Genomic DNA, 72,089 nt, shown 5'->3' on the forward strand with positions numbered 1-72,089 from the left:
TCCTGCATGGCAGGGGGTTGGACTATATGGCACTTGTGGGCTCTTCCAACTCTATGACTCTATACTTTGCCGTTACCTAGGTGTAAGATTTACTGATCACAATGGAGCCTGCATCAGAGTGAACATACGCATAATCAAAATGTTAATCTTGTATAATATAAACTATATTTGAATGATTCAGTTGTACCCTTACCCATGTTTATACATGTCCTTGGGAAATCCAGCTTCTATTGCAGACATACAGCGAATTCACCTATATATAAAGAACCAATGACATAGAGTATTGTGGCTGTTTAACACCTAGACAAAAATGTGTTGTTAATTTCATTTATTTGAGAAATTCACTAAAATTACATGTACTGAATGAAGCATAAAGATATACAGAATAAAACTAGTGGCAGTTTTCTATCTGGTACTGATTTTACTCAAATAAAGCACATATATATTACTGGATACTGGCAGAGCAAAATGGGAATTTAACAAAAAGGAAGACTCAACAACAACAACAACAACAACACTGCTGCTATGCAAACCACTTATGCTGGAAGAACTTTATAGTTTTTCAAAGATTTAAACAAATGTATAAATCTATGTTTGTTATAAACATTGATCTTAATTTACAAAGTGAACCACTACTTGAATACCAAATTTAAAAGAACAAACCAGCCATAATTTTTCTAGCCGCAAAAAGAGATGTTTGAGAGATCTGTTGTTAATGTCCCAAATGTACTGTTTTTTAAAAAAAGGATGCAATAAAGGATATAGTACAGCAAGATGCATGTTAAATTATGTCATACAGTAGCAACATTTAGAACATATTAATCTATTCTAGGTACGGTTGCCCTAGTTAAAGGCAACTGCCAGATTATTCAGGGCTGGCAGTTTGTATTATACTAGAGTAGTCCTCTGCTATACTATTTTGGTTAATCTCCAGATAAATGTTTCCAGGCTTCATTCAAAAACCTGGAACCAACATTCCCAATGTTAAGGCCTCAAATAGATGTGATACTTTAAATTAATAATGTCTCCTCCCATATGTATTTAGCCAAATTGCAAGGTGAATGATGAAGAAGCCAGTAGAGCTTCGAAAGCTTGCAACATGTATGATGTGCATTTTGGTTGTTCCCATAAAGGTATCACTCTTTTGTGGATTTTGGATGATGTTGTAATCAGCGATGAAGTGAGTGGATGGGAAGGTCTTTTCTGTTGTGGTGCTAAGATTTTGAAACTCTCCCATGACAGTGCAGCCTGGCTCCATCTTTCAGACAGATGGTCACTGGTCTTTGGCTACTTTTATTGTTTAGCCAGCCTGATGTAATGGTTTGAGCATTGGACTACAACCCTGGAGACCAGGGTTTGATTCCTTGCTCAGCCATTGAAACCCACTGGGTGACCTTGGGCAAGTCACACACTCTCAGCCCACGAAAACCTGGTGACAGCATTGCCTGAGGGTCACCATAAGTCAGAAACGACTTGAAGGCACACAATAACAATTGTTTTATAATCTGTTCTGCCGTCCTTATTTCACCTGTTGGCTGTGTTTCCTTACATTTTACATTTTGTTAGCTGTTCTGATTCTGGGGGTGCATTAAGGCTTTTTTTTGGAGGTTGGAGAAGATTTTAAAAATACAGCGCTAAGCTCTGATGAAGGGCTGTGTGTGCCTAAAATGTTAGTCACAAGGAAAACATTTTAAATGTTGGGGGGACGCAAAGGAGAAAACATATTTACTCACGTCTGATCCTAGTGAATCAAACCAAAGGCCTATCTTGTTTAGAATTCTGTCCTCACAATGGCTATCTGAAAGGGCATTTAAACATTATTTCTACAGCACTGTATAGTGGTTTGAGTGTTCGGGTCGGACTCCGAAGACTCAGCCACTGAAAATACATACATACCGGAGGACCAAAGCAGGTGATATGGTCTCCATGGCTGTCTCCACACACTGCAGAAATAATCCATTTTGACACCACTTCAACTGCCATGGCTCAATGCTATGTTATTCTAGGAACTGTAGAGAGATCCTGTAGCACCATTGACAGCATGAGCTTTCTTAAGACTTCAGTCTACTTCTTCAGATGTGAGACATTTAGCCTTCTCCATCAGAGCACTCTGCTGTCTGAACTACAAATCCCCAGAATTCATAGCATTGAGCCATGGCAGTTAAAGTGGTGTCAAACTGGATTTGTTCTGCAGTGCAGATGCAGCCCATATGTCAGAAATTACTTGAAGGGACACAGCAGCAACAATAGTTTCTAATCCTGTCCTGTCATCCTTATTTCACTTGGCTGCATTTCTTTATGTTTCACATTTTGTTCTGGTTGCATTTCTTCTGCATCCCTGTTCTGGAGGTGCGTTAAAGGTTTATTTTGGGTTAGGGCAAGATTTAAGAGGAAGGTGTGTGTGTGCTTAAAATATTAGTCAAAAGAAAAGCATTTTAAATGAAGGGCCATAATAATAATAATAATAATAATAATAATAATAATAATAATAATAATATCTTTCTTGCCTCTCCCCAAGGCTCGAAGCGGGGTACAACAGGTTAAAACACAACTAAAAATACATTGTTGTGTGCCTTCAAGTACTGTAGTTTCCAACCTATGCCAACCCTAAGGCACACCCATCATGGCATGTTTCTTCAGAAGGGTTTTGTATTGCCACATCCTCTGAGGCTGAGAGAGTGTGACTTGCACATAAACCCACCATTAAAATACAATACTACAATGCAGAAAAGAATGGGACCCGTTGTTAAGATACAATACATCATGGGTGAATACTTGCCCGTAGGGAAATGGGTAGAAACTTGACAGGTATTCCCCAATGTTTCCCTAATGGTAAGTATGGTTTCCTTATGGGCAAGTATTTCCCCATTTCTCTTTATTGGCAAGTATTCCCCTATATTCCCCTATGGGCAAATACTCCCCTATGTTTCCCTATGGGAAAGTATCCTCCTGTTTCCCTATGGGCAAGTATACACCCATTTATCTTGATAGCCAGGTATCCCCCAATGTTTCCCTATGGGCCAGTACTATCATCTGTCTCAGTACGTTTTAACACGTCCTCCAGGCCTCGGAGGGCCTTCCCAATCCCCCTCATGATTCATGAAGGCCGCAGACGGAGCCCTCCCTGCCCCCTCCGCCCCCGTTTACTTTAACCTTCGGCGCCAGCGTGAGGCGAAGTCCTCCACGAAGAGAGTGGCGCGGTTGCCATAGCAACCCCGAAGGCCGCGGCCTAGCTTTCCACTCAAGCCTCGGGCTGGAGTGAAGGAGGGTTGGGGCGGGGAGAGATAAGAATGCTACGGAGGTCACTTTCGAGGTGGCGGTGGTGGATTGTTTCTGTTTTTAAGCAACGCGGTTTAAATACCCAGCAGTGACTTCCCAAATTCCAGCCTTTCCAGGTTCTTTTTTTTTTTGGACTTCAGCTCCCAGAATCCCACATCATTGGCCAAGATGGCTGAGGCTTCTGGGAGTTGAAGTTCCAAAACAAAACAAAACAAACTCCTGGAGGACCAGGTATCAAAGACATAGCCATGGTGAATCCAAAACACACTGCAGAAATAATCCAGTTTGAGATTGCTTTAAATGTCCTGGCTCAATGCTAGGGAATTCTGGGAATTGTAGTTTTATGAGGCATTTAGCCGCCTCTGTCAGAGAGCTCTGGTACCAGAACAAACTACATTTCCCAAGATTCCCTAACACTGAGTCAGGGCAGTTGAAGCAGTTTCAAACTGCATTATTTCTGCAGTGTGTTTTGGACGTTAGTCTGTAAAAGCAATATGTAGAAAGATCTTGCATCACCTCTGGGACTAACTGAAAGAAAGAGGTTGGCAGCATGACCTTTCCTAGACTAAAGCCTTTGTCAGATGCATCTGAGGAAGTAGACTTAAGTCTAGGAAAGCGCACTCTGGCAACTTCTTTCTTTTAGTTAGTCTCAGAGGTGCTACAAGATCTCTCTACATACTGGAGGACCAAAGTTTGGAAATCATTGTCCTAAAGGCACCGTCTCCCATCTGATCTTAGAAACTAAGCAGGGTCTGCCCTGGTTAGTACTGTACTTTGGTTGGGAGACTGCCAAGGAATACCAGGAGCTGTAGGCTGTATTTCAGAGGAAGGACCTGCAAGACCCACCACTTGCCTAAGGAAACCCTTATGACATTCACTTACTACTTCCTTACTATCATAACATTACTTACTTACTATGACATTCATCATGGGATCATAGAATCCAATTGAGTTGATCACATGAGGGACAATTGGAAGTATAAATGGTGATTAACCCATGATAATCCCACAATTGTGCTAATGGTTTTCACACAACATCGTGTTCAGTGATATTATCCCGTGAATAACCCATTATTATTGCACAATTGCGTTAATGGTTTTCACACAACGTCGAGGTGAAACATGATTAAAGTGCCATTAACCCATGAATAACCAGAAAAGAAACAACAGCAAATCATTAACAAGATTTTCCCGTGAATTATTTTTTGTTATTTTCTGATTATTTCCTGGTTATTCACAGGATAATGACTCTTGTGTTAATCTCATTTTAATCATGTTTTAATGTCAATTGCACAATTTTCTTGGGTTAATCGCTGTGTAAAGTCCCAGTTCCCCCTGTGTTGGAAGAGATCACATGGGTCTCCATAGGTCAGGGTGACTAGATGCCTTCCTTTTCTAGGACATGCCCTACATTTCACCCTTTTGTCCAAGAGGAATTCCAAAGTGTCCTCCATTTCAAGCATGACTACAAAGCAGGAGTTTGTATTTATATTAGTCTGCTTTTATTTTGAAATGACCTACATTTTTCTTGTCTGCCCTACATTTTATGGTGCTTTGTCCTCCTTTGTGGCTATGACATCAGGTCACCTTGCTTGGATGGGAGATTTCAATGAACACCTGGTGCTATATGTTATAGTTCAGAGGAAGAAACTAGGAAGATCATGGGCATTTTACATGGAGACAGGATAGGGATGGGATTGTTCTCTTGTCCTTATCCCATCCTTAACTCATCCGTGACTGCAATGGTGCAAAAGGCTTTCAAATCGTAGCGTCGATCCCACCATTAACTTGTCATTAAATTGGCACTGCGTTAACACAAACTTCTGTTAATGCAAAATGCTGGCCAATGATGCTTTAATGATAGGTGAAAGGCAGGATAATGATGGGATCTGTGTGACATCATCTGAAAGCATGTCATGCAATCACTGTCATTTGCACTTCCTGGATGGGATAAGCACAATCCCATATGAAAGTCCTTCTCGCGATCATGCGGGAAGGACAGGAACATGATGGGACAGGGACGGGATGTCCCTTGTCTGATAATCCTCTATTTCTGAGTATTTGTTGCCTAAGAAAATCCTATGAAATTCATGGGGTCCCCAAAAGTTAAGGTGACCAAATGTCCTTTTCCAGGACACGCCCTACATTTCTGCCTTCTGTTCAGTAAGAATTCCAAAACATCCTCCATTGTGAGCATGATTACGAAGCATGAATTTATATTTATCAGTGTTTTTATTTGGAATTTGGAAATGTCATTTTTCTTGAATGTCCTACACTTTTGCGGTGCCTTGTCCTCCTTTGCGGTTAGGACATCTGGTCACCCTGCTTGGATGGGAGACTGTCAATGAATGAATATCAGGTGCTGTAAGCTATATTTCAGAGGAAGAAACCGGGAAGACCACCTCTGAATATTTCTTGCCTAAGACAATCCTATGAAATTCATGAGATTCCCCCTAAATTGACAGGCAACTGGAAGGCACATACATGCATACACACACACTGCACAAATAAGCCTTCAATGTAGTTGGGTGCTTTGAAGTAATTTCCGATTTAAGGTGACTCTAAGGCAAAGAAGCATCCAAGGCATTGTGTTACCTATCACCATATATGGATGTGAGAACTGGACAGTGAAGAAAGCATGCAAGAATAGACACAAGTCATTTGAGATGTGGTGCTGGGGACGAGTGCTGAGGATATGGACAGCCAAGAAGACAAAACAAATGGGTCCTTGAACAGATCAAGCCTGAACTCTCCCTGGAAGCCAAGATGACTAAATTGAAGCTGTCGTACTTCAGCCACATCATGACAAGGCATGGCTCAATAGGAAAGCTAATGATGCTGGGGAAGGTGGAGGGAAGTAGAAAGAGAGGAAGACCGCATGCCACATGGATGGACTTAATTGGGGAGGTTAAGAGATTTACAGGACCTGAGCAGATCAGTGGAGGACAGGGGGGCTTGGAGATAACTCATTCACAGGGTCGCCATGAGCCGGGGTCGATTTGAGACCAGTTATCAATAAATAACAAAGGGAACTTGTAGAATCATAAAGTTGAAAGAGACCACAAGGGCTATCCAGCCCAACTCCCTGCCAGGCAGGAACTCAATCAAAGCACCCCTGATACTCCACCACACTCCAAGGAAATGTATTTCACTGCTGAACAATTGTTACTATCAGGAAGGTCTTCCTACTACTGGAGTGGAATCTCTTTTTGTGTAGCTTGAATCCATTGCTCTGGGTCCTAATCTATGGAGCAGCAGAAAACAAGCTTGCTCTATTCACAATGTGGCATTGTTGTTGTTAGCCAGCTTCTAGTCAATCCCGACTCATGGCAAGCCTGTGGATGAGACATCTCCAAGACTCCCTATCTTCCACTACTCTGCTTAGGTCCTGCAAATTCATACCCATGACCTCTTTAATAAATTCCATCCATCTAGTATGTGGTTGTCTTCTCTTTCAACATCCCTCCACCTTTCCCAACATTATTGTCTTTTCCAGTGACTCACACATTCTCATGATGTGGCCAAATTACAATGCCTCAATTTAATAATCTTGGCTTCCAGAGAGATTTCAGGTTTGATCTGTTCCAGGATCCTGTGACATCCCTTCAAATATTTAAACACGGCTGTCATGTTACCTCTTAACCTTCTCTTTTCTAGGCTTAACATACCCAGCTCTTGAAGCTGCTCCTCACAGGGCATGAGGTTTTATTAGCAGAATTTTTTCAGTGTGGGTTTGCCTTTGCCTTCTGAGGCCAAGAGAATGTGACTTTGCCCAAGGTTACCCAGTGGGTTTCCATGATTGAGCAGAGATTCGAATCCTGTTCTCCCAGAGCCATTGGAGATTATCACATGGAGAGGGGATAAGGACAGGATTGCTTCCCCATCCTTATCCCTTGACTGTGATCTGCGAAAGGCTTTCAGATCACAGAGCTATTGTCACATCATTGAAGCAGCATTGCATTAATGCACACTCCTGTTAATGCAAAATGCCAGACAATACCACTTCAATGATGGGACAATGGATCTTAATACATGGGGAAAATCAGGGGGAAATCGGGGCTTTAAACAGCGATTATCCCGTGCAAAATGCAATATCGCAATTAAGATTTTCAGAGACATCGCTATTAAACAGGCAATAAGCAGGTAATAATCTGGCAATAAACAAAAAAATCATTTTCAAGATTTCCCCGTGATTTGTTGCTGTTCATTGTCTGTTCATTGCCTGTTTACTATTGATTTTGTATGAAAATCTTAGTTGCGATATCACGTTTTGCATGGGATAATCACCGTTTAAACCCCTGATTTTGCCCAATTTCCCATGTGTGATAAGGTCCAATGATGGGATCTGTGTGACGTTGTTTGAAAGTCTTTCATGTGATCACAGTCAATCATGCTTTCTGGATGGGATAATGTCTGGATCAGCATGATGTTGTATGAAAATCTTCTTGCTATAGAGGTATGAGAATGGGACAAGGATGGGATAAGGACGTTTCGTCCCCCATCTGATAATCTCCATAGTCCAGTGCTCAAGCCACTGCACCAGGCTGGTGTACTTGAATCTGAAGTAAATCCCCTGGGATTGTCCTCTTTTTCTTGCATGCAAAGAGTGACCTTCTTCAACAGAGACTCAGCAGGCCTTGGAGTAATTAATGTAAATGAGTTAACAAGGAGAACAAAAACAGGGAGGAGAAAGGCAAAAAGAGAGAGAAGAGATGAAATAATAATAGTCCTTCTCAAATAATAAAATGCTTAACACATAATGACAACCTTCAAGGAAGGGAATAAAAAAAATAAGCTTCTTCTCACATGACACCAAACACTACCAATTACTGCCTCTGTAGTTATTACTATTATTACTAGTTCACAGTGAGCCATTTATTAAGCGACAGTCACCCAGTCCTAAAGATTAAATCAGGCTTACAATCTATACGTAAACTAAATTTTGCATCCCAAGTATGCATCTATTAATATTCCTGTCATTTTCTATTGGGCTGCATCTACACTGCAGAATTAATGCAGTTTGACACAGCATTAACTGTCACGGCTCAGTGCTGGGATTTCTAGTTTTGAGAGATGTTTAGACTTTTTTGTCAGAGAACTCTGGTGACACAACAAACTACAAATCGGAGGATATCATAGGGTGGAGCCATGACAGTTAAAGCCACATCAAACTGCATTAATTCTGCAGTGCAGCAGCAAAGTAAACTGGTTTGACAAAACTTTTGCCATTTCCATACAATAACATTCAAAATCCACAAAACAGTGATACCTTTATGGGCTGACCAAAATGCACAAAATACCATTAAGGTTATTAACTAATCACAAGGAAACAGAGAAGATTGTCCAGCCATTTCCTTGCCCTTGAACAGATCTGATGTGAGTAGAAATCAACAGATTTAAGTTTTATAAATAGGATCACTTGTGTAGAACTGCAAAATGCAAAACTTTGGGGAAGGACAGATTGAAAGCTGTCACTGTTACTAACAATCCTGTGTTATTTCCCTAGAGAAGAGAGCAAGCATGACAAGACACCATCACATGTCCATTTCTGCATCAACAATTTTCCAGCTGTGACTTGTATCTTAACAACTATTCACTAGTCCATTTGTCTATGAGAAATAAACTTGTGTTAGCCTTTGAAGATGCCACAATATTTTTTGTCCTTTTAAAAATGCAGTCTGTTAATATAGATAGATATATAAACAATTATTTGACTGAAAGGCCTGGGACGGACACCTGAAAAGGGCGGCCTGCTGGTGGACTTTTTTTCCTCCGGAGGGAAGCCGCAGCCGCCAAACCTTGTGGCTTCCCTGCAGAGGAAAAAGAACCTGAGAAAAGCAGGTTCTTTTTAAGCCACAGGGGCGGTGTAATAAGTACACCACTGGCGCACTCACTACGTAAGCACAGCGTGGCAATGTGCGGACACCGCACAGCGCTTACGTAACAATGGCGGCAACCTATACAAGGCGCTGCCATTGTTATGCTGCCCGTATATTCTAGGGTTAGGGACCATGAGGTTGCCGCGCGGTCTCTAACCCTAGAATCGGTGCTGGTACCACGCCCAAAATACCTAGAGTTTTCAGCCTCAGGATCGATGGAGATGGGAGGGATAGAATTTAAAATCATTATTTAATGTGACAAGAGTACTGAATATGCTAAATCTGAATAAAGATAACCAAAAAAATTTTGGTCTGTTGCAGTTTTATTTTATGGTGTGTGTATGGACCTTCAAGTTGCTTGTCAACTTATGGAGACCATATGAATTTAATACAGTTTTCTAAAGCAAGGAATACTCAGAAGTGGTTTTACCAATTTCTTCCTTTGAAATATAGTATACAGCACCTGGTTTTCATTCATGGTCTCCCATCCAAGTCTCCCATCCAGCCATCCTCTGAAGCTGAAAGTATGTGACCTGCCCATGGTAACCCATTGGATTTCTGTGGCCAAGTGGGAATTCGAACCCTGGTTTCCAGGGTCATAATGCTGAACTAAAAGCCCTCTAATTTCCTACTTACATAATTCAAAGAAAAAACAATAAACATTTTGAATGAATCTAACTGAATTAATTAGTCACTGAATTAGTTACCCACAATGCATTTTAGATTTAAATAACAATCTAATAGAGCATACATTATGATCTACTGGAATTGTTCACATCAGGAATGAGAAATATGTCTGTCCAGATGTCATTGAACTGCATCTCCCTACATTTTTTGTAGCTGTGCTGATAAGCACTGCTAGATGTTGCAGTATTCTGCCCTACAAAGGCATTTCTGTAATTTTGTATTGTATCGATTATTGCTGTGTTATTGTTGGCTTACCAATCTGTTCTCAACTGAGCTATCCTGATTTCCTGTGTTATCTGATTGTCCCTACCAGATTTCTTCTCTCTGGCTTTGTTCTCCCCAGATTTACTATAACGTCTTTTTAAAGGACCTGCTCATCTCCTTTTTTAAATCTTATCCCCACACCTATTCCACCATTCATCTTACCACTTATTTCATCATTCTTTATCTCTTTTTTAGTTGCTGTTACTAAATTCCAGAAGAAAGTACAAACTTCATTTACCTCAAAGTGGTTGGTTATGAGTCAAGTACAGCTAAAGATAACACAGTGCAACAACAACCAGAACACTGCACAATCCCCACCCATGATTTACACTAGGTTCAGTTTGTTTCATAGGAATAAAACCATGAATCAGGGGTAGGCAACCTGCGGCCCACGGGCCGAATGCGGCCCGGCGAGGCCTTGGGACCGGCCCCAGCCCAGTCCTGCCGCCGATTGCCTCCGGGGCCTTTGGGGGGCAATTGTCTATAGAAGCCTCAGAAACATGCATTTATATTAACATTTTTAAAAAAATCAGCAATTTTTTTCACGTGTCCTCCATTTTATAAAAAAAAAGTGTCTTCCATTTGAAAATTTTGTCCTACATTTGTCCCGGTTTATTTAAATATTTAATTTAAATTTTTTTTAATTATTTATTTTTTGGCTTCGGCCCCCCAGTTGTCTGAGGGACAGCAACCCGGCCCCCGGCTCAAAAAGATTGCCTACCCCTGCCATGAATCATAAACACAGTTTAGTTGTACTTGAGTAATAAATGTTAGTATTTAGTATAATAAATGTTAGTTAATAAATTCCAGTGTTGTGTAGTGGTTTGCATGCTGGACAAAGGACATTAGCAGACAAGGGAAATTGGAAGTATAATCCAAATGCAATCATGGGGTTTAACGTTATTGCGTGATAGACTACCACACGCAATTTCAGGCAATGGAAAGCTATTTTCGGCAATGAGAAGTCAGTTCGAATGCAATTCGAATTCACGTAAATTCGCTGAGCTAGCATTCACGTGAATGCATTCTGGCCCCACTTTCTTTTCATTTGAAATTAAGAGAAATTCCTCCCGTGTGATAAACTCCTAAGACTAAGCAGGTTCGAATCCCTGCTCAGCTATGAAAACCCACTGGATGACCTTGGGAAAGTCACACACTTTCAGCCTGAAGATGGGAATGGCAAGCCTCTGAAGAAACTTGCCAAAATAACAAAAACTTGTGATAGGATTGCCAGACGTCAGAAACAACCTGCAGGCACACATCACACACACAATAAATGAATGCCTCTCACTTTCTTGTTTCCCATTTTCCCTCCATTTTCCTGGGTTATCTAAATCAGACCTATGCAATGTAAATCTGCCAAACCAAATTTTGTTGCTGTTGTGTGCCTTCAAATCACTGTGTCCCCATTCCTGTTGGAAGTTAGGGGACCACACTGGCATAATTGTTGTTGTGTGCCTTCAAGTAGTTTCCAACTTGTGGCAAACCGTAAGGCGAACCTATCATGGGGTTTTTCTTGGCAAGATTTGTTCAGAGGAGGTTTGCTATTGCCTTCCCCTGAGGCTGAGAACATGTGACAACCAAATGCAGCACTCTAAATGAAAGGCACTGCTAACCCACAAGTTAAAATGTTTGAAAAGCCTCCCTTTTTGCTGCCTGTTTCAGGTATGCTACTTGTCATATCCCTAACTTGAATGACTGGGTTTCTTTTCTTGGTTTAAAATAAGACATCTTGGGAAGCTGGTATGGATAAGAGAGGTTTTCTGCTCAATCTAACCATCAACTATACATGCCTGGTTGGGCTTGATGAGTCACAAGCTATACAAGCCTGCTCAAGATTTTAAGACAACAGGCTGGGCTCTGTTACTTTTTCTTTTACATTGTTCAGTGCCTTTTATAGTGCTTGGTAACAGAGAGAGAGCCAGTGTGGTGTAATGGTTTGAGTGCTAGACTATACGACACTTGAGACCAGGGTTCGATTCCCAGCTTGGTCATGAAGCCCACTTGATCATCTTGAGCAAGTCATACTCTCTCAGCCTCAGAGGATGACAATGGCAAGCCCCCTCTGAACAAACCTTGCCAAGAAAACCCTGTGATTGGTTCTCCTTAGGGTTTCCATACATCAGGAACTACTTGAAGGCACACAACACACGTACACACAGGAATAAAGAAAGTAACTCACTGAATAAGTTTTAAAAAATACTTTCCCAAATAATTTGCTTCAGAGAATTTAAAATGTTGAGATAGTAATTTAATAATAATTTGTTTTATTTATATACAGCTATTCCAAAGATCATAGCGGTGAACAGCAAGTAAGCTAGATAGTAAAGCGAGGAGCTATAAACATAAATAAGTTAACAGGAAAATGTCAGTATTCCAAATGTTCTTGTTCTGCTGTATAGATCTAAAAAACCTTTGAATAAGTCATAAATGGACTAAACATGAGAAATATGATAAAAATGTAAACTATTGATCTCAACGATGCTATTTGTGTAGTCTGTAGATCTCCTTTTTTGAATACAACAAAATTGTTTGAAATAATCCAAATAACTTTTTAGAAACTATTTTACTGAAGCTCAATCTTTACTGTTTATCCTGTAAGTTGGGCTAAAGTTGTATTGTAGCAGAAAGCATGGTAAATGATTTCAGAAAAAGGTTGATGAGACTTTTCTGCAGTCATACACACTTACCTCAGAATAAGCTTCACTGAATAGAGTGGGATTTACTTCTGAATAAGCATGGATAAAATTGTACTGTTAAACTGAAATCAGTGGGACAACCAATCGAGTCCTTTGCATGGAGGTTTTAGTTTGGAAAACAAGCAATATTTTGGGTCATTTAATAGGTCTTCAAAACTTTTTTTTTAGTGGTGAAAAAACATTATTTGGTACCTGTGAATTAACAGTTAACTTTATTGGTGCTGTGACTGAATTCAGGAACAGAGCTCCATTCAGGTTTTGACAGACCTGTATTATTTAATCCTGCCAGGGATAAAAGAGTTGAATCATACAACAACTTCATAACATATGCCAGTGCTTTGAAGTGACCTACTTTAAAGATCCTGTTAGGCAACATTTGGGTACATACAGGTTTCGAAATCAAGATGCAACAGATATTTAAATAGACAGAGAGATTTATACATAGTTGGTAAGACTATGATTTCACCAGTCTACCAGACTATATAAAGAGCACAGAATTTTTATTTGAATAGTCTGCAAAACATAACAAATATTTGCCTAATATGAAAGATTTTGAAGTAACAAATATTGGGAGAAATGTGGGTATTCTCCATATATCCTATAAGGATATATAAGAGATAAATATCCTTATATAACTAGCTTATATTGTCAGAATAATAACCCATAAAACAGAATACTAAAAAAACCATCAGCTGCTTAACAGGTCTAGGCTAAGGACTTCCTCAAGCTCTCCATTACATCAAAATAGAATGCAAGAGCCTGTATGTTACACAAGATATAATTATACACTGATATAAGCTACCTGCAGAGCAGGTGCTTCATCCTTAGAGTGAAACTCCATAATTACGATGTACCTGCTGCATTATACGATTTCAGTGTGCAGGGTGCAAGGGACACAATGTTTGAATTTCCTCTCTCAATACAAAATTCCTTGCATATATAAAACTTACTGTCAGGTTTTAGCTTCACTTTTTTGTTCTAAGAAAGTTTTCAACTTACAGAGAGATATTTTTGTATGAACACATTCATATCTATGGACAGATTCATTTTTAGTGACTTGTTACATATAGCTCTTTTATCTTTCTTACAATCAATTCATTAGACAAACACCTTCACCCAAACAAATCTGCAGTCATACCCAGCTTCACTAGTACTTTTCACAATAAAGCCAGTAACTTCAGTTGTGTAGACTACAATCACTTTTTGTTTTCTGTGTGTTTCACAATACAGTACAACAAAATGTGTGCTAGGTGTTATAGTTAGAACACAGACAGTGCAGAATGGAGAGTCAATAAGGGGGAAGGGGAGGGAAAATGTTTGAGGGTTTGGGTTTTTACATCTATTTGTATATGTTATGTGGTTTTAAAAAATTCCTTGTACCTATCTTCATTTTTTTGTATTTTGTCAGGCTATTTGTAATTTCTTTGTAAATCAATGTGCTAATAAAGTTTTTATATATTTAAAAAAAGAAAAGAAAAGAAAGTTATGTAGATCAATAGTAAGTCTCATTGCAATCTACCATTGGTTTGCAAATATTACCATTACCTACATTAATAACGCATGGAAGTGATGCATAGAAAAGGGTCAGGAGAACACAGTCCAGTTGAAAACTTTTATGCCAGTTTTGGAAAAGGCACATATAGCACTTTGCATAGGAATCATGAGGAAATGCATCTAAGGCTGCAATCCTCTACACGCTTACCTGAGAGTTAAATTCCACTTAATTAACTTGTTCTGAGTAATCACTGTACTGAAAATATTTCTTTTTCATGCCAGATCTCTCAGCTTTAAATATCACTGAAAGTCTTATTTTATCACATCTATAAAATATTGTCCTTGATCCCTTTCATCACACTTATAGCTCATCCTTTGAAGACTGTTTCCTGTGGCAGTCACATAATGAAGTCCTGTCATCAGGCTGAGGTACAAATTCCATCCCATCCCGTATTTCAGGTTTAATAGTTTGGCGTTCAGCATATTCCTGAAATATGTAAATAGTGTTGTAAAGGAACTGAAGCAAAAGGAGGCTATTCAAAACAATAACACCTTCCCCAGTGCTCTTTTTAGCAATTTTATTACACTGTAAAAACTCTGAGAGGAATCAAGTTGTTCCAATGACAGAATGGCTTCTGTCAACACACCAAAAGGAAGATGGCTGCTTGTTTTAACTGTGTTTAAATTTTATTTTAATTTATTTTTTACCTTTTGGATGCTATGAATTTTAAATATGTCTCTTGAAAGCCCCAAATTGTTGTGAGACCCAAACTGATAAAAAGGTGGGATAATAATTATTAACAACAAGAAGAGCAACAACAACAACAACCCAAAGTATGGGTTCAGATCCCGATTGTTGCTGCTGCTGTTAAATGTTATCAAGTTGATTTTGACTTACGGTAATCCTATGAATGAGAGATCTCCAAGAGCCCTGGTCTTTAACTGCCTTGGGCAGGTCTTGCAAACCCAAGGTCATGACTACCTTGATTGAGTCAATCTACTTGTAGTGCCATCTTCTCTCTTTTACTACTGTCTTCCACTTTACCAAGCATTAGCATGTTTTCCAATTAGTTAAGTTGTCTCATAATAAAACTCATGACAGCACAACAGCCTCAGTTTAGTCATCCTGGCTTCCAGTCAGAGTTCAAACTTGATTTGCTCTAAGACTCATTCATTTGTCTTTTGATCATTCCTTTGTATCTATAGAACTCTCTTCCAGGTCCATATTTCAAATACATCAAATTTCATCCTATCAGCTTTCTTCAAGTTCATTGTCACAGACAATCACAGTTAGTTTAAGATTATACATAGATGCTTCTAATCTCTTCTGCCATGCAAAAGAGGAAGCAACAGAAGAAGGGAGTTCATAAAACCCATGGTTTACTAAAGCATGTTCATGTCACTGAAAGCCATGGTTTTTGTAACATCTCAGCCAACCCATTACATCATTAAAGCAGTTAAGGGTCATGGAGGAGAGGGTAGGAAAAGTACAATGTACAGTTAGTAACAATAAGATCTAGGTTGAAGTCTGGACTCACCTGGAACACTTTGAAATAGTAGCAATAAAACCGATGAGGTTGCAGTAGCTCTCTTGCAGCCAGCTGCCCTTCTTTAGCAATTTTTCTAACTACTTCATCATTTTCCTGAAAAAAAGGAAATATATATATATATTACATATTTCCTTTTTATATAAAACAAAACAATAAAAGAGGGATACTCAGATTTTGAGAAACTGAAGAAATGCTATTTGTTGCAAGATACCACAATGTCACCTTCCCATCTTTGAAAACTTCAATGATATTAGCTACCTCAGAATTTTCAGTTGAAGTTTGGCACAATTAAGGAAGGAAATTTCACAACTTTGGGAGAGCTACATTGTTGTCTAAGCTACAACTAAGTGCACAGACAGGTTTTACATCTCTCACGCAGATTAGGTTACTCAGAACACACCTGTAATTGTCTTCTTCCACCCATATAATCACCACCTATTTATTTACTACGAAGATTAATGAAAGATGTCTTGGTAATACAAGGAAATATTTCAGAAGTTACAGAACAGCATTCTCATGGATCTGTTTATACTAAGCAATTCCAAGGCAATGTTTAAAGTTTTGATCTGGATGCATACTTTAGAAATTGCAATATTTAGCAATATGCACACATATCTTTTCATCTTTTAGTCTCTTTTAGTTTTCTCCCAGTGGAGGAAGCACTGACTGATGGATAAACAAACTGAATATTCAAATAAATTACTATTCATGTCCAATACTAGTTTGCTATAAGTAAAAAAACAGTAGACTATGAACAAGTATTTGAATGAGATTGTAAACCCAATGGAAGGGAATGGGAATTGAGGGCCAAAACATACTGCAGAAATAATCCATTTTGAGACCACTTTAATTGCCCTGGCTCAATGCTAGGGAAAGCTGGAAACTGTAGTTTTGTGAGACGTTTAGCCTTCTCTGTGAGAGAGCTCTGGTGCCACAAGAAACTACATTTCCAAAATCCTCTAGCACTGAGTCTGGGCAGTTAAAGCAGTTTCAAGCTGGATTATTTCTGCAGTCTGTTTTAGCCCTAACTCACAAATATTTAGACAAAGAAAGAATAGGTAGGAAAGCAAGTGGGGAAAATTTAAGAATTTTCACACAGAAAGTATTTTAAGGTTGTGACAGCTGTCTTGAAAGATAGCATACAAATGTAATAAATAAATTAATGAAATTATTTCCAATCCTACTGATATTTTTAAAAGCTCTTGAGACACTACTAGCAGGATATACGGTTTTTTGCATACATTAGGAAGGCAGTTTCATGGACTATGGAATTATTGCAGTGTAGCAATTTTCTTGAAAGACATCCCCAAATCTAAAGCTTCAGTGTAGCTTGGGACACAACTGGGAAAATAAAGAGATAAAGAGCTGTAAAACACCTCCAATAATGAAACAGAAAATTATATTATTATTCTATGGTTCTGTTGGGTACTTATCATATCTCAAGAGTGTTGGAACACTGAACTCCACTGTCTTCACCTCCAGGGTTTGTCTTTTCATGAAAGAGTAGGCAATGGCACACCCTCTCTGAAGAAACTTGCCAAGAAAACCCCAGGATAGGGTCTCCTTAGAGTTGCCATAAGTCAGAAATGACTTCAAGGCACAAAACAACAACAATAAGCTGAAATCTGGTCCTGTTAGCAGGCTGATAAGAAGGTTTTTCACTGCTCACTTTCTGTCTTCTCTCATTACAAGGGTGGAGTGAGATAACTGTATTCCAGTTTCCACAAATCTAAAGCTAATAATCAGAAAACTGTGCGTTATTTTATTTTAATTTTTCTTTAGTGACAGGTATTACCTTAGCCCACTTTATCTTTTCTAGCAGGTCTTCTAGATTTCTTTTAACAGAGACATAGTGGTGCCATGGCACCAACTCCTTATAGAAGTGCTCATAATATGGTGAAGATTGCTTGATTACAACACTGTCCCCCAATAAAAGGTATGGGAACATGTAGGCTGCTACTGTGCCATCTACATTCACTTGATATTTGTACTATGGAAAAAGAAGGGAAAAGAAAGAAAACAGTGTAAACAAAATGCCTTTTTTTCTCAGAACTGCATCTTGGCCAAAATAAACACAACTATAACAACAACAGGAATGCCTGTTTTCTAGTCTATGCTTTCTTTTGATTTTGTTTTCTATTTCAGCCTGTGGCTGGAATTTGAAGTGCTACAAGGTATGCCCAGCATGTAAAAGAAGGCATTTGCAAGTTCTTCTTGAAACCACAATAAGCAACCTCATCTGACCAGCTATTCCTGAAAATCTGGAGACTGTAGTAGCAGCTGGTGATGTGACATGAGGAAATACAAATAAACGAGGAAATCAACAAAGCCCCAGTGTATGAAGGGAAGTATTGGAGTGAACAAGTTAAACCCTTTGGCTCATGTTTTTTCATGCACAAGGTCCCATTTACAGTCCATGATATCTTAAGTTAAAATGTAAAACGGGTGGTGGCAAATGAATGAAAGAATCCAGCAGACGTGCACCTGAAGAAGTGGATTGATATTCATGAAATTGCATGATGAAACAAACCAGTTAGTCTTAAAGGTGCTGCTGCATTCTTTCATTTCCCAACCACCCACTCCACCTTCCATTTTGTGCCGACACAGACATCGGTCTGGAACAGACCAGCAAAAAAACCAGCTTCCCAGTGGCTTGGAGGTGTAGCGTAGGCACGACGCACACCTCCAAGCCAGCATTCACAACGCCAGGCTATTTACACATCCAGCTGCTTTACAGTACTCTGGCAGTGTGGCATTTAGACGTCACATACCACAAGAGTGTGCAAAGCCATGGCGGCAGCAGAAAAGCCGGCTTTTTGCTGGCTCAAAAAGGAGAGGCTTTCTGCTGCTTCTTTTTGTGCCTGCAAATAGTTGGACTGCGGCTGCAGTGTGCCGTGTTTGTGACTCCATGGCAGCCCCAATCCGGCATTTTTGGGCAGTCTGTTTCGCCACTAAGATGGGTATCTCTTTGAAAGGTTCAGGTAGACGTTGATGGAAAAACATCTCTCAGCAACCCTAGACATCTACCGGCAGTACAGAATGTCAGTAAAATCTGCTTCCCATGTACTCTGTATATTTTGTAACATTTTGTTAACTTCACCCCCACCTCTTATCTAATATTTCTTATCTTCTTAGAAAGGCTGCGTGGGTAGGAACCTGATGGTGGGTAGGAAAAAGAGGAACCTGATATTCGTAAGTTACATAAGTTAAACTATGTCTTTACTCTAACTGACGTTCATTGACTTGTGTATCCTCTACTGTAATCTAATTTAAAAAGTTTGGGACTGCACTGTGCAAAGTTTAGGCATTCAAGATACAAGCATATCACCTATTACATCAATACCCCGGTCTATAGTACCCTTACTATTTTAAGCTGACCAGTAAAAAAGGTAGTGAAAAACATAAGCTTGATCATCCACACTGCAAGATAAATCATATAAAACCCCCCCCCAAGAGTATTTGTTTTCTCAGTAAAATTCCACAAATATCTCAAGGAAGCATGGCTCTTATAATGCTGAATCAAGTAACTAGACACCTCCTAGCTATTGAACTCTTTGTTCCATCCATCCTTGAGTATACCCCAAACTCTTGTTCCTATGAAATCTATAACTATCCTGAAGTTCAGAACGACCTGTCTTTTGTTTATAGGACTCAACATGAACAAATTGCATAGCATGCATTACAGAAAAGTGCCAAGGGCTCACTTGGTTCACAAAATGTTCCTTCCTGGCATTTTCTGTCTTCTACTCTGGTATCTAATCCATTTTTAAAATCCAGAGCTCCCCTTTGTTTTTATATCTTGAACCAACTTGGTGTCTTGTTTGTTCACTTAAAACTCTTCAGGGTATCTGTGAGCTTTCCATTCTGGATATACAGCCATAACTCAGAGGCCATTGAAAAAAGAGTCAGTTACTTGTATTGCAATTTATGAGGCACTGACTCTAAGGGTGCATCTACAGTGTAGAAATAATGTAGCTTGACACCACTAACTGCCATGACTCCATCCTACATAATTCTGGACACTTTGGCAGCAGGCTAAAGACCTTAAACTACAAATCCCAGGATTCTATAGGATGGAACTACAGCACTTAAATTGTTGTCAGATTCCATTATGGTGTACAGTCAGCCCTCCCCATAGGCGGGTTTGCCTTCCACGTGTTTGAGCTTACATGGAAGGCAAACACCAGCAAAAATAATGGGGTGTGTACCTGTGCTGCCACAAGCACACGCTGCCATGAGCACGCACCCCATTATTTTCTATGAGGCTTGAGCATACGCTCTTTTCCCCATACGCTGGAGGGTCTGGAATGGATCCCCCATGTATGGGGAGGGCAGACTGTATTCTTATTGATTTCCATGGCAGGTGCATACAGTAAAATACACAAGTGTATGGGCTCCAAGAGCCAGCATGGTGTAGTGGTTGGAGTGTTGGACTACAACTCTAGAGACCAGGCTTCAAATTCCTGTCCAGCCATAGCAACCCACTGGGTGACCTTAAGCAAGTCACACTCTCTCAGCCTCACAGAAAGGCAAAGACAAACCCCCTCCAAACAAATCTTGCCAAGGAAACTCCGTGACAAGGTTGTCATAAGTCAGAAATGACTTGAAGTCACACACAACAATAACAGCAATAGCAACAGGGGTTCTACATTAAAGTACTGTATAAATTAAAAGCATTTTCCTAACAGGGATTTTTGTAACTCTGAAGCAGCCCTCAAACAGAACTTAAAGAAAGGAAGAAGGAAGGAAATGGGTCTTATCTTATCTTGGTGCTAACAAGCCTGGATAAGACAGGTAGTATACCTTAAAGAAATCAAAGAAGCCCATCAGTGGAGCTTTCCCCAGCTCTTTCTCCTTTTCTTTGAAAAAGAAATAACCAGTTATTCCAGCATCAAGAAGTTCTGGGTTTTCTTTGGAGAGCTTCACAAGCTGAAGCCGTTCTTCCCGGCTGTCTCGACCTCTGAAAAATCCTTGCTCGGTTTTGTTATCCCAGACAGGTCCTGGAATTAATTGACAATGAAACAAAGAGGGGCAGTTAAAACACAGAAATCCTTAAAAGTTAATGATTCAACCTTTAAAAAATGGCACATTCATTAGGAAGCAAGGAAGGTTCCAGTTTCACAGATAGAACTGACATTTGAAGGAATTAGCTGATAAGGGTCTGATCTGCACTGCAAAAATAATGCAGTTTGACATTGCTTAAACTGCCATAGCTCTTTCCTATGTCATTCTGGGATTAGTAGTTTGTTGTGGCACCATGCTCTCTGACAGAGAAGGCTAGATATCTCACAAAACTACAAATCCCAGAATTCCATAGCACTGAGCCATGGCAGCTAAAATGATATCAAGCTGCATTATTTCTGCAGTGGAGATTACCGTATACCAAAAATTCCAAAACAGGTTAGGAGAAAAACAGGAGTTATTCTGCTTTGAAAAACACTTCCACCGAATTGTTGTATCTAAAGTGTTTTGCAAGCAGAGCTCAAGGAAATTCCAGATTTATTATTTTGTACTAGATATTTATTTATTTAATTTGTATACCACCTTTCTCCAACATGGGATTCAAGGTGACATACAACATTTTAAAAACACAATAGCATTTTAAAAACCTTCTTAGTCCAAATGTTAAAACAAAAATGAACTTTGATTTTAAAAGCCCAAGTTAAAAATTCAAAAACAGAATTAAAAGACATTTAAGGAACAATTTTTTTAAAAAAAGATGTTATACTCCAGCATCAAAAGTTCCATCTTCTGCAACCAAATAGCACCATAAATATATAAAAACCAAATACTGCCTTAAATAAATAAAAAAGTCCTTATCTGCTTATGGAAAGACAGCAGGGAGGGGCCAAAACAGACTTCCCGGAGAAAATAATTCCACAACTTGGGGAGCAACCACCAAGAAGTCTCTATTAAAAAAACCTGATTACCATGCAAACACACACACAGGCAGTCTCCTTTCCCTTAGCAGCTCTTTCCAAACACACTGTCTAGACAGGAGAGTGGAGTGTGCAGAGGTGCTTCCTTTGGGACGTTTCTGAGCAGCATTACCTTATTGACCCATATCTAAGTCAACCCTGCATTTTGGAGTCAATTTGTAGGCATAGATTTTTTTTGACTTATAAAACAGTATATATGGTATACATCTACAATCTGTAACCCTTTTTGTACAGTGCACCTGCACCATACATGGGCGTGCCATACACGACTTTCAGCTTACTCTGAAGCCACGCTGCAGGAAAAGCAATGGTGTGCCATGTGCATGAGCCCCATTGTTTTCAATGGTGCTTGAGCATACATGTTTTTTCCCTTATGTGGGAGGGTCTGGAATGGACCCCCCCCCCAGTAAGGGAAGGGACCACTGTATGTAGAATACTTCTGACTCCATCAATTAGCATTGTTCCAGCAGTTGTTCCCTCGCCATCTGAAACAGATCTCCTTTTACCTGTGTTTCCTTGAATAGACAGGAGGTCATTTGTGACACCACGCAGAGTTTCAAGGGTTGAGTGGGTGATATCATAGGTGGGAAGCACTATGTCAGCTGAATCCACAGACCCACACCGTGAAAGGATAGGTACAGGGCCTGGGGTGTCATTTGCTTTCCGATGTTCAATGGGCCAGTCAGCAACATTAAAATAAAATTCCACATCAGGGAGATGAACCTGAAACAAACCGATTGACTTTTTTAAACCATGTTATCTTAATCTTCATAATCCCAGTTTAGCATTTAAGTGAGTTGGTCACTTATACTCAATGTAAATATTACAGGTTATCCAGCTTCTCTTGGAAAAATTACTTTTTGAGCCTAAAAGTAAAAATTTCCAACTCACCTACTCAATGTGCAAAAGGGCTAGCTTTGAACTACTGATTGCTACTCACAACACAGACTCACAAAAAAGTTGTACAGTTTCTGAATTGTATTATTTTTGTTTTTTATTGTAGACCATCCTCAAATTATGTTTCCCCTTTTAAAATCCTATTTTATTTTAATGTTGTTTTACACTACCTTTAGAAAAGAGAACAATAAAAACCATTTAAAAATAGTTACACAATTTAAAAAGTTATATACAAGACTGCAAAACTATTGTATACATCTAGTCTTTGGTAGCAAAAATATAAATATATTGGCTACCTTATAGTTGGGGCTAATCCTTCTCTGCCCTGATTCAATGATATGGAGAAGTAGACTGCCTTGCCCAGCTCTTGCTGTCTAAAGAATTGTATGTGCAAATGAGAACTGCTTTGTTTTTAATGGAACACAAACTGGGATGTATATTCAAATGTGCATGTCAATGTAGGGGTGGATGTACATTTGGATGCATACAGTGAGCCCTTAGTATCCGCTGAGGTTTGGTTCCAGGACTTCCTGTGGATACCACAATCAGTGGATGGTCAAGTCCCATTAACTACAATTGTGTAGTGAAATGGTGTCACTTATAAAAAACAGCAAAACCAATATTTTTTGGTCCCTAGTCAAAATTTTGGGTAAATTTCTCCACCCAGGCACTTCATCTAGAAACCCAGCTTCACTCCTGATTCTCCTTTCTCATGATGCAAAAAATGAGAACTATTTTTAAAATTTGGGTTTTGGGATTGGGTTTTTTCCCACCCTTTCAGAATGGAAGTTGTTAGCTTAAGATTTGTTAATTTATACATGACCACACAATATTGCGCAAACAGTGAGTTTACAAATAAATAAATAAAAATATGGCATTTTTTTTCATAAGTCAACTGAGCAATGTCCAGCAGGACAGGACCCCTGGAAAATTTGGGAGGGACGACAAAAAAAATTACCTTTCAGGATATAGGGAGACTGAGCTACATGAGCATCTCCATAAAGAATCTCCACCTTTAGCCCTTCCTTGACACTTGTATATAATCGATATCTCATGAGAAAGGAGCCATCATTCCTATCCAAAAGCTTTGGGACATAGATCTGAATTACTTCTTTTGGTGAAAGTGGTTTGATTGACACTCTAAATTCTCCTTGAAAAAGAAAAACAGAAAATAAGTTTAGCCAGTAAATATTACTTGACTTCAATTGAATTCAATAGCGTATTGTCAGAGTTTGAAATTTTTGGGGGTTTTGGGGGGGGTGTTTTGGACTGCAACTTCCTGAATTCTTTAGTCAGTATTACAACTGCCATTTAAGCTGGAAGACCTGGGGTGCTGTAGCCTGAAAAATAACATTCTCAAGAACTGCATACTATCTTTGAGAACCCATCATACGAAGCTATATTGTAAGTCTATGAACCAATAACAGATTGGTTTTACATGAGATTGTCTAATCTAATTACTCTAGCATTATGACAAAAGTGAAGAAGACCTAATGCAAATATGTGTGTATCTGTGTGGTATGTGCCTTCAAGTCATTTCCAACTTAGGGAGATCCTAAGGCGAACCTATCATGGAGTTTTCTTGGCAAGATTTGTTCAGAGGTTTGCCACTGCCTTCCCCTGAGGCTGAGAGGATGCAACTTGCCCAAGGACACCCAGTGGGTTTCACGGCCAAGATAGGACTCAAACACTGGTCTCCAGAGTTGTAGTTCAACACTCAAACCACTATGCCATGCTGTCTCTATGGGGCATGTAAATATGACACACTTAAAATGGGTGCAACAACAACAGTAGTAATAATAGTAGTAGCCTCCTTTTAACCATACATTAAGAAGCCAAGCCCTTCCTCCAGTCCATCTGCCTTGGTCCAGGCCTCGGAGGTGGAGAAGAACTGCTGGACCTCATCCCATTCCCCACCACCACTCCCTTCTCCTTTTGTGTCATGTCTTTTTAGATTGTAAGCCTGAGGGCAGGGAACCATCTAACTAAAAGATTGTATGTACAGCACTGTGTAAATTTACAGCGCTTTATAAATAAAGGTTAATAATAATAATAATAATAATAATAATAATAAAGTAATACTACTACCACCATCATCTACTATTGTAGCAACCTCTCACTGCCATCAGAAAATTCTGTAACTCTTTTTAGATTAGTATTCAAAAAGACAACCATGGCGCGTTCCGCACGCGCCAAAAGTACGTGCTCGGCACATACTAGGGTTAGGAAGGTCTGTAAAGTGCCCATGTTAGTCTGTTTCAGTATAAAAAGATATGTATAAAGAAATTATTTAGCACCTTTGAGGCTAACTGGGGGGAAAAAGGCTGGGACTCAAGGTGGCTTACAAAGGTTTGAAACAGATACTGTACATCTAAACAATTACACTGTACAAAAGTAAAAAATATAATTAAATTACAATAAAATTTAAAGTAGTTGAAAACAAAGTGTTAAAAAGAAGACGAATAAATATCTAAAACAGAGCACATAAAAGGCCCTTTCCTTCTGTCAAAACAAGAAGGTTTTTACCCGCCTAAGAAGAATGTTAAGTCTAGCCTCTCTAGGAAGGGAGTTTGATAATATCAGCCACTAAAAAAGCCCTGTCATGTTTCCACCAGATGTACCTGCGAGAGAGAGAAGGTATCCCCCAGCAGATCTCAAGTCATAGGTAGGCTCATATATGGAAGATACAGCTTTCAGGGACTTGAGGTTACTTTATCAGATGCATGGAGAGAAGTCTCTGTAGATAGACATGTACACACAAATGGGTGATAAGGAGATTATGAATTATGATAGAAATCCAAAGACCCCCCCAGACATCCAATGGATGCCCAAAACGAGACAGTAGTGAATCCTTTACCTGTAATGTTTTTGGATCTCAATTGACTGTGGGTAACTGAAACCACAGAGAGCAAAACTGCGGGTAAGGGGGGACTATTGTATGCAGCTCCAAGTAAGGAAAGCATCAGGAAAATTAAAGAATGAAAGATGTAATTGGCCAAGAGTAAAACAGGATCAGCATCCTTCACATCTTTTCAAACTGAACTTTGAGATTAAAACTAAAAGTGTCAAGCAGGCTAGTAGCCTACCACATCCAAGGACAACATGAGGCATCATCAAAGGGTGTGGAGCAAACAAAACAGGCCTGACTCACTTGTAAAAAGCCTGAATCTTTATTGCCAGGCCACCCAAGGCATGAGTTACAAAAGAATATGTGCTATTTCACACTGAATGCAAGTTGTGTGGCTGCCATGTGCTGACACAGATCAAACACTGCACACTCCCAAAGAAGGATATTGAGAAGGGATGTGGCATGCCACAGCCAATAGCATCAGAGCACATTTATGAGTGATTGGTTCAGATTAGCAATAATACAATTTATCCAAACATCAGTTATGTTCTTAGTTCCTGTACCTGTTCCAAGTAGTAGTTTCCCACAAACAGGATATCAGCAGTTTGTAACCTCTAACTTTGAAAAACTTGTTTTCAATCACATCACACAGTGTCATATGCTGGGTCCACTGTCCAGATATTCTTGGAGAGCAAGTCTCATCAGCCCTAGTTAGAATGGTTAATGTGATTTTGGAAGCTGCCATCCTATGATATCTGGAGGGCCTAATTTTCCCCATCCTTGCTTTACCAGCAGGTCTGCAGTTAGCTGGGCCACTTCTGTGTCTCCTTCTGAGACTATTTGATCATTTTACATCCAAAGAACTGTATGGTAAACCATGTCATTTCTTCTTCTCTCATACAAAACAAAACAGTCACTCTGTTCATTCTAAATAACATCCTGATCATAATCAGTATTGGCAGTGCAGAACCTGATTTACAACCCTTCAACTAGAGACAGCTGTGTTATATTCCCCTCCTGTATGCTTATCCATCAGCTTGTAAGTATTCCTATCTCCTCTTCAGATTTCTGCTTGCTTTGTTTATGCTGAGATGATAGAATAGCACAACCTAAGGTTTTCATCTTTTTGATATCCTGTTTACTTCAAAACTGATTCACAAATGATACTGCTAGAAGTTGTTACATCCTGTGGATTTTCTGTACTTGTATGGGACTGCAAAATGCAGGTAGTTCTGATTACACTGCACTCTTTATTTGGAAGAATGTGAAGGTAGCTAATGCTCAAAGACACAAAGTAAATTTATTTACAGTTGCAGATACTGGAAGTAGAACTTTAATCTGAGAGTGTTTGAATCTCAAAAGCTGTAGTAATTCAGACTTGTTTACTTCTCACTCAATGTGCACTGGCTTGTGAAACTGCAAAGGATTTCTAATGATTTGAGATGGTCTCTGACACTGGAAAGGGGTTTAATTTTAGGCTACTTTTCCATTTTACCAACCCACTTTGGCTTTGTCCCCCTCTAGAATGTTCCCGCTTAGACCTTTCCCGAATTGGAATTTGGCCTTTGATTGAAAATGATGCTGTGCTCTTTCCATAGTTTGAAGGAAGACTAGAAGAAGCAGAAATGAAAAGTTTCCATAGTGCCATAAACAAGTAGAACAGAATAAAATTTAGAAAGTTTAGCTTGTTTTAAATATGCCTAGGATATTTTGAAAGAACATAAAAGTTCTAGCAAAGTGCATTCCTGGCCTATCAGCTTTTTAAAAACTTATCTTGCTTTTCCTAATACTATTGCAGCATTAGTACTACATATACATATGTAGCATAGTAGGTAGGACTCCTAGCTCTTCCAGCCAGAGTAAAGTAGCACTGATTCTGCTTTTAAAAAGTGATTCCCAAACTCTGGCCTTCCAGATGTTTTGGACTTTAATTCCCAGATTCCCAGCCCTTTGGCCAAGATGGCTGAGGCTTTTGGGAGCTGAAGTCCAAAACATCTGGAAGACCTGCTCTACAGTCAGCTCCATTTAAAACCTTGTGCATGTGCAAGCCTTCCACAGGAAACATTAAAAAACAAAGGCACATAACAACTTTATGTATATGGCTGAGGGAAAAAATGTTGATTCAAAGATGATAGGTACACACACGACACCAGCTGAAGAGACAATATAGCATTGAAAGCACTGTTGACACAATGTTTAGAAACAGGATTAAAAACACGATTGACCAGCTGAAAGAAACTTTTACGCTGCCTTCGTTTTTCTGCACAATTCTTGACACTGAACCTGTTACCCCATCACCATACCCATGTTTTACATTTCAACATGATTCATAATGATAATCCCCTTCTCCCTGCCACCCACTTGCATGACTATGTAGTGCTTTGAGTGTTGATCTACAACTCTGGAGACCAAGGTTCAATTCTTGGCTTGAGCCTAAAAACACACTGGGTGATCTTAGGCAAGTAATACTCTCTCAGCCTCAAAGGGTGACAATGGCAAAACCCCTCAGAAGAAAATTGCCAAGCAAATCCTATGATGCCTTAGGGCAGGGGTAGGCAACCTGCGGCCCACGGGCCGGATGCGGCCCGGCAAGGCCTTGGGACCGGCCCCAGCCTGGTTTTGCCGCCGATTGCCACCGGGGCCTTTGGGGGGCAATTGTCTATAGAAGTCTCAGAAACATGCATTTATATTAACATTTTTTTTAAAAATCAGCAAATTTTTTCACGTGTCCTCCATTTTTTAAAAAAAGTGTCTTCCATTTGAAAATTTTGTCCTACATTTGTCCTGGTTTATTTATATATTTAATTTTTTAAAAAAATTATTTAATTATTTATTTATTGGCTTCGGCCCCCCAGTTGTCTGAAGGACAGCAACCCGGCCCCCGGCTCAAAAGGGTTGCCTACCCCTGCCTTAGGGTCTCCATAAGTAAAAAATGACAGTAAACACACTTGTAGCACCACTCTCTCATCTTCTCCTGTAATAGTTGTGTTATAATTAAGAACTCCCTTTCTGAAAGGTTAACAAGGCAGCACATGGAAAGAAACCCAGACTCTATCCTACAGACTTTGGCCTATTGTCACAGCCTGAGTTTTTGATGCTAATCCGCAGGCCACCAGTGACCATGATTCTCTATAGACAGATAGGGGATGTCACATGTTCTTTATATCTCAACAGTGACACATCTGTCTTGCAGTGACATTTTATGGCAATCAGTCCAACTCAGTATGAGAAAACCTAATAATAAGGATAGCTGTGGGACTGTACTTTCAAGGAAGATGTCTTATACTTTTTGAGGCTGTCTACATTTCTTGACAGGAGCATTTTGGTTTTTTTCTCCAAGCTCTGTCTCTTGAAATCTGCTGGTTGTTTCTTGCCCTACAAACTTGAATTTGCCCTTCGTGTCTTTCCTGAATTCCTTCCCAGTTCAACCTGCTTGTCCACACCTTTTGTGTATTTCTTTACGTGATCTTACTAAAGCTTGTCTGACTTGGTAGACATCACGCCCTGTCTAGTCCAACAACAAATTATACAGGCACAGTTTGCTCAGAGGAACACAACTTTGTGCTGAACTATAATCAGTAATGTACAGTAATTGCCACTGATGTATTTTTCTTATGTGAAAGTTAGTTCCATTGATTTAAAATATTACTTCTATGTTCAGGACAAGAGGTTAGGTATCCTCTTCCCCCTTCTTTAAAATATCATATTCACTTATAGCAGGGGTGGTCAAAATACAGACCTGGGTCAGATGTGGCCCCCAGGGTCACCAAGGGATGAAATATTTTTTAAAAATAAGTCCTCCAATATGCTAGTGTAGTGGAGTGGTTTGAGAACTGGACAATGACTCTGGAAACCAGGGTTCTAATCCTGGTCCAGCCTTGTAAACCCACTGGGAAGACCATGGGCAAGTCACACTCTCTCACCCTCAGAGGATGGCAATGGCAAATCCCCTCTGAAGAAACTTGCCAACAATACCCAATGATAGAGTCGTCCTAGGGTTGCCATAAGTCAGAAATGACTTGAGGATAAACAATAACAAATGCCCAGAAATGATCTCTAAAGGTTGTGTGGAGGACATTTCTACCACTTTTGGAGACCCGCCCCCCGGACCCCATAGGTATCACAATTTTTTTGTTTTGCCCCAAAGAGCTCGCTAGGGGCCCAGGAAGGACCAAAAACATGGCTAGGATGCCACCAGGTCACCTTGAAGGTGATTAGGAACATGGGAGGTTTAAAAAAATCCTTATTTGTGAGAGCAACTGGTGGTGCAACCCTTCAAGGTCTCCTAGGAGGTAATGCAGCCCCACAACCTTCCACAGTTCCTCTCCCCTCATCTTACAGGTAATTTCACAGGGACTGAACCATGGCAGGCCTTTTCTTTCTCTGTCCCCATTTTTAATCACTTTTCCTCTCCCTTCCTGCTCAGCAGGGTGCCAGGAAATTGACAGATTCTGCTTGCCAGATGTCTGACCTTGCAGAGGCTTCTGAAACTAGCCGTAGGGCTGTATGAATTTAAGCAAATGGCCTCACATTCTCCATGTGAGGTTGTCGACGTGAGGTTGCACACTATGTCCCACTGCATATTTATTTAGAAGCCTTACTGCTTTCACATAAAATGGTATCTGATGAGCAGGAGTGAACAGCTTTGAGAGGTTCTATCATGGGTCACACCACCTCTGGAAATACATGCAAATAATGAAAAATGCAACCACAAGCCACCAGAAATCCAGTTCCAGTTCCTTGCTTGCTCATTTTAAAAAATTGTGAGTGGGGAAGTCTGTGGCCTATCACAAAACACCTGGAAGCTTCCAGGAATGGTGGTTGTGGTGGTGGCCATTTCCAACTGATGGCAACCCTAAGATGAACCTATCATAGGGTTGTCTTGACAATATTTGTTCAGAGGGAGGTTGCCATTGTCATCCTCTGAAGCAGACAGTATGACTTGCTTAAGTTTGTTTCCATGGCAGAGGATTTGAGCCTCCTAGAGTCTTAGCCTATGTAGCCAAACGACTATAGCACACTGGTTCTTGTCTATGGTTGGATGAACCTATTTTTTTTGTGGAAAACAGCTTCCCCAGACAGGTAGTACTGGGGCACTTCCAAGTGGAAGGCCACAAAAACAGCCTTGCAGATTGCACGGGGATGCTTCTGTCTCAGAAGGAAAACCACCCCAAGAAGATTTTTTTTTAAAAAAATAATCTCTATAGTTTGGTTTGTTTGTTTGGGCTATAACTCAGATTTTTATGTACATCATTATTTGTATTTGTGAAAGGCAATGAAGAAGGGATGTCCCTTCCAATGGCTTCTTAACCAGAGCACTGAATCATCATCCCCTACCAAGCTCTGTGTGCATGACTACCTATAAGCTGTTAACTGTTGTTGTTGCGATAAAATTTTAAAAATTATTAACCTGAGTGGCATGCACTAGATGACAATGTTTACTTCTATATCACAAAATAGCTGAGAGCCATACTAGTGTAATTGTTTGAATGTTGGACTATGGCTCTGGAGACCAGGGTTTGAATTCCTACTTAGCCATGGAAACCAACTGGGTGGCCTTGGGCAAGCCACACTCTCTAAACCTCAAGGGCAGACCCCCTCTGAACAAATCTTGCTAAAACACACACGCACACACACAAACACCAATGCCCTGGTAGGTTCACCTTAGGGTCCCATAAATCAGAAATGTCTCAAAGGTATACAACAACAAAGGCACGCCAGCATAGTGGTTGGAGTATTAGGTTTGTACCAGGAGACTTGGGTTCAGGTTCTCCACCCAGTTATGAAGCTCCTCAACATGTAAACATGGGCCTGTCACAATCTTTCAGCCAAGCTTACATAACAGGATAAAATTGCTGTGAACACAATGTTCAGGGAAAGAAAATAATGATATTAATATGGAATACTGTATCTGCTAAAGGTTCAGGCTTAACTCTGTTTTCTGACCTTGAGTCAAAAGAGGTACTCCCCCGTTAGCCTGTTGTCATTTTAGCCTGACAAAGGCACAAGCTAGATTTTTTTTGGCCTGTTCACAAATCAAGTGTATTCTTCCCTCTTGGGCAGCTTCCAATATGTTTCACTCCCTATCCAACCCAGCAGATTAATCCCAATGACCTCAGATGGTGGCCAGGAAGGTCTCCCTCTGCCAGTGGAGGAAGCATACAACTATGTCAAGCCCTATGGACATAAATCACTACCAGTAGCACTTCTGCTGCCAGCATTGCTGGAGCAAACTGGATCCAAAGACTCTGATCCCCCAAAAGGGACTCAGATATGCTAGCCTGCAGCTGGTGTATCTAATTGTTAAACAAAAGGTGTTTAGAGAATAAAGGATCTGTCAGCAAAGCCACCACACATAGATCTTCTGCCTTGGCCATCCTGCAGAAGCTTTAAAGGCCAGAGCCTTGGAAGTAGTAGTAGTACAGTACTACTTTATGCAAAGGGATTTTGCAGCAACTTTGAGACTGTGCACAAGACGTTGTAGCATGAGCTTTTGTAGACCTGGTCAAGTATCTGAGGAAGAAGACCAAGAGGCTGTGCAGACCGGCAAGAAAGGCTGGACTGGGAGTGGACTCGAGATGTAACATCCATATGATGCACATCCCAGTTCTGCCCCCAGGCCAGTTTGATGCCGTGCACCACATAATACAGCACACAGTGTCACGGTGCTCTTCGGGAACTGCATCCACACAACATAGTGCCAAAGGGGTGCCATAAAGCTGCAGTGCCCCAGCTTTCGCGCCCTGCAAAGGCTAGATTGGGACCGCTGTTGCGGCCCTGATCTGGCTGTAAAAGGGGCGGCTGAAGGCATAGCCTCCATTTCTATGAAAGATAATGATACTACTTCTTTCATAGTTTTAAAGGTGCTGCAAGATCACTTTGCATACTGATATTCCAGATTAACAAGGCAGTGTCTCTGAATTATACTACTTTATGTTTCCCTCAACTTTAGGTAGGACTGGTCTATAAAATCGTGTCTCAGAAATTACTTTTCCAAACTAAAACTCCCACAACATCTCTCCCTGAGAGCCATCATGGCCAAATGCTCTTCTACCTTTGTAGACAATGCTCCCATGCCCCAACTTTGGCCTGATCTAAACAGGCAGCAGAATGAGGTGAAAGAAAGGGCTCCAGACTACACTACACTTCACTTCAGTTCATAAGATGCATGTGCCATGTTTAGTTTCGTTCTAAAAAAGTCCACTCCAGCAAGGAGGTTCTAGTTAATCACACAATGTGCTAGTTTTCCACTTGCAATGCACCTTTTCTGCTGTCAGTTTTTATAAACTCTTATCTAAGGGAATGCATTCACCTGCTACGTGATATATTCATTCCATCTGCAGGGGGTACAGTCCAAGCGAATATTGGACGCAACTCCTGTATCTTTGGCGCGTTACAGACAGGCATAAGGGACGTCCTCAGGACGTCCTAGGTTTAAAAAGGGGCGTCACTTCTTGACGCCCCCAAGCCTAATACGTCCTGAGGACGTACAAGATGGTGGCGCCCCATCTACATGGGGGCCGCCATGATGGTGTCACGAACGCGGCGCCTCCAAATGAGGTGATGTGGACGTGACGCTGTCGCACCGCACGAGGCGCTTAGTGCGCCCTTTCGTCAGCGGAGAGCTCCTTCGTGGTCTTGCGTCGCTGGGTGCAGCCTTTAGATGGCTGCGCCCAGCGACGCAAGGGAGAAAGTGGCCCCTTTCTCCTCCTCCCCGCCACTGCGGGTTGTCCTTGGGGCTTGAAGCCCCAAGGACACCCCTTTCCAGGCCTCGGGGAAGTGGCCTTTTGCCGCTTCCCGGCGGCCTGGAAAGTGGCGGATCGGGGCCACAGCGGCTGCCGCTCTAGCCGCTAAGGCCCCAATCCGGCGGGGAAAGGGGCGGGTGCAGGCTGCCGCTTTTCGGCGGTCTGTAACGCGCCTTTAATGGTTGTAGCAGAGGGAGTTTTATCAGCTGTTGCTGGTTACCTGGCTGTATGACAAGCAACACCTGCTGAAATTCCCTCTTCTGCACAACCATTAAAGGCACAGGAGCCCTCTCCAGTATTCAGTCTGGCAAACCTAGCACAGCCTCAGGACGGAGGTGCCTACAGCTGCATCTGTAGATGATAACTCGGAGCTGGTTGTGACAGCGGAGCTGCCATCTCTCCAGGATCCTCTATGGATGCAGCTGTTGTGTGCTGCAAGTCATTTTTTACTTATGGCGACCCAATCATGGGGTTTTCTCTGCCAGATTTGTTTAGAGGTTTGTCATTGCCTCCCTCTGAGGCTGAAAGTGTGTGACTTGCCCATTGGGTTTTATGGCCGTGCGTGGAATTGAACCCTGGTCTCTAGAGTCATAGTCCAACACTCAAACCACTAGGCCATGCTGGCCTCACCAATCTACAAATCCCAGGATTCTGTAGGATGGAGTCATGCCAGTTAAAGTGGTGTCAATGAGCATTATTTCTACAGTGTAGCTGCACCCTATGAAAAAGAGACCCCCTGCTTAAATCTGAGCCAGGGTGGTGTAGTGGTTTGAGTGTTGGGCTATGACTCTGGAGACTAGGGTTCGATTCCCTTTTTTGAGCATAAAAAATCCCACTGGGTGACCTTGGACAGTCACACTCTCTCAGCTTCCGAAGATGGCAATGGCAAACCCTCTCTACAGAAACCTGCCAAGAAAACCTTGTGGTAGGTTCACTTTAGGTTTGCCATAAGTAAAAAATGACTTTGAGGCACACAACATGCTTAAATCTACCAGCCAGGTGATGGGCGTTGTTGTGTGGTTTCAAGTCATGTTTTTGACTTATGGCAAACCTAAGGGTTTCCACGGCGAAGTGGGGATTGAAACCCTGGTCTCCAGAGTTGTAGTCCAATGCTCAAACCATGACACCACACTGTCTGTATGGCTGCACCTACACTGTAGAAATAATGCAGTTTGACACCACTTTTAAATGTTGTTGCTCTATCCTCTGGAATCGAGGGACTTGGTCTGGGGCCTTCTTTGCCAAAGAATGTGGATGCCTCTTGTTGTAGTTGTGTCCCTTCAAGTCACGTTTCCAACTTATAGCGACCCTAAGGTGAACTTATAATGGGGTTTATAAGCCTGGAGAAACTTATAAAGGACTTCGTCTGATGGGCAGTGAGACTAGGAGCCCAACTCTGAGGGCAGGTACGGCCCATACCTGCCCAAAGTGAGGGAGTGACCGACGGCCCGCTCGGCCAATCAATGAGTGACGCCTGAAAGCAGAGAGGAGAAATGGACCAATCGGTTGTTAGCGTGCAGAAGGGGCGGGGCCTCACTTTCTCCTCAGGAATATGGCTGTGAAGATATTGTGCCTCCCTATCCACGGTTTCTTTATCCACGGATCCAAGGCTAACATTATATATATTTCAAGGATATCACAACACAACACACACACACACACACACACAACAGTATAAATGTTGAGCTGGGGGCCGGTTGGGTCCCTCAGACAACTGGGGGGCTGAAGCCAAAAAAAATAATAATAATAAATAATTTTTTTAAAAAATTAAATATATAAATAAACCAGGACAATGTAGGACAAACTTTCAAATGGAAGATACTTTTTTTAAAAATGGAGGACATGTGAAAAAATTGCTGATTTTTTAAAATGTTAATATAAATGCATGTTTCGGAGGCTTCTATAGAACATTGCCCCCCAGGGCCCCGGCGGCAATCGGCGGCAGGACTGGGCTGGGGCCGGTCCAAGGCCTCGCCGGGCCGCATCCGGCCCACGGGCCACAGGTTGCCTACCCCTGGTAGAACATTCCAGAATATATATATATATATTATTATGCCTTTCCTATCCACAGTTTTTTATCCACAGATAGACACCTGGCTGAATGAAACTACATGTGAAAGGGATCTAGGAGTCCAAGTAGACCACAAATTGAACATGAGTCAACAGTGCAATGTGGAGCTAAAAAGGCCAATGCAATTTTAGGCTGCATCAGTAAATATTGTTTATATAAGAATATTATTTATATATATAGATATATATTACATAACATAATAAATTATATAATATTCCTTATTATTATTATCTGTCCGTCTTCCAAAAACCACAGTTCAAGCGTGAAGGAGGTCCCAAACACTGTAGAAATACCGTTTGAGACCCTCAGCTGCCCTGGCTGAATGGTAGGGAATTCTGGGAACCGTATTTTGTGAGGTGTTTTCCAAACTACAATTCCCAAATTCCCATAGCACTGAGCAGGACAGTTAAAGCGGAGGCCAGTCATTCTCTACCTGGGCTCCTTCCTCGTCTACCATCCTTCCTCTTTCCTTCCTACTCTCTGGCAAACACCTGGAGCGGCCCCGCTCCCGTCGGTTTCCTCGCTGGAGGCGCTGCGGGGCCTCCTCCGAAACGCGCTGACAGCTGCGCAATATGGCGGCCCGCTTCCCAGAGTGTTATGGTTTATTTCTTTCCCCGCCACCCTTTTGGGAAGGTTTGTGCCTCCGGTGGATTTTCCTCGGCGGCGCATGCGCGACAACGGAAAGGGGCGCAGGTGCTCCACAGCGACGAGGCCCGCCGCGCCCTTAGTTATGTTTGGGCAAAGGGAGGGAGGGAGTGGGCGAGTTTTGGAAAGGGTCGGCAGGATGGCCATTGGGTGAGGGTCACGTGGTTGGGCCCCGGACTATAAAAGGGGCGGGAAGCGATGGCGGGATGAAAAGGGAACGGTCAAAAGCACATGAAAAATAGTCCAGTTTGATACCACCGTAATTGCCATGGTGCAATACTAGGGAATCATAGGAATTGTAGTTTATTGTGGCAACCGGAGCGCTCTCTTTCTTTCCTCTTGACAGAAAGGTCTCCACAACACACAGTTCCCAGAATTCCCTTGCACTGAGGGCATTTAAAGCAGTCACAAATTAGATATTTGGCAGGATACAAACCGCCATATGTACGTCTTCTATACGTACTATGGTTAGGAAGGGGCGGTGCTTCCGCACCCCTAACCCTAGTACGTATAGAATACGTACAACATGGCGGCGCCCCTTCACATGGGGGCGCCATGTTTACGTACTGGACACATACGTCCAGACGTGTCGTGGCGCCTATGACGTCACGAATGCGCCAGTGGCGCCGCGGACGTCATAAAGGTGCCGCAAAAAGAAGCTCCGAAATGGAGCTTCTTTTTTGCTCGCGCGGTTTGGCTGCTGCAGCTCCCACGGAGCAAATGCGCTGGAGGGAGACCGCCGCAAAGCGGCGGTCTTATCCCACTTTATTCATTTCTAGTCTCTGCCTTCTCCCAAAAGAGATCCAAGACAAAACACACTGCAGGAGTAATCCAGTTTGAGACCACTTTAACTTCCATGGTTCAATCTAGGGAATCTGTGAACTGTAGTTTTGTGAGATTTTTGGCCTCTTCGGCAGGAAGCACTGGTGCCACAAAATTACAATTCCCAGAATGCATTAATATCAAGCCATGGCAGTTCAAGCCTGGAATGGTCAGGGAGGCCAGTCTGTAGTAACGTCATAATATAATAATAAATAATAATTAATAAGTTTTATTTAAAACCGCTATCCAAATAGATCATAGCGTGTACAAGAAATTATAAAACAGTACAAGAAAAATTACAATAGAAAATAAAACTAATAAACATTACAATTATGATAAAATACACATTAAGATACACTGTATCTCAGGCTTGCCGTCGATGACGCTGGCCAGCTGTTCTCTCCCTCAGCGGCCGAAAGGTGACAGTTATGGAGGGAGGGCACTCTGTCTTCAGTCACGCTCGTGATGACGCTGGCCAGCCTGTTTCTCTCCCTCAGGGCCGAAAGATAACAGTTATGGAGGGAGGGCACTCGTGCTTCAGCTAGACTCGATGGCACTGAGCCAGCCTGTTCTCTCCCTCACCGGCGAAAGGTGACAGTTATGGAGGGAGGGCACTCTGTCTTCAGCTAGCCCCTGATGACGCTGGCCAGCCTATTCTCTCCCAACGGCCGAAAGGTGACAGTTATGGAGGGAGGGCACTCTGTCTTCAGGCTCGACTCTGTAAGCTGGCCAGCTGTTCTCCTCCCTCAGCGGCCGAAAGTGACAGTTATGGAGGAGGGCACTCTGTCTTCAGGCTAGCCCCTGATGACGCTGGCCAGCCTGTTCCTCCCTCACGGCCGAAAGGTGACAGTTATGGAGGGAGGGCACTCTGTCTTCAGGCTAGCCCTGATGACGCTGGCGCACCTATTCTCTCCCCAACGCCGAAAGGTCAGTTTGAGGGAGGGGCACTGGCTTTCAGGCTAGCCTCTGATGACGCTGGCAGCTATTCTCTCCTCAACGGCCGAAAGGTGACATTTTATGGAGGGAGGGCACTCTGTCTTCGGCTAGCCCCTGATGACGCTGGCCAGCCTATTCTCTCTCTCCCTCAACGGCCGAAAGGTGATTTTATGGAGGGGGCACTGTCTTCTAGGCTAGACTCTGAGGACGGGGCCGCTATCTCGTCCCTCAACGGCCGAAAGTGACAGTTATGGAGGGAGGGCACGCTGTCTTCGGCTAGCCCCTGATGACGCTGCCAGCCTATTCTCTCCCTCAACGCCCGAAAGGTGGACAGTTATGGAGGGAGGGCACTGTCTTCAGGCTAGCCTCTGAGGACGCTGCCAGCCTTTCCTCTCCCTCAACGGCCGAAAGGTGACAGTTTAGTGGAGGGAGGGCACTGTCTTCAGGCTAGACTCTGATGACGCTGCCAGCCTTATCTCTCCTCAACGGCCGAAAGGTGACAGTTATGGAGGGAGGCACTCTGTCTTCAGTGCTACCCCTGATGACCTGCCACCTATTCCTCTCCCTCAACGGCCGAAGTGACAGTTATGGGGAAGGGCACTGTCTTCAGGTTAGCCTCTGATGACGCTGGCCAGCTATTCTCGCCCTTCCCTCAACGGCCGAATGTGACAGTTATGGAGGGGAGGCACTGTCTTCAGGCTAGACTCTGATGACGCGGGCCAGCCTATTCTCTCCCTCAACGGCCGAAAGGTGACAGTTATGGAGGGAGGGCACTGTCTTCAGGCTAGCCTCTGATGACGCTGGCCACCTGTTCTCTCCCCACGGCCGAAAGGTGACAGTTATGGAGGGAGGGCACTCTGTCTTCAGGCTCGCCTCTGATGACGCTGGCCAGCCTGTTCTCTCCCTCAGCGGCCGAAAGTACAGTTAGGAGGGAGGCACGCTGGCTTCAGGCGAGACTCTGATGGCACTGAGCCAGCCTGTTCTCTCCCTACCGACGGGAAAGGTGACAGTTATGGAGGAGGGCACCTCTGTCTTCAGGCAGCCCCTGATGACGCTGGCCAGCCTATTTCTCCCTCAACGGCCGAAAGGTGACAGTTATGGAGGGAGGGCACTCTGTCTTCAGGCTCGACTCTGATGACGCTGGCCACCTGTTCTCTCCCTCGCGGCCGAAAGGACAGTTATGGAGGGAGGGCACTCTGGTCTTCAGCTAGCCCCTGATGACGCTGGCCAGCCTGTTCTCTCCCTCAACGGCCGAAAGGTGACAGTTATGGAGGGAGGGCACTCTGTCTTCAGGCTAGCCCCCGATGACGCTGGCCAGCCTATTCTCCTCCTCTCAACGGCCGAAAGGTGACAGTTTATGGAGGGAGGCACGTTCTTCAGGCTAGCCGCGATGACGCTGGCCAGCCATCTCTCCCTCAACGGCCGAAAGGTGACAGTTATGGAGGGAGGGCACTCTGTCTTCAGGCTACCCCTATGACGCTGGCCACCTATTCTCTCCCTCACCTCACGGCCGAAAGGTGACAGTTATGGAGGGAGGGGCACTGTCCTTCAGGCTAGCCTCTGATGACGCTGGCCAGCCTATTCTCTCCCTCAACGGTCCGAAAGGGCGACAGTTATGGAGGGAGGGCACTCTGTCTTCAGGCTAGCCTGATGACGCTGGCCAGCCATTCTCGCTCCCTCAACGGCCGAAAGGTGACAGTTATGGAGGGAGGGCACTGTCTTCAGCGAGCCTCCTTGGACGCTGGCCAGCCTATTCTCTCCCTCAACGGCCGAAAGGTGACAGTTATGGAGGGAGGGCACGTCTTCAGGCTAACTCTGAGACGCTGGCCAGCCTATTCTCTCCCTCAACGGCCGAAAGGGACAGTTTATGGAGGGAGGGCATCTGTCTTCAGGCTAGCCCCTGATGACGCTGGCCAGCCTATTCTTCCCTCAACGGCCGAAAGGTGACAGTTAGGGAGAAGGGCACTCTGTCTTCAGGCTAGCCCCTGATAGCTGGCCACTATTCTCTCCCTCCCTCAACGGCCGAAAGGTGACAGTTTATGGAAGGAGGGCCCTGTCTTCTGGGGTGAGAACTTTTGGGGCAAAACATTCAGACATCAGCTACCCTGAAAAGACGGGCTCCTCGTTTCACAGCAATATGGATTTCAGTCTGGATTAAGTACTTTATAACATGCCCACTTAGGGATCCTGAGCCAGTGTGGACCCTGCGTGTGTCCAGAGACGGGATTGATGCCAGCGGCCTCTTTCTATTGGCTTTGGGCAGTCCTTATTGTGGCTGATTCCGCTGTATCATGGTACATCTCTCGCGTGGACGTACTCACATCCTTACCAGAGAGGAAGATGGAGGCAAGTTCTATGTGTCCCCGGAACTCGAAGGTCTGCGAATGGAACACATCTGCAGGCGCAAATAGTACCATGCGCCGCCAAGTCTCAGAAATCTGGGCCTGGCCCCCTGAGTACGATGGCTATACTGAATTTTGGAAAAATGCTTACAGCAGTCCCTTTTAAAAGGATGGACTTCCATTGGGCATACCCCCTGAAGACGATGGGCATACTGAATTTTGGAAAAACACTTACAGCATACCTTTTAAAGGAAGGGACTTGGAGTCATAAGTTAGTGGACATTTGAGGGTTTAAAATAGTGATTGAGAGTAAATTACACCTTAAAATTTAGTCAGCGTGTTTTTTCTCTTGTCCCGGCATGGGAGGGCAGAGAGAGAATCGCGTGGGAGGGGGAGAGTGGGTTAGTAAAGAAATGGGCGGAGCCTCAAAGCCCCATCTCACAGGCCCTGATTGCCCATCACTTCCACAGTTTGAGCGTGCGGCTGAGGGGGCGTGGCCGGCGGAACAGAGCGAGCCTAAAATGGCGGTTGCCAATGAAAAAGGGGCGGGTCGAGTTAAGCGCCTGAAGGCATTGGACTACAACTCCCACAATTCCTCCCTCTAAAATTCTATTGAAGGGAATGCGTGGAATGGTAGTTCAGGAATATATAATAATATATAGGGAGGATGTAATCTTTACTAAATTGGCCTGGAGTGGTAGCACAAAACAAAAGTTCCTTCAGAGCGTTGAAGAATGGGAGGTTCAAGGCTTACATCTACTATAGACAGCAAGACTATTACACACTTACACACAACACACACAAAAACATATATTACTAGAAACATTCAAGAATATTATATTATATAGAGAGAGAGAGGTCAGCCTCCCTATCCACAGTTTCTTTATCAAAGATCTAACTGTCCAAGCATATATACATATACATACTACACACATGCAACATTAATTTGTTATATATTATATAACATATAATGGGGCTCCCCTATCCGGAGATAATGTCCAAGGCATATATATATATGCGCCTTGGACAGTTATATATACTGTGTGTCCGGTATGTATATACACACATACAGACACACATGCAGACATGATATGTTTAATATAATATATAAACACGATATTATATTATATTATATAGATATATATATTGGGCCTTTCCTATCCACAGTTTCTTAACCATGCATCAACTGTCCAAGGCATCATATTATATATATATATATATATAACACACACACATATTAATGGTAGAACATTCAAAATTATACACACACAGCACACACCGTTATAATAGATAGGTAGTGGGGGTTTCCCCTATCCATAGTTTCTATTCCACACATCCAACTGTCCAGCCCTATATATATATATTAGAGGAGAGAGAGGAGAGAGAATTATATACACACAGATTATATTAATGTACAACATTCAAGGTAGAGATAGATATAGATGCAATGATCGATAGATGATAGTCGGTCTCGCCTCTATGCACAGTTTCTTTATCCTAGCCCCAACTGCCTAAGATTAATACATCAAGAATATTACACACACACCCTATAGCGACCCTAAGATGAACTTATAATGGGGTTTTCCTGGCAAGATTAGATCAGGGGAGGTTTGCCATTGGCTTCTCCTGAAGCTGAGAGCGTGTGACTTGCCCGAGGTCACCCACTGGTTTTCATGGCTGAGAGAGAAATCTGTGAACTTTAAAAAGAGGTTGTTATTTGTTGTTGTGTGCCTTCATGTCCTGTTTTGGAGTTATGGCAACCCTAAAGTGACCTTATCCTGGGGTTTTCTTGGCAAGATTTGTTCAGAGGTGCTTTGCCATGGCCTTTCCCTGAGGCTGAGAGAGTGTGACTTGCCCAGGGTCGCCCAATGGGTCTCATGGGCGAGTTGGCCCTTTGCCAGGGAGAGAGGAGCGCAGTGAGACCCCAAATGCCCCAGAGAGAAGAGGAAGAGCAGGGGAGGCCCTGAGGAGGGGAAATGGGCGGGAAGGAAGGCAGCTACCTGGCGGGGAGCAGGTGAAGTGCCTTCCCTGGCTGCTCAGCGCCTGGAGGGCGAAGTACCGGACTGGCAAGGCCAGGGGGGCTTGCAGGCCCGGACCCCAAGCCAGGCTCTTTTCTGGGCTGACCGAAGGAAGATGCTCCCAGGAGGAAGCAGAAGCAGAAGCTCTCGACCTCCAGGGCAGGAGAGCCGCCCCAGCCTTGCCTTGCCTCTCCACTTTTGCAGGCAGCCCAAGAGGGGGATGCATCCTTCCTCCTCCTCCTCCTCCTTCTCTGCAGCAAAAGAGGGGGAAACCAGCCCACTTGCTGACGAGGCCCCTCTGCTCTGCCTCTGGGCCAGCTGTCTTCCAAAGTGGATACTTTTCTGCAAACTTGTATTTTTCTTTTCCAGCTTTCTTCCAAAGTCAACACCTTCCTGCAGACTTTTTAAAACCTTTCTTTTGGATTTTCATGTTTTCTTTCTTTTCTTTATCCCCAGAGGGAGGGAGGGAGAAGATTGGGAATGGCTTCATTTGATTGGGGGATGCCAAGCCCGAAGGACGGAAACGGAGTTCTCCCTCCACACTTTCAGAGCAAAAAATCTGTTGCCTTCCTGATGAGGGAGGCTGCTTTGGATGCAGGAGGAGGAGGAGGAGGAGGAGGCAGGGCTGCAGGCAGAGGGACCAGGCGGCCCCCTTTTCTAGGACCTGTCCTCCATTTCAGCCTTCTTCCCAGGGGGAATGCCTCCATTCTGAGCAGGACTTAGTAGCAGGAATGTTTTCCCAGGAGGGTTTGTAGCTTTTCTTTGGTCATCATGTCCTGCCTCTTACAGTGCCTTGGCCTCCGCCTCTGCAGTTAGGAGATGCTGGGTCCAGTCCTGGGCACCGCCTTGGAGTGTGTCCAGAGGAGGGCAAACAAAATGGTGAAAGGCCTGGAACCCATGTCCTGTGAGAAGAGACTTTTAGGGAGCTGGGGATGTTTAGCCTGGAGAAGAGAAGGTTAAGAGGGGATATGATAGCCCTGCTTTAACTATTTGAACAAGGGATGTCATACTGAGGAGAGAGCAATTTTGTTTCCTGCTGCTCCAGAGAATAGGATCCAGAACAGTGCATGCAAACTCCAGGAAAAGAGATTCCATCCCAACATTAGGAAGAACTTTCTGACAGTAAGAGCTGTTGAACGGTGGAATAGACTGCCATCGAGTGTGGTGGGATCTCCCTCCTCAGAGGTCTTTAAACAGAGGCTGGATGCAGGACATGGGGGGGGGGGCTTTGATTTTGAGTTCCTGCATGGCAGAATGGGGTTGGACTGGATGGCCCTTGAGGCCTCTTCCAACTCTATGATTCTATGAAATGGGTGGTAAGGCAGCCACCTCATTCTACTAAACAGCACAGCCTGTCCTGCTTCCTTATAACTTGGATTTTTTTTATTACTTCATGGAATAAAAAGCCAATAATAGTTAAATAAAAAAATTAGCAGCCCTAGAAGAATGTGGAACTAGTCCCCCTTCACTATTATTACTTGACAAAACATAATTGATTAATCTATGAAGGTATATCACTGGATCAGCCCATTTTGGTGCCAATCAGACCTCCAAAGGAAGGGCCACAATAAGGGCACTACAGCTGAACATGCTCTCTCCCATATGGATTCACATGGCATGTACTGTTCCCAATGGTGGGATATTGCCTTAGTCTGAGGCCTGATCTACTTAATACACCCATCAACCAGACCAGAGGATAGCCAAGAAGAGATCACATTGCTTGTGTAAAAGATAACTTTTATTACGTTGAAGTCATGGGTGCAAGTAGCTCAGAACAATGTGCTTTAGCCACAAGGGCTTCCAAAATGTGCTTTAGCCACAGAGGCCAGAGGAAGTCATTTACTATGAGTGTTTTCTATTCTGGCTGATTCTAGAAAGTTCAAAGAAACAATTTAAATATCCAAATACAAAGGCCAACATTTCCACAAGTGCCTTTGCATGCCTTGCCCTAACAATACATCAAGTTTGAGTGTTTCTGTAGTTTCTAGAAGCAGCCAGAATAGAAATGTAAAACACACATAGTAAAATGCCACCTCTGGCCTCTCTGGTTCAAACACCAGAATGAAGGAATACAAAACTCAAATTAATTCCCCATCTAGAAGTGCATGAACTACCTTATCTCTGGACTGCCATTTGGGAGGTAAAAAGTTCAGTAGCCTAGTTAGTCAGGAATGTCAGGTAGAGCACCTACCTCTAACACTATAACTCTTTCATGTCCATAGCAGCTATAGCATATGAACAGTTCATGCACTTACCTTTCTCATGGAAAACTAACTCACATGTGCAACCCCCATAGATGTACCTCTACCCAGCAGATATTAATGGCCAAGTTTATATATACAAAGAAATGCTCATGCACCTTCAAACTATGGAATCATAGAGTTGGAAGAGACCACAAGGGCCATCCAGTCCAACCCCATTCTGCCATGCGGGAACTCTCAATCAAAGTAGACCTGACAGATGGCCATCCAGCCTCTATTTAAAGGCCTCCAAGGAAGGAGACTCCACTACACTCCAAGGCAGTGTATTTCACTGCTGCTGAACAGGTATTACTACTGCCCTTACTGTCAGGAAGTTCCTCCTAATGTTGAGTAGAATCCCTTTTCGTGTAGCTTGCATCCATTGTTCCGGGTCCTGTTCTCTGGAGCAGCAGAAAACAAGCTTGCTCCCCCCTCAATATGACATCCCTTCAAATATTTAAATAGGGCTATCATATCACCTCTTAACCTTCTCTTCTCCAGGCTAAACATCCCCAGCTAGTTAACTTCCAAGAGTAACAGAAATTAATCTATTAAGAAACTATATTTTTGAAATATATGTTGAAATTGTGTATTTGTTATCACTGTTCAGATCTGTACTCATTTACAAATAAAAGTGTTAAAGGCATTCAGAATCAGTGTAAAAAATTCTTTTTAAAAAAGACCAGTGCATTGTTATTTAGTTACAAACATATTCCATTTATTTAAAAATAGCAGTAATCAATATCCATAGCTTATTTTATGTTAAAGCTTCCCCCTCAACAAAACATGGATGGTCAACATGAAGCATAGGAGCCACAAAGAATAAGGCCATGGCACTCATGGTAGAAACACTCCCTGCACCAACAGAAAGGCCTGCAGGATTATTTACAGCTTAGTCAAATCTGCCTCCTGCCTTTCACATTATGCAGCCTGGAGAAACACACACACTGATGAACCAAGAGCTATATATACCATGCATATATTAGCTTGGTAGTCTCTCATACTTTGAACTTAATGTGGTTCACTTGCCACTTACTCTGAAGTATCATCTCCATTGGTTAGTTTGGGAATCATAGCCAAGTACATTCAAGCAGCAGCCCATGTGTCTTTCAATGTACACATCAAATTCATGTGCATAGCAGAGTGCCCTACTCGTTTCAACAGACAGCATCTATGCAAAGGAATATACATGCTGATCTTAATAGGACAAGCCTTTCAGGTAGGTAAATGCAGCTTGTATTTTGGAATGTCTGTGAAATTATAGGAATAAGATACAGTAATGAGTATGATATTGGCGTTTACATGCCTTTAAAGTTTAGAAGTTCCACATGTTTAAGAAGTGTAAAGAGAGGTTTCAAAGTTCTCTGTAACTAGCTTCTATCAGGGATTTGCAGTTTTGGAGCTCATTCCATCCACAGAAGCCAGTCGGCATAGTTCCATGAATCCCCTCTCATTTTTCATCACTCATGGTATGTAAAATACTCACAAAGTGCTTAAACCTGCAAACAATACTGGGAAAGTAAAATGCAACTAATATTAGATTTACCTACATTGACATTCTACAAATTCATAGTTCCATTCACTCTACTCACTACTAGATAATATACAAAATGTCAATTTATTTTTTAACCCAATGCACCATCTAAATTTCATCACCAGCACAGAAATCTTCATAGATTTCTGTGTTTCCACTCTGTGCCAATTCAAGTATCAGTGTGTTTCACCCGATGGACATATCACTGAGTTATAACTGGTATTTCGTGTTTTTGAAAATGGATAACAGACATCATTTCTTTGTTGCACTATGTATTACTTTGCAGAATGTATCTGAATAGTTGCCATTGATTCAATCTCAATTTGGGGACTGAATGTAATTGTAGGCCATATGGCCACAACCTTTCCCATTTCTTACTTTTTGTACCACATAATTTGGTGAAGAATTTTGGAGAACTCAAAAGATTGCACAGTTTTGTGACATACTGGTTGGTCTAAATACAGGCACTGTCCAAACTTTAGATTTTGTTGACAACAGTGTTAAAAGCAACTAAACAATGAAGTTTTGCACTTGATTTAAATGACAGTTATGATTTTCTTTGTGCAAGTAGCATACTGTGATAAGGTGACTTCTATGTAACCTGAGTCAGAATTTGCTTCAGAATTAATCTTAAACAAGGGGGGGGGGATACAAAATAGGCAAGAAAAATTGCAAAGTGAACATCCAAAGCACAAAAACAAGAATGCAGTTATAAAACCATCCCACATCACTGTAAACATTTATGTTTTTAAGGAATGATTGAACATGAACTTCTTGTCACCTGTACAAGTTTCAAATAAACAAGTTTCAGTACACTTTTTAAACCAAAAAGTTTAACAGATCACATATACTTTTTAACATTAACATTTAATATATTGTATTAATGTCTTGTATCAGAATAGTTACAAGTTGCACAGACAAGAGTATAAATAGTATTAGTAATTTCAAATACCTGTAAAACTAAAAGCAGTACCAAAAGGCAAAGTGTCTCAATGAACATACTGAACTTATTTGCACACTTCTTTAACGAAGTATTAAGCATTTAAAATATAGCAACTTTATATACCATTTAAAAATTATTGATACTTGTCAACTTAAAACAGTTATAATAGAGGACCTGGTCAGTTAATGGGAAACATATTTTAAGTCTCACTGATTTTCAAGCCAGAATTTCACATCAGTATCAGAAGCATGTGAAATTGTTTCATTTGGTTGCCTTGTTAAATATATGGTGATGTTGTTCTAGGACAGTCCCAGTCTATTTTGATGGGATCAGCAGAACTGAACTGATTAAGTCCTCAAGTGAATATATTAATTATTTGATCATTTATTAAATAAAGTATAGTATTAATGCATGATATTAAATATACAAACATATTCAATGTAAATATACACATGTATTCAACCTATTTACTCAGACCCATTTTTTAAATTACAAAAGGTTATTATCTACTGAAAAAGTTAGATGGGGACAGACAACACTGATGGGGGAGGGACATAGGATTATACAATTACATAAACTCTGTGGAATATAAAACTATTATTCTTGAAGAAGGGAACACTGCAAAAGATGCTATATATAGCCACCCTTCCTCCTACCTTTTCTGTACCAGTGTGATATAAATTCTCCCCTACCAAGCCCCCATAACTGGATATGCATGGCAGGAAAAAGTACCCAGGGATGGGGATAGCTGTCTGTATCCACAAAAACAACACACTCGGAGCACCTTAAAAACTGATTTGGCATAAGCTTTGAAGGACTGCAGCCCACTTCAATGTTCTGCATATCTGATGAAGTGGACTATGGGCCACAAAAGCTCATTCTAAATAAAGCTTATTACTTTTTAAGATGTCCACAAGACCCTTTACTATATATTTTCATTATTTTTCCCCAGTGCCTTGAGGATCTGAAAATTGTTCTTTTAAAGATTATATATGGGGCAAACTGCAGCCTTTGGGTCAGCATGTTTTCATGGTCCCTGATTCCCCCAAGTGCTCCTTTGCATCTCCTCTGCAGCAGTTCATCTTTTAAATAGATTGCAGCCCCACATATTAACATCTTCAATACTCATTTTTCAAAACCAAAAGTCGATTTCCAGCCCGTACATAGGAACTTTCAGAAAAATGTCATTCGCGTTGTTCGTGCTTTCCTCTTATTTTTTTGGCGATGTGTGTGGCTCCTGAAGGCTTCAAGGGACAGAAAAATGCCCTTCCTTCATCAAAAAGTAGTGGGGTGGTCACAGCAATGTGTGTAGTTAGGGCTAGAGATTAAATCAGAGCACCTGCAGCAATCAGTTCAGGCTCTTGTTTCTAGAATTTTATAAGCTACTTATGAACTGACAAACCAACATTTAGATTTTTTTTCTCGTTGTCTTACAGCTCTTCAAAGTTCTGATTCTTTATCATTCTCATCTAGGTAGTATTCATCATCTGTTGTGGTGTCAGAGTCTGACTCTGAATAATCTGCAGGATCTTTATGGATTTCAAAAGGCCTGGATGCACCTTCTGCTGACACATTTGTCTTGGCAAAACCTGCGTGCAACTGCTCTGGGCTGTTTAAGGGAAAGCCGTCTTCCTTGTTCAGAGAACGGGGATTGTTCAGAAGACATGGCCTCCACAACCGTCCTTCTGTGAGTGACCTCTTTATGTTATCTAAGAAAGCCTGCTGTTGTTCTTTCCCAAAAATGCCAAACTCGATTGATGGGTACATCACACGCCTAGAACCAAAGGCCCTACTACTGCCATCATATGCATCCCAATTCTCGTTTTCGTCACAAGACAACAGTTCAGAATAGGATTTAAACTTCCGACTGTACCTACTACCAGGGCGCATCACATTGCTTCCAGACACCAAGTGATCATGAGATTCCCGCACATAGGAACTTTCAGAAAAATGTCGCTCGCGTTGTACTTTACTGGGATTTAGGACTGTCTCCACAGAGGACTGGTTGAGCTTTCTAAATCTGCTTGTCTGCTTGATATTTTGATGGTGACTAGATTCTGTTGGGGATATCACCTCTTGTGGTGGACAAATGTTTGCCTTTGAATAATTTGTAATAAGAATGTTTGATTTTTTATTGGATGAAAGTGGGAAAGCTGAGGGCTCAGCAACATTACTGTCCTTTTTCTTCTGGTCTGGAACTGTAACTGTAACTCTTGAGAAGGTAGGCTGACTGTTATGTTTAAAACCTCCATCACATACCTGAGGGTTATTATGTACCTTAGAAATGATTTCTTTTGAAAATAATGCTGTAGAGTTTTGTGTGATCCCAATTTTTTTACCACTTTGTTTGGAACTGGGACTTTCCCATTTCTGGTTGCACAAATTTGTAAAAGGCCTTCTAGTTTCACTGGAGAGTGATGGCAATCCCTCATTAGTTTGCAATTTCTTATTTTCACTTTTGTCATGCATTGTGTCTTCAGATTCATCGGGTAGAGGGATCTGGTTCTGGTTCTCATTCCCTGTTTGCAGAGGTAACTGTGGAATACTAGATGAAATTAACATGCTGCTTGGGTTGTTGATCTCTAAAAGGGAGACATCATTCTGTGAAAATATGTTACTTATGTGTGGTTTGGGACTCATGGTTTTCTTACTAGAAAACTTACGACTTGTTTTGTACATGGCTGCAAGTTTATTTTTAATTGATGACCTGTTTTTTCTTTTTTCTATGTCGCTAGCTTTGTCTTTAGTGCAATCTGAGTTAAGCTTATTTTTACCTGCTGAATCATCAGGCAGATTCTTTGTGGTATTTGTAAGCTGATCTTTAGAGTTAAGATTCTGTTTATCTGAAGAATTTCTTACAGGTCTCTGTGAATTTGTGCAAACTTTGTGAAGCACAGAATTCTGAGATATGGGCTCTTCTTCAATATTTGAATAGTCCAAACTACTATTTGGTTTCTGGACTGAATTTTCTGAAGAAATTGCATCCATTTGTAGAGTTCGGTTCTCGAAATTTGAATGTATTTTGATTTCTGAAGTTAAGGCATTATGTGTGCTGTTTCTTACATTTTCATTTCTTATCTGCAATTCATTGCCTTTTTTTGAACTCTTACGACACACATAAGAGTGTGGCCTTTCTTTGACCTCTATATCTTGTGTAATTTTATCTTCAGTAGAGTTCACTGTGGTGGTAAAATCTTGATGTGTAGTGCATTTTCCTTCTTGGTCATTACTACTCAAGTGGGAAGGTGGAATATGTGGATTGGTATTTGCTGGTGGTTCAGTGGATATCAAATAACGCATGTGCTTATCTTTCTGAACATACACAGCAGAAGAAGCTGTAGGATGATTATCTAAAGAGATTTTGCCTTCTGTGGGTTTTGATGAGTGGAGGTTTAACAGTGTGTGAGCTTCTGACCCTTCTGTCTGTTGAGAAAGGCCACTATCAATACGTAGGTTATGGAGTGTATTAGTAACAGCGTGGAGAGAGTCATCCTCTGATTCACAATGTTTTAGTTTGTCCAGGGGACCATCTGATCCCAGCCTGTTGGACAATAAAGGTTTTGGTGCTTCTGTTGGAGATCTTACAGTCTTTTCTTTATCATGTGCCATACTTTGAGAACCACCTGCTTTCTCCCCAACAGGATTCAAAGTATGAGTACTTTCTTTAGTAGCATCACATGATGTGTTTGAATTCTGTTGCATGCTAGGAGAAGAATTCATTTTGGTAGGCAAATTTGTTTTTTCTTCTTTTTGCAAGCTGGATGGAAACGCTAATGTTGCTAAATTAATACGAACTTCATATTTCTTTTCAGTGGGATGAGATTTTCCTGTGGGTGAAGAAGAATCTGTATTCTTTGTATCATCCAGGAAGAGGTTGCACAGCATTCTTGAACGTTTTCGTGGTAAGGTATAATAAACTGAAATCAGCTCATGATATTTTACATTATCTTCCTCAATTCTAACTGTAAGTGTGCTGGTGGTTTTGTATTGTTTTAAAGGATTGCCTGCATCTTTTCCTTCACACTCAGAAAACACAGATGTTTCAGTTTTATCTGTGCAACATACCAGATCCTCTTTTTCTGATTTGCTGGGAATGGCACTAGGGTCACCTAAGGGGTGCTTAGGATCCTGAGTTAACTGCAAATGGTAGCCCTGAGTTTGTGGAATTTCCTTGCAGATAACTTCTTTGGAAGATGGACTTAAGGAAGAATCAACTGGACTTAGCAAAGTGATGTTTTCTCTCTTATTTGAATAAATATTTTCAGTTCCATTTGATTCAAGCATTTCTAGATTATCCTTCATAGTTATCTTATTTCTGTTTGGGACCTGCCTGAAAGGATGGGAAACAAGTTTATCAGATACAACACTGCCATCAATACTGGCTGATTTTCTAGGTAATGTGTAGTATGTTACAGGAGATCTGGGAGGACTGTTACTGGGAGAACCAGTAATACTGTTGCTGGTTGCGTGTTTAACAAATCTATTCTGCTTGGGCCAATTTTTAGTGGTACTTGGTAATTCATTATATACAAGTATTTCAGAGCCTTTCCTGGAAACAGATGAACAAATATTCTTAGATGTCTTGCTGTGTATAATATCTTTGGGGGTTTCTGACCGGTGTCCTACTCGTTGCAAGCTTTGAATCAATGATCTTGTGCCATTAGCAGTTAATTGAGAGGGAGGCATTTGAGCAAGATCACAGTTTACGGTGCAACTATCCTGATTTCTTTGTTCCTTTTTGCTGTGAATATTTGATAAATAAATGTTTTCTCTATTTCTTAGGGATGTCAATTTGGCAGGGCTTCTCAATGGCAGAGGTGGTACACCTACAGAACAGTGTGTAGGAGGAGATATCTGAGATTCTGCTGGACTATTTGTGTCCATTTGCCCAGAAACTCGTCTTAATGTTTCTTCTTGAGTGTGCCCACTATTCACTTTACCTGACTGGCCAGGACTCCTCACCCCTTCTAGGGTGTGTGTTTTAAAGTTCTTGTTGGGTTGAAAATGTTTAACCAAAGTCTGTGAGGGGCTTTGAGCATTCTGCGTGAACAGATTTTGTCTCTGCACTGCAAATTGTGTTTGTCTCTTTGGAACTGATAAGCCATATGTTGGACATCTCTGTATTCCATCTGCATGTTTTGAAAACAAGTTGCCTGTTACACCTTCTGGATGATCCATATTCCCTACATGGATTTGAGCATCACTTTCCCATTGCCGTAAACGCAAACCAGGGTTTTTTGCACAGGGATTTTGCCAGTCACCCACATTAGTTGGAAAACCTTCATGGCTTGACTCAGAAGCTAGAAATACTTCATCACTGTAATACTGGGCATTGTCAGGCCTAAACAGCTGCTCTTCTATTCTTCCAGAAGGAAAACTTTTGCAGGACAGATTCATTCTACTGTGAAATGATGGGTATCTGTAACGGGGCTTCCAATTATTCCTTTCCATCTGATGCAACAAATAGTTATCCCGTTTGTCAAAATACAGGGAGTCTGTATTGCCAGCAAATATGGAATGAGATGGATTTGGCACTGGTCTTCTGTAATCAATTTTTGATCTATAAAAATCATACCCTGCGTTCTCCTGTGGAATACAGGGAGCTGTGTCCTCAAATGCTGGACCAAACTCCATTAACGACTGTGTCCTAAGAAGCCTATTTCCATACAATGGATGTTCTGAAGTTTGTGGTGTATTCCAAGCAATAGATGATAGAGGAATCCGCTTGGTTTGGTGGTGATAGCTCTTTTGTGTGAAACCTCTGTTGTTTCCTAAAGGATGCTGCAGACTACCTTTGGAAAGCTGGTCAACAGATGTCAAGGACTGGCCCCTTGCAAGACAAGACAAAGAACAGCTTCTGCTAACTGTGTCCCTGGTCATGAAGTCTTTGTGTGCAAATCCACTGCTCTGTTGTCCAGAAGAAAGCTGCAAGCTACCTTCCGAGGAGTGTCCAAGAGAACAAGTAGAATGCCCTCTCTTAAGGGCAGGAGACCTTCTGTTGTATCCATCTCCATATGTGAGGTCTTCTGTATAGTGTCTTTTCATGTATGTATCATAGAACACCCTTGGTCTGAAGAACGTTTGGCGTTCATCTTTGGCTCTCAATGTTCTCGTTCCATCTGACAAAAACATGCTCCGCTCATTCCTTTGTACTCCTCCATGGAAACTATGGCGAGTAGCAGTAGAATGATGATCGATTTCTGATGCTCTAGAACCATAGTGAGTTGGAGTTCTCCTGTTCACAACATCTTGGGATTGTTCCTGTGCCAGCTGGTCATCCAGATTGCCCAGAACTGAGAAAGGGTGAATACAAGGAGAGAGAAGATGGAGGGAGAGAGAAAGAAATCTTCCAATAAATTAAACTGTTAGTTCTACAATTAAGGCAACATTAATGATGCACAACAACTGTTATTTGGGACAAATCTGGTTTTTGGAATTAGATCCCTCCTAAAAGCACCTCCATGAAGTATTTTCTAACAATAAAGACTTGCAATTTTTCATTCACGTTTCCACTACTGTCATCAGGCCTTCATGCTTCCTATTCATCTCACTGAAGCATTACACTGGTTGCATCCACACTGCAGAAATAATCCAGTTTGAGAACATTTTAACTGCCATGGGTCAAATGCTATGGAATTCTGGGGTTTGTAGTTTGTTGTGGCATCAGAGCTCTCTCACAGAGAAAGTGAAGTGTCTCAAAAAACTACAGTTCCCAGAAGTCCACAGCATTAAGCCATGGCAGGTAAAGTGGTGTCAACCTGGATCATTTCTGCTGTGTGGTTGCAGCCATTGTTATGTTTATGTTTCCTAGAACAAAAGAGATGAATAAGCAATGTTTGTATTTCAGGTGATTTGGTACAGAACTGAAACATTGGCCCCCAAACACAAAAATATATATCCTATCTTGCAAACAGCCCAACCAGCCCCTAACTCTTAGTTATCTACTTCCTCTCTTCAGCCTTCTGCTAAAGCTGTCAAAGCAGCGTATTCTTCTGCTGTGTTGCATCTGTGAGAAGTGCACAACTAACCAGATTTTTTAAAATGGTCAACAGAAATAAAGATATTTTGCTGATGCAATAGCTGTGGTTTTGAGAACTTTTAGTTTTATCATTTGCGCTCCCAGGTCATGAAGGCCTTTGACAAGGTTTCCCATGACATTCTTGCAAACAAGCTCATAAAATGTGGGCTAGACAAGGTAACTGCTACATGGATTTGTAATTGGTTGAGTGGCGGAACCCAAAGAGTGCTCAACAATGGCTTCTTTTCATCCAATGACCAGCGGGGTGCCAAAGGGTTCTGTCCTGGGTCCAGTGCTATTCAACATCTTTTGTGTGAACAATGTAAGAGAGGTCAGAATAAGGTGCACAAGCCAAATTTTTGAGCCCCTGTGTTGATATATTTCAAAATGTATCCCCATATTTTGAAAGAACTGCTAAAATTGATCCAGAGCTTGACACGATGGCTTTATATGGTGGGGAAATCCCCGATTTAGGAATTTTGGGTCACATGCCAGTATTTCGGGATATCTCTTTGTCAAAAATTAACCTTTTTCTTACAATATGATCTATACTAATAGCATAATTCATGTTGATTTGGTTCAGATGTAAGACTATGGTTTTGTACTATATAAATAAGGCCTTTGCTAACACCTTAACTTACTCTTCTCTCTGAGTACACCAATTTTTCACCAGGTTTCCAATTAAACAAGAAACCCTAGTTTGCAACTACATGTACATCCAAAGTGGACAAACTATGGTAGTAGGAGACCATTTATTTGCATATTAGGATTGCAAAGTGAGTTCAAATTTCATTCAAATTTAAGAGAAAATTTTAGTTTGCCACTAAACCAGAAACAAGAGAGGAAAATATTGTAAAAGGAGAAAGTAATACATAAGTAAAGCACTTATTCACTCAGTGCAAAACCATGAAATGAAATGAACCACTGAACCGAAGACATCATCCACTGTATGCTTAATCAAAACACAACTGATAGGTTCATAATATGTCCTACACTGCAGTGGCCTACCTGCATTTTTCTAGTACTAAAACAGCCCCAGTTTTGTCTGCTGCTCTAATGCACTGAATCAGTATGTTCCATTCTTGATAAAACAGACTGAAGTAATGTCTGAAGACTAGCACAATATTCCTTCATAGTATAGCCTATTTGGAAGAAACCAGAACATACCAGCCAAAATTACTAGTTAGTCCAATTACTAATCCCATCTTGAACAGATTCACTGAATCAACAGGAAGTTAGCAAGCAAACATTTATGCAAGATTGAGTGGGTCTATTATAGTTTGGATAAGCATATGGATTTAGGTCACTGATCTCTATACAATACAGTTATTCAACATCAGCAACAATGGTTTTACATCAGAGAACCAATATAGAACTATATACCAAACACCAAAGCAGAGCAAGGGCCATTCCTTATACCCAGATTTTGAATACCATTGTATATGGAAAAATACAGGCTTACCTCTTAAGAGCTCATTTTCTAGCTGTTCATTCCATGTACATGAGCTGTCATCCAACTTCTCAGTTTGGTTTGTCTCAAAACACTTCTTAGTTGGTTCAGAAGGCAAAGAGGAATCACACGCTTTAGTCTGTTGAGGGAAAAATATTTCTAATACATAATGAAAAGAAAAGCTCTTATCACATCAAGACAGATGTTGTAACATCAAAATCAGGAGCCATCGTTTTAACAAGAGACTATGCTTGAACTCTTTCTGTGGACTTATGAAGATGAAAACTTATCCATTCTTGAGTCTGGTTCAGTTTAGAATTCCCAAGTGGGACATGCAACAAAATGTTGCAACTTAGGGTGCTCTTGTTCAATGTTAGGTGTGCCTCTTTTCAGGAAACTTCATTCTATTTCCTCTTTCTTTCTCCACACCTAAAATCTATGGAGACTAAGTCTACTAAATCTCCAGTGGGCTGTTTTCTTACCCACACCTGTTTAGGGTTATTTTAAATATATTTTTGCACTTCTGCAAACTTTGTAACTGATATATCCCTCTTGTGCAGGGAAGACACCATAGTTATCATGTGAAGCTTCACACTTCAAAAATGAATTTGCTATTTTTTTAAATATAAGATTAATATATCTTAAAGCAGTGGTTCTCAACTTTGATCCTCCAGATGTTTAAGACTTCAACTCCCAGCCAGGATGGTCAATGGTCATGATTCTGGGAACTGGTTTTGAAGACCTGGAAGGCCAATTATCTGGAGGGGCATAGACTTTTTATGCCTGGGGTGCAGTGTTCCTCTGATAAACTAGAAACACAATTCATGCTTATACACATACAAGACATACAGCACCTTCTTGATCTGTTCTCAGATCAATTGACAAACATCTTCCTTGCAGCTACAGAATAACCTAGTCAACTAATGTTGATTTCTGATATCCTGCCTTTCCCTTTGCTTCATCAACCAGATCTTACAGATAGCATTGCCCTTTCCCGGCAGAGGTGATGCTTCTGGGATTCTCCAGTGCTTGTCACTTGTACTGCATCTGGGAGCTGAGCATGTTTTTAAGCTGATGTCATTGCTCCTTTTTATTTAACAACATATCCCACCTTTCTGTCAACAAATGACACTCAAGGTAGCACAGGTTGGCAGGTAAAAATCACTGCTGCATGGCATCTTGCTACCTCTGATGGATATAGTATGGTAGACACGTCAAACACAGCAGTGTAATTTTTGAAGACACACTCCATTTTCTGGTACACATTTTGGAGAATCGCTGAATTCTGTAAAATGGCAGAACACTGAACCAACTGTGCTGTTGATTTTCAAGGACTGGCCTGCAGTTCCTCTGAAGATGAAAGGAATCTCAGAAAATGCATGAGTCATGACAACAAGCAGTGAGTAGAATACCAGCAGCTTTCTTTCCTTGTTCATAAGCGCAAGCTAATCATGGCAGTCAAGATCACTGGGCTTGCATATCTTCCATCTGTGATACAGCCACTATTGTCAGAGACATGCTCAGGAACTATTATGATTTTGGCAATGACAACATCACAAACATTAATGTGTGATATAAGCAAAAAAGTGAGAGTTACTATGATGTAGTGGTTTGAGAGTTGGACTGTAATTCTGGGGACCAGGGTTCAAACCCCCACTCAGCCATGGGAACCTACTGAGTGACCTTGGGCAAGTCACACTCTCTCAGTCTCAGAGGAAGGCAAAGGCAGAGGCCTTCTGAACAAACCTTGCCAAGAAAACCCCTCGACAGGGTCTCCTTAGGGTTGCCATAAGTCCGAAACCAACCGTGAGCCACCTTGCATTCCACTCCAGGAGAAAGGCAGCATATAATTGAAATAGATAGATAGATAGATAGATAGATAGATAGATAGATAGATAGATGGCACACAACAAGCAAAAAAGACACTGGAATAGTCACATGATTGAAACAAACAGCACAGAACAACATTTATTTATATATAAAAATATATTCCGCCCTATATCATGTGATCTCAGGACTGCATGTATAAATAAAATCCAGTTAAGCTGTTTCCAATTGCATAGCAGAGGGACAAAACAGCTTCTGAGAAGCATTTTCTCCAAAGCCCAAGTCCAGAGAAGAGTTCCACTACTGCAATCATCCCCCAATCTCCTAAAACCATTACACTGTTCATTTGTCCAAGCCATTGCAACTTAAAAACAAACAGTGTCATGGACATAATATAGATTCTAAACAGCAAGAGAGTATGAATGTTAAATGACCACTTTTATAAATGCTCTGTAGTCTTAGCATTTATGGGGTAACAAACTTATTAAGTGGCTCACCTTTGCCATTTCTTCCACTTTGGAGGACATATGGGCACCTGCAGCAAAGTGGTCATATCTGTGGGGGGGAAATTTAAATAGTTACTTAGTCGCACAACAAAACTTTGCAAGGAACCAGTCCTTGGTAACACTCCAGAACTGCAATTTCCAGCATTCCTTACTTTTGTCTATGCTGGCTATGGCTGATGGGAGTTACAAATCAGTAACATCTAGAGAACTGAATTTTCCCTGTTCCTACACTAAAGGGAACTCTGTGTAAAGGGGAGGTGTGCAATTTAATACTGATACAGCTCAGCGTATCACATGGAAAGTGTGGTGGGGAGAGGAAGGAGAGGGAAAGAGAGGAAGAGATCTGCATTTGCCTTTGGAACTAAGGGCCCCGAACAGACAGGCCAAGTGATGCAGCTTCAGGCCACTTTGGAGGTGTGCTGTTTAAATGATGCAAGTATCCTAATAGGCTGGAAGCCACGTCAAAGCTGTGCTCTGGTGCTAAGGATTGGAAAACAGCTTTGGCATGGCTTCCAGCCTCTTAGTATGTGTGTGTCATTTAAACAGCACACTTCCAAAATGACCTGAAGCTGCTTCATTTGGCCTGTCTGTTCAGGCCCTAGGTGTCTTAAATCCCCCCAAAAGGTGCACAGATCTGCTGTAAGAAACCATGATATAAGGAACGGAGAAGACTAGATACCAACAATTACATAGTATAGGAGTGGAGGCACAGGCCCTCCAGACATTTATATTAATTTAATTAATTGCTGAACTACCATATATTTGGAGATAAATGGCAAACTTCCTCCTTTTGGTAGCTGAAGTGAGGCTGCAAAAATGGGGGCTGTCAATTGATTTTGCAGAGATCACAGTACATAATTCAGCAAGCAAACATCCTCTCCTATGAATGCATCACACAAAGATACACAATTTAATTAATTAAATTTATATCCCACTTTTCTCCTATGAGTCCCAATGCAGCTTACACTATATGTTAAAACAGCATAAAAGCATTAAAACAATCCACTTAAATACATTAATGTATATACTCTACTGTTAAGTTGACCTCATGTGTAAGTCAGAGCAGGTTTTGGGGCCAAAATGATGGATTTTGGTATGACCTTTCACCAGACAATGGTTCCTTTTTTGAGAAGAGTTAAAGTACAGCCAGTGTGGCATAGTGGTTTGAACATGGGACTATAACCTTGGAGACCAGGGTTCGAATTCCCACTGGCCATGGAAAACCACTGGGTGACCTTAGGCAAGTCACTTTTTCTCAGCCTCAAAGGGAGGCATTAGCAAAACCCCTTCCAAACAAGTCTTGCCAAGAAAACCCTGTGATAGGGTCATCATAAATTGAAAATGACTTGAAGGCGCACAACAACAACAGTAACAATGTACAGTCCTTACACTGTCCCATAGATAAATTGACTCAGGTTTTTGGAGTCAATTTTTTTGACTAAAATTTCTGGACGTATACATAAAGAAATTTAAAGCTGTTAAAAGAAGGTGCAATAGCAAATTTGTTCAACCTCAAAAGGGACTGCTGGAATTTTACTGAGTGTGGAGAGGATATAATTTTTTTTAAGCCTCTTGCATCTTTAAGATTGCAATCTTAAGCAAGTTTGTTGTTAATTGTCATCAAGTTAGCATTGATTTAACGCGGCCCTACAAATGAAACTGTTGTGAACAGTCTTGCTCAGGTCTTGCAAGTTCAGGACTGTGGCTTCCTTGATTAAGTCATTCCACCTGTAATGCCCGTCTTGCTATTTTCTTATTGCCTTCCACTTCACTAATCATTATTGTCTTTTCTAATGAGTTACATCATCTTATATGTCAAAAGTACAACAGCCTTGGTTTAGTTATTTTGGTTTCTAGTGAGAGCTCAGGTTTAATATGTTCTAGGACCCATTTGTTTAATGTTTTCCAACAACCACATTTACCTCTAACTATACAAGCCTGTACATGCCTGCTTAGAAACAAATCCCACTGCAAATTTAGTGAGATTTCTGAGTGGGCATGCACAGGATTGCACTAATAATCTTGGTCTGTGTGTGCGTGTATGTGTAAAATAACAAGCTGATATGTATACTGGAGCCAATATTCTGCAGTGGTTAAAATGCTGAACTGAAGAGATTCAGGGTCAGACACCGACGGAGAAATGAAAGCCTTGAGCCACTCATTCTCTCTGAGCCTGATTTACCTCAACAATGGTTGTGAGAACAAAGCAAGGAAATGTAGGGCCATGTACACCACCTTGAACTCACTGGAGAAAAGCCAGGATATGACGACAAGAAATCAAAACAGCATAGCCCATGAGTAAAAACCCTCTTCTTATAAGTAGATCCTAAAAGCTTACTGGAATAATAAAAGAAAAAGAAAAAGTTCATAACTTTTCATCTGCTTCTGGAAGAACAAGGAAAGAGAAAGTTGAACTTTCTTAGGAAAAGAGTTCATGCTGAGAGAAACTATTTCAAATTCTGGGTTGGATCCAGGCTTATTTATGCTTCACTTAAATCCACTATCCTTTTTAATGGATATATTTTTAATTCTTTTAAATTTTGAAATTAGTTTAATTATATTTTAAACTATAACTGTTTGTATGCTTTTATCTATACATATATGTTTATCTAGATCTGTTTTAATTTTTGTACATGGCTTTTAGTACCAGTTCTGGGGGAAATACAGGATATAAAATAACAGCAACCTGAATATAAGGAGCTGTGCTAGAACAACCAAGGGTCCATCTATTCCTGGTGTGTGCAACTGTGCCAGGTCTAACGGACAACTTTCTGCCCCCAAGACCCTTTGGAGGAGGCACAGAGATTGCCAAAATGCCAAAAAACAAAAATAAGCAAGTGGACAAAAACCTAGGAACAGCTGGAAGCCCACTTCTGGTTGTGAGAAATGTTTGTTTATTTGTTTAATTTTAAACAGAATTCTGGAGAAGCCTACAACTTATTTAGAAGGTGGATAGCTTGTCCTTGGAATGGTCACCTCTAAGGAAGGAAATCTTCAGCCATCCAGATAGTTTTGGATTACATCTACCACAGTCTTTTATCATTGGCTATAATGGATGGAGCTTCTGGAGTTCAAATCCAAAAATCTGACAGACCAAAGATTCTGCAGCTTTGCTCCAGAAAGAGCCCATATGTCAGGCTTGAAGGGAATAGATGTTTTCAGCTGTTGCTGCCTGGACTGAGACACAGCGATGGCGGGAAGTTCACCGGTTGTATTTCTGCTTATCATGCAGCTGTTCAGGGAAACTGTGGCCTTTCAAATGTTGATAAACAACCTCAGGCTGTCTGGGATTGATGGAAAATAGAGTCCAGCAACATCTGGAGGGTCACAGGTTTACCTGTCCTACCCTATGAGTTCCTTAATTACTAGTATTAAGGCATTATTATACAGCTTAAAATAGCAAGCCACTTCCAAACTATTGATTTTAATGAAAAGGCATATGTTAGGGAGCTCAAACCTATCTGCTTGTGTCAGAATGCACAGCTTTAAAATGTTGCTATGCTAAATGGGATTAAATTACTTTAAATGTAGGTAATTGTGTGTTACTTGGTTTGAGGGTCAGTCTGAAGTCTAAGTATTACTTTCATTCTCTTTGCTTCCTTTATTACTTCAGCTTGGAGCTGTTAACTGAGGTTGGAAGGCGAAATAAAGTTAATCCATTAACAGGACCACTGAATTTCTCCCAGCTATAAAATCTCATTCCTTACAAGACAGAAGAATTTTCATCTATGACTTTTTTTCAGAGCAATGTGATTTACAACAGATCAGTCGAATGACCTGATGTTCACATTACTTTACTTGCTGAGTTACCGATATGCATTAATCACTGATTCAAAATGATGGTGCAGAACTAATATATTTTTTATCTTAACTATGTTTTGTTGCTGTTTTTAATATACCAAATAACATGAATAAGACTGGACCTTTTCTCCTGGCAGGATTTCTGTACTTTTATCACTATTTCAAGAAGCTATATAATATAATAAAATAAAAATAAACAGCTGCCATGTTTTCCCTAGCATGGAGTTTGTCTTAGAGGGAAAACAGTACCCTGTTCAATCCCTGCCTGTCATATGTCTATTAAAAAGACGTGGATGATATGCCTGAGCTGGAGGCAGAGGAGGCAGCCACCCTAGAGAAACAAGAGCTTGATGATTAACCTAATCTCACAGCAAACAATTTAAATAGAGAAGCATAGCTTGAATGTGGCTGAATAGGTAAACAGAATAAGCCAGAGTTCTACCAAGTGATTAAAAATGGTAACTCTATCCATTCCACAGTTGTTACTCTTGCTTTCTGCAGAAAGGAACGCTTCCTCACTCCCAGTCCCACAAACTTAAATTAAGTCTGCTTACCACGCTGTTACTCTTTGCTGGTAACCATTCCTGGTCTGCCACACTCAAGGTTCTGCTTCCTTACTTTGTTTCCTTTGCGTTGTCATTTGCAGCACCCATTTTAGAATAGTTCTCTACACACACGCCCCCTTCTCCACTACAATGTCCTTTGGGTCTTCCAGCTCCAGACTTGCTTGTGTATTCAAGCGAGTTCACTTCATTATGCTTCAGTAGCAAGTATAAACTGGCTTGCTGGCATGCTTCGGATGGCTGATTGAGCCTTCCCTCCCAGAACGCTTTGTCATTTATTTGTAATGCGCTCCCAGGCAGGGAAGAACAAGTTGAAAGGTACAACTCTGCCTGGGCCTTTTTCCCCCTTTTCTTTTCTTTACTGCTTGAAACTGACATTTGAAAAGATCTGGACAGGATGATTCTTTTCCTGGATTCATTTTGGGGGTGAGCGGAAAACATGTAGAGAAGTTTCTGTTACATTTAAAAGCACATATTTCACTTCCTACTCCTCAGGGTTATGTGATAGCCACAGAAAGTTAAAATGCAACAGTTATTTGTTTTCTACAGCAGGAAAAAAAAAACCTGGATTTTTTACCTGTCCTGTTAAAGTAACAGGAGCTTTGCAGAAGAAAGAGGAAGGAAAGAAAGAAAGAAAGTGAAGGAGGAGAAGGAAGTAGCAGGAGCAGTGAAAGAAGTAGTAGTAAAAAAAGTGGTGGAAGAAGTTAAAGAAATAGTGAAAGTAATAGTAGTAGTTATAGTGAAAGAATAAGTAACAGTCAAAAAAATGAATGAAGAAGTGGAGGAGGAGAAGGAATAATTAGTATTCAAAGGCATAAAGCATGTCCCCAGATATTATTTATTTATAGGAATATAATCCCAGTTACTCACTGGGTTCCTATTTCCAATTCTCAAAAGATCCTGCTGAGTTTAATCCAGTGGCTATGACCCTGTGGTTAGGATGTACTGTTTCAGCATGATGCTCTTCACTCTATGTGTAAAGCCTAAAAAGAAATTGACTGGTCTTGATTTTGTTCTCTGGGGGTTGGAGTTGCCAAAGTTCAGTAGTAAAGCACATGCTTTCCTTGCAGAAGGTCCCAGTTTCAATTTCTGGTATCTGGAGCAGAAAGGATTTCAGCTAGTAGACAACAAAAATATTATTTTCTGACAGAGTGGATTCTAGAATAAATAATACAGGACTAGAGCAATCATGGAAAAGTTATTTTTTTAGATTGCAGTTCTCAGAGCGTCCCAGGCAATAGGCCCAGTGGCTATGCTGGTCTGGTGGTTCCGGGAGTTGTAGTCCACAATAGTAGTATTTCCAAGCTCTGGATTAAAGATTTAAAAAATAGGGAGAAAGGGTCCTATTGTCAAGACTGAGTGCAGACCTCATTCTCTACGTGGCCTGTTTTATACGCAGGTTTATTACTATCATTACATTTATTCATCTTAACATTCCTAAACCACCTTTCATCCATATGGATGCAAGGGTGGTTTACCTAAGTAATTAAAACAATAAAATAATTAAAACAATAAAAACTCCAAACACAACATCCAGGCAAGAAATAGCAGCAAAAACAATGAAACAGACTGAGTCAGCTAATCTTAAAAGGCCTTGGAAGGCAAGAAAGTTTTGAGCCAAACTCTGAAATAATTGCAATGTTGGCCTCAGTTTTAGCTCCATAGGGAAACTATTCCAAAGTTGGAGCACAACAATTGGGAGGGTTTCCTTCCTAGCTAATACACAGTGTACCTGAGGTACGTGGGGAGAAAGCCTCTCCAATTATAATAAGCAGGGCTTGGAAAAGTTACCTTCTTTGTACTATGACTTCCAGAATCCCATAGGCAGCTACATTTGGAAGCTGTACTCTGAAAAGTAACTTTTCAAAGCTTTGGTCTTGAATAACAGAAAGTGGAAAATAGTCCAAAAGTAACTTTTCAAAACCCTGCTCTTAAGTCACAGGCAAACTCAAGTGAAAAGACCCAAGTGTATTTTGGGGGAAATGAACTGTTCTTCCCAAATGTGGTCCTATTCTGCAAATGAAGACAGGGCCCCTACACCAACAGCCTTGCTCAGGTCTTGCAAAGTCAGGTCTGTGCCTTCTTTGACTGAGTCAATTGACCTGTATTGTGGTTTTCCTCTTTTCCTACTGCCTTCCACCTTCCAAACAATTATCATATTTTGCTAATGAGCCATGCCATCTCATTATATGCACAAAGCCAATGGTTCTCAAATGGTGGGGGTGAGAATCCCTGGGGAGGCATGAGACTTGGAGGCCCTGATCCCACCTCTTCTTCTTCCCAAACTTTTTAATGTGTAAAATGTAAATATGTGTAGAGTTAAATATTAAATTAATTTAAATAAATCTGTTCTAATTTGAATAATGTTATTTTCTTACAAAGCGTTAAAATATGAATATACACGAATGTGCAAATGATGATGAGCACACTATACAAACAAAATATTTTTATTCGTATACTACATCAGGGGGTGGGCGATGTTCACATGTAGGTGTAACAGTGGCCACCACGGTAAAAGGTTTGAGAACCACTGGCCAAAGTACAAGAGCCTCAGTTTGCTTATTTTAGGTAGAAGCTTCTAGGGATCCAATTTTCTATTTTACAGCCATTTTTCCCAGCAAAGGGGAGCAATAATTATTACATTGGCAATACAATCCTAACACGCCCTGATATAAAATCTTTAGAAAACATCAAAAATGCAGCCCTGATGCTTCATAGATACAATCTTTAGCATGAGTTGAGGAAAAGACAAATAAATAAAATTAAATTAAAAATTAAAAAATGAAGCAGGACATGAAATACCCTGACTTGAGGGACTGGATAGTTGGCTAGAACCCTGAACTGGAGCATTTTAGGAGAGAAAATATATAGCAATATATCTTTCAGCTCCTTACTCAAGGGGTAGCTCTAAATGGGCTTGAACAGTTCAGGATCGGTTACTGCTAAATTCACATTAGGAGTAACTAGTCACACATTATGCAAGAATACATAATAACCAGTAATAAATCTCACTTCTTTTTTCAAAAACAAATTTTTACAAATAAATAATAATAATAATAATAATAATAATAAATTTTTATTTCTATACCACTAGTCCAAGGATCAGAGTGGTGTACAGCAGAATAAAAACAGTTAAAACATCACAAGCCCACACCCCCAACAACATTACAAGAATGATAATAAAAACAATAACAAGCAACAAACATTCATACAAGTGGCTGTGTAGAATGGAATACAACAAAACATTGTGAAGGGGAAGAGCATGACAACAAGGCTCACGGAGGGAAAGCCTGGCAGAATAAATAAGTCTTCAGATTCTTCTTAAAGACATCAAGGGAGGTGGAAGTACGGAGCTCACTGGGGAGGAAGTTCCAGAGCTGTGGGGCTACAACAGAAAAGGCCCTCCGAGATGTAACATATCTAGCATCTGGAACTCTTAAAAGATGTTTCTCACCCGATCTGAGAGTGCGGGGCAGATTATATGGGGAGAGGCAGTCCTCCAAGTACCCTGGGCCCAAGCCATTTAGGGCTTTATAAGTAATAACCAACACCTTGTATTCGGCCCAGAAGCGAATAGGCAGCCAATGAAGATCTTTTAGGACTGGTGTTATATGGCTGGCCCTGGGACATCCAGTAACCAGCCTAGCAGCCATATTCTGCACTAATTGAAGCTTCCGGGTTTGGTACAAGGGTTGTCCCATGTAAAGCGCATTACAGAAATCTAATCGAGAGGTTACCAGAGCGTGTACTACGGTTTCAAGGTCCCCCCAGCCCAGGAAGGGTCGCAGTTGGCGTATCAGCCGAAGCTGATAGCAGGTGCTCCTGACCGTCGCATCCACCTGAGCAGTAAGGTGGAGCGACGAGTCCAGGAGCACCCCCAAACTGCAGAGTCCTTCACAGGGAGCGTGACCCCATTTAGGACAGGTGGAACAATTTCCTTACCCGGGCCAGGAGAGCCAATCGCCAGTACCTCCGTTTTCTCTGGATTCAGGCTAAGTCTGTTTTCCCTCATCCAGCCCATTACCGACTCCAAGCAAGCATTAAGAGGAGAGATGCCATCTCTAGTTACTACATTAGTCGGAGACACAGAGAAGACTATTTGGGTGTCATCAGCGTACTGATAATATCACGCCCCGTGTCTCCGGATGATCTCTCCCAGCGGCTTCATGTAAATGTTAAATAGCACTGCAAAGCAGAGCCCCCGATACCCAACTCCCTCAGGCGATCCAGAAGGATACTATGGTCGATGGTATCGAAGGCCGCTGGGATGTCCAAGAGCACTAACAGGGACACGCTCCCCCTGTCCATGCCCAGACGGAGATCATCAACTAAGGCGACCATAGCAGTCTCAACTCCATAGCCCGCCCGGAAGTTGGTTTGAAATGGGTCCAGATAATCCGTCTCATCCAAGATCCCTCGAAGCTGAAAGGCAACTGCCCTCTCGATCACCTTCCCTAAAAATGGTAACAGCGAAATAGGCCGGTAATTGTTCCGAATTAGGGGGCCAAGGGAGGGCTTTTTCAACAAAGGTTTAACAATGGCCGTCTTCAAAGTTGATGGAAACTGCCCATCCCTGAAAGATGTATTAATGATACGGTGTAACATATCGGTTACAACCGTTCCCCCTTGAGCTGTCAACCATGAGGGGCAGGGATCGAGAGAGCAAGTCGTCTTCCTAACGCTTCGAAGAATCTTGTCCACATCCTCGGTACAGACAGACTCAAAGTGATCCAGTTTAACCAAGTCCACAGAAGCTCCGGATACCTCTACTCTAGATTCTGAACTAATAATGGAGTCAAGATCAGCCCTTATCCGAGAGGTTTTATCCGCGAAGAAGTTGTTAAACTCGTCGCAGCAGGCTTTAGATGGTTCCAGAATAGGGTTCAGGGGAGGAGGGAGTTGAGTAAGCTCCCTCACTACCCTGAACAGCTCTGCCGGACGCGACTCTGCGGATGCGATACGCGCAGAAAAGAACAAGTTCTTCGCTGTGATTATCGCCACTCCGTAGTCCTCCAAAAGAAAGTCCAGGAGTGTCTTGTCGGCTAAGTTCTGATGTCTCCACCATTTGCGCTCTAGTCGTCGCAGAACCCGCTTCCTGGCCTGAAGATCTTCCGTGTACCATGGCCGTTTTTGGAAGCAGGTCTGAGAGGACGCTTGGGAGCGATACTGTATATAGCCCTGGTGAGATCAGTGTCCCAGATGGTAGTCAGGGCATCAACAGAGTCGCTGTCAGTTCCAACCATAAACCCCTCTAAGGCTTCTTGGAACCTTTTGGGTTCCATCAGCCTTCGAGGGTGGACCATCCGAATAGGTCCGCCACCCCCGGGAGGGATCTGGGTAGAAGCCTTGATATTAGCCTCGACCAGGAAATGGTCCGTCCATGACAGGGGAGAGACGTATGCTTTCAAACAGCATGATTTAAAAGTTCCAATAAAGCTTTTGCTTCTTTTCTGTTGTGTTTCTCTGTTGTATTACCCACCACTACTTCTTAACTCCTGTATCTTAATCATTTGCATTAAACTTCCCTTTTCCCTTCCCAATTTGACCACATTTTCAGTAAGTAAGGGGTGAAACAGACTGCCCCAAAGGAATGCTGGATCAGGGCCAAAGCCCTGATCCGGCATTTCCGGCCCAAAAAGGAGCGGCAAAATGCAACTTGTTTTTGGGCCGGAAAAGAGGTCTTCTGTGCTCCTGCAGTGTGCGGCATCTGGTTGCTGCACCACAGGAACGCCCCAATGCTGCCCACCGTCTGATTGAGTGGGCAGTGTGATGCAGGATTGGGGGCAGAGTTGGGGCGTGAGGCGTGTGGCCACACCGCCCCCATGCCGCGGGAAGTCAGTTCAAACTGCAGGTCTGTTCAGCCCCTAAGCCAGTTTCTGGCTCATTCATATCCCCCAATTCAAGCCTCTCAAACTTTTGGTTATTATTAATTATTTGATATTCCAAAATAATATTCTGTTTGCTGTGTCTAAACACTGGGCTATTCTGTCAGTTGTACTATAACTCTACTTTGCATGAGCTTTCATTGAACTTCCCCTTCTTTCTTCATACAGTGATCTCTTAGTATCAATTGAGATTTGATTCCAGGAGCCCCCCATGGGTACCAAAATATGTGGCTGTTCAAGTCCCATTAGATACAACAGTACAGTAATATAGTAAAATGGTGTCCCTTATATAAAATGGCAAAATCAAGGTTTGCTTCTTAGAAAAATATATATTTTAAAAACATTTTTCAAGTCATGGATTCTTGAATCTGTGGATAAAGAATCTGTGGAACTAGAAGGCTTTCGTTTCATTCCCCCCTCCATTTTAGTTCACTGTATTTTTAACTTCTATCTCATTTTTATTGCTATTATTTCTCTAGTTTTCAATTACATTTCTGAATACAGTGTGGCTGAAACACCCATTCTTCCCTCTCCCCTTACAACAAAACATCATGGCAACTGCATTCCCATAAGTTTGCCACTTCTCCCCATTCTACTGCCTGCCTCAATGTTCACATTGCTATGATAGGTGACTGGCTGCACACTGATGACACATTACAAAGGTAAGAATATGCATGAAAATACAGCCCATTTTATAGATTAGAAACAAACGGGTGTGGAATCAGTGTAAGTTTTCTCCTGTTAAGATATTTTTGGGAAATTAATGTGAATTGGTACTACAAAATGATTCAGAGGAAGGCAAAACTGTCTGAACAAATCTTGCCAAGAAAACCCTATGATAAGTTTGCCTTAGAGTCACCAAAAAGTTGGAAACAACTTGAAGGCATGCAACAACAACTACTACAAAATGATCCAATTTTTAAAAAAATCAATAGAATAGGATACTTTACTAGCAAGCGCAACATTAACCTAGTTAGGAGCCACCAAAAAACCTCACTGTAAAGAGCTGTCCTATAGCTAATTCTCAAGATCTAGAATAGTTTGGCTATACCACTGAAATTTCCCAAGAACCTGGTGCTATATGTGCTATTTCAGTTGTACAAATTGATTAATTTTTTTAAAAAAACCAACTGAAATACCACCAACCAACCAAAATTGCAGGGGCTGGGGACACAGCCCCCCACCCCCCACAAAAGGGGAAAAACTGTGAATCTAAATAAAAATCCTAAATGCTTTTTTTTTTTTTTTTGCCTCTAGGTCCTCTAGCATGACTCTATGGTCAAAGTCTGCTGGATGTTCACAATATAATCACACTGGAGAATCTAGAGATTCCTAGAAATAATATATTAATCAAATCTGCAAATCATCAAATTGAAGAAAGGGAAACTAGTAGTGGTAGTTAACTGCATTTTTATTTTTCTATGTTATGGAAATATCAACTTAAAAACTACAGTATTTAAAAAAAAAACCAAGAGCAACATCTCCCTCTCAGTGGCATCATAATAATGACAAATTAAAAGTCAGGATCACAGGAATCAAATTATAGTACCTGACTAATACAAAGAGGTCTACCCATTAAATAAGTCGGCCTTCCTCAACATCTGCCTTCCAGATGTATTGAGCTACAACTCTTTTCATGGCTTGTTGGGGGATTAAGGAAATTGTAGCCTGATCATCAGAAAAGAACCAGACTAAGGAAAGTTAGAGTCGCTATCAGTTGCAATAAGAATACAGAAGTAAGCTGGGGCACCGTAGAAAACACAATTGCAGAAACTTTCAGAGGTTGCTAACAAACATGACTGTATCTCCATAGAAGCTATGATGATGCCTTTCTACTTTTGTGTTCTTAAGAAGAATGAGTGAGTATATAAACATGAACACATACAACATTTACTCTCAAGCAAGATCACACAGTGGAGGCAGGTTCCCCCAGCAAACCCTTTTTCCATAGATCAGATTACATCACTGAAACCGTCACCCAATGAAAAGTGAGAACAAAACAAAGCAAAGCATACCATGAAAGAGAAGGAGGTGGGCTGTGCTTAGGCAGGAAGGTAACAGCTATGGCAAACTCGGCAATCTGAAAGGCAGAGCCAGTTGACTTTCAGCCTCATACAGCTCTTGCTTCCAGTAAGTAACATCTCAGATTTATACACATTTACGCAGCAGTCTCACACAAACTGATGACACTCACCCTCAAGCTGAGTACAACCTAATGACCAAGGGCAGCTTTTACCCATCCTTGAACACTGCCCATAAAAATTGGGACAGATGGAAGTTGCAATATGAAATATTTGGAGGTAAACAGGTCGCCTACCCCACCATTAGCCTCTGGAGGCAAGCCAAGTTAAATACAACATACAGAATATTTTAAAGGCTGTATTTATCATTTTCCTTTCCCCCAGTGTCCAATCTCCAATCTCCCAAACCTTTGGATTGATTTTTTTCTAACAGTTTCTGAATCCTTTCTAGATTATTTTCTCTTAGCAGTGTTCTTCTGAACCATTGGAAAAATCCATTCTTTTCCTTGTAAAGATCATCAAATAATAAACACACACTTCCCTTAGCTGTCTTGGCCAATTAGAGGCAGAAGACTAAAATAATACTGCAATTGCTAGTTGTTCTACTTCCTCATTATTTGTTGACATTCTGAAATTAAAATCCTGTTTACCAGCAAGAACATGTTTAATTATCATGGAACCTAGGAAATTCCTAGCTACTGTTGTACTCCAGGGCACAAAGGAGTTTGTCAGCCTTGTGTCACAGAGTTTGGACACTGGATGCAGCTAGGGTTGCCAACATCGGTGTAGTACAGTGGGAGAGGCAAAGTAAGGGCACTGCCTCTCCATTAGTATTCTGGCCCTCAATAAAATTTTCCTTCAGTTACCAAAATTCTAACATCATAGTAACTTAAAATGTCAGTTGAGCAGTAGATATATACAGTCACTTCTCCTAACTCACAGATCTGTGACCTCAGAAATCCACGGAGGGGCAACCTCCACTAATTTCAATGGCACTTGCACACAGGGGCATGCCGCATTCAAGCATGCCGCATTCTGCAAAGGATACCCTGTGAAAACGGAGGGCCACCTGTAGTTCTGACATTCAAAGAAATGGGGAAGGCTGTTAACAAGGAAATGAAAAAAAAAAAAAAACCTCAGCAAATCTAAAAGGTCTAGTTATAAATGATTTTAAATGTATTACTTTCTGCAAAGCTAGAAAGGTAAAAAGGGATTGTAGGTAAATTTCACTTAGGGGGCATAAATTTTATTGGGAAGCAATGCCCCCATTTAACCCTCTTTCTAGCTATGTCCCTGGTTGCCAACTGACCAATCCCCAAGCACCAGAACCAACTCTGCCAGTTCTTGCCCCATTTTCCATTGGAGATGCAAAAATTAGCAAGAGAAACCTTTTCATGACATCCCACAAGATGAGATCACTTGCTAACTGCGCCTGTTAAAATGGATACTGCCAAAGGCCAATTCAAGACAATAGCTAGCTACAGAATATAAGATGAGAAGTATCACTGCATGTTCATAGGAATGTTTTAAAAATAATCCATAAAAGATTTTAAATACATTTTTATAAACATTGCTTTAGAAAGATTATAGCTTTGTTCAGATTCTTGGTTTCTAGGGATGGACTCTTGTCCTCTGTGAGGATCAAACCAAACATGCTACCAGAAAATTAGTGTTTAGAATTTCCGGCACATGCACATGTCTGGAGCATTATCACATGACAAAAGGAAGCCAAAACGGAGTGGGAGAGTAGCGTCTTTCCTCAGGCCTCTCCACATGGTGTTGCAACATTTCCGTTCTCCTTCCCAAGGGAGACAGTCATAAAAGCATGCCTTTTGCCAAACTTATTTTGCCTGCGCAACAAAAGACATATAATCGTTTCTCCTGATTTGTGGGGGATATGTTTTGGACTTGCCTGCGAATTGGAAAAACTGCAAATATCCAAGCCCCATTGGATATAATGGCCACGCTCCTGTGTGTGCATGCCATTTTATTCCTCCTGTCCACAGAAATTCAAGACCACGAATAGGAAGTGCGCAAACTAGGAGGGACAACTGTACGTTTACGACTGTCTTCCCTCAGGAAGAGAATAGAGGTGCTTTAATAGCATGTGGAGAGGCACAGAGAAAGCTCCTTCTCTCCCACTCTGTTTCAGCTTTCTTTTCTTGTGTGATAAGGCTCTTAAGTTT

At 41.5% G+C, this 72,089-nt stretch overlaps 3 protein-coding genes across 11 annotated transcripts in view; all 3 read right to left on the reverse strand.

The window, feature by feature from the left end:
- The window catches only part of C3H11orf65 (chromosome 3 C11orf65 homolog), a 19,676-nt gene extending 16,243 nt beyond the window's left edge, over positions 1 to 3,433 (reverse strand). For 2 of the 5 annotated variants that reach the window (XM_042460432.1, XM_042460428.1), the window contains exons 1-2: positions 3,148 to 3,332; positions 194 to 253 (exon numbers count right to left, since the gene is read on the reverse strand). In XM_042460432.1, coding sequence (XP_042316366.1) covers positions 194 to 240 — 47 coding nt within the window. In that variant the 5' untranslated portion in view covers positions 241 to 253; positions 3,148 to 3,332. The other 3 variants (XM_042460431.1, XM_042460429.1, XM_042460430.1) reach the window with 3 other exon arrangements.
- An 8,905-nt stretch (positions 3,434 to 12,338) lies between these two features.
- POGLUT3 (protein O-glucosyltransferase 3) lies at positions 12,339 to 42,229 on the reverse strand. Its single transcript, XM_042460433.1, has 5 exons — positions 42,098 to 42,229; positions 20,656 to 20,852; positions 17,648 to 17,842; positions 15,841 to 15,945; positions 12,339 to 14,789 (listed from the first exon to the last, which is right to left on the reverse strand). The coding sequence occupies exons 2-5, from the start codon at positions 20,677 to 20,679 to the stop codon at positions 14,664 to 14,666; spliced, it is 450 nt and encodes a 149-aa protein (XP_042316367.1). The 5' UTR covers positions 20,680 to 20,852; positions 42,098 to 42,229; the 3' UTR covers positions 12,339 to 14,663.
- A 2,822-nt stretch (positions 42,230 to 45,051) lies between these two features.
- The window catches only part of EXPH5 (exophilin 5), a 64,269-nt gene continuing 37,231 nt past the window's right edge, over positions 45,052 to 72,089 (reverse strand). For 3 of the 5 annotated variants that reach the window (XM_042459088.1, XM_042459090.1, XM_042459089.1), the window contains exons 4-6: positions 57,625 to 57,682; positions 55,313 to 55,439; positions 45,052 to 53,125 (exon numbers count right to left, since the gene is read on the reverse strand). In XM_042459088.1, the coding sequence (XP_042315022.1) occupies positions 48,273 to 53,125; positions 55,313 to 55,439; positions 57,625 to 57,682 (5,038 nt within the window). In that variant the 3' untranslated portion in view covers positions 45,052 to 48,272. Of the gene's footprint in view, positions 53,126 to 55,312; positions 55,440 to 57,624; positions 57,683 to 61,988; positions 62,839 to 62,867; positions 63,027 to 72,089 lie in introns of those variants that run through there. The other 2 variants (XM_042459092.1, XM_042459091.1) reach the window with 2 other exon arrangements.

The sequence above is a fragment of the Sceloporus undulatus genome, chromosome 3, assembly GCF_019175285.1.
Source record: "Sceloporus undulatus isolate JIND9_A2432 ecotype Alabama chromosome 3, SceUnd_v1.1, whole genome shotgun sequence".
In the NCBI taxonomy this organism is placed as follows: domain Eukaryota; kingdom Metazoa; phylum Chordata; class Lepidosauria; order Squamata; family Phrynosomatidae; genus Sceloporus; species Sceloporus undulatus.

What these genes read in the sequence shown, in the direction of transcription:
- POGLUT3 (XM_042460433.1), bottom strand. Translation starts at nt 20,679, where the DNA reads ATGGGCTTCTTTGATTTCTTTAAG. An exon ending in GCTTCTTTGATTTCTTTAAG is followed by an intron (nt 17,843 to 20,655) that starts GTATACTACCTG and finishes CTTTTTCCATAG; the next exon opens with TACAAATATCAAGTGAATGT. An exon ending in ACTATTTCAAAGTGTTCCAG is followed by an intron (nt 14,790 to 15,840) that starts GTGAGTCCAGAC and finishes TACATATTTCAG; the next exon opens with GAATATGCTGAACGCCAAAC.